We start from the raw sequence: 60,948 nt of genomic DNA on the forward strand, positions 1-60,948 counted from the left end.
AAGTGTTAATTTTTTTTCCTTTCATACATAAGTGGAAATGAATCTGTCCAAAACAAATATTGAGCTGAAATAAAGTGGTCTGTTTCTTAGCTGGAACTGCAATTTTTTCTTCACATTCGCCGATACATACATATATTTATAATGATTTGTTTCAATGATGAACTTGCCTGTTCTACAGGACAGTTCTATAAGTATCTTTAAGAAGTTAAAAAAAAAAAACTTTGGGAAACAAGGGGTTTAGATATTAATACTGGGCAAATTTGCTGTAAACCATACTAACCAGAGATTAGCAATTACTTTAATTGGTTGCCATGGGCAGGCCCGGACTGACAATCTGTTGGTTCTGGCAAATGCCAGAGGGGCTGCTGTAAGTTGCCATAGACAGTCAATATCTAGTGGGTTGATTGGGGGCTGCTTGGGCCTCTGTGTACTTGGAATGCCAGAGCCTATTGTGAATCTCAGTCCGGACCTGGCCATGGGTTACTGTACTAGTGCAAATGTGCTAATTAGATGAGCACAACAGGTTAGATCTATTTGTAATGCTTCAACTTCAGAGAGTACACTGGAACATGACTTAAAAATATATGTTTTATATATGTTTTTGGTAAGTACTGCATGCTTTTAAAAAAAAATGATTGCCTAAAAGAATAAATAACAATGAACTGAGCAGGATTCCTCTTTTGCCCAGTTCCCTTTATTACAGAATGTGACTATAAAAAAAGTGTAAGGAGTAGGAGCTTGCCAGCACTTGGTTCAAAATCTTGCGTACTATTCAAGTGAGTAAAATCAATACTGATGATAATAAAGCTGTATTGTTTGTCTGTTCCTCCTTGTACAGACTGTGTTATACACCTTGTCCTATTTTTTTATGAGAAGCTAAATATAATAAAATAACAGAAGTTTAATTGACTCCCCTGCCTGTCTTCTTTGGGGTAGTGTGTATATATATATATATATATATATATATATATATATATATATATATATATATATATATATATATATATATATATATATATATATATATATATAGTGTGGTTTATTTACAAGCTGATCATAAAGTGTCATCACTTCATCAGTCTGAAAAAAGGGGAAATAAAAGACCATTACATCAGCCAATAGGTTCATTATGGGATGCAAATTCAAAGGGCTAAACTGGATGCTAATGTAAGTGCAATTAACAAAAGCATTTGCTCATATAGAGGTATGGGACTAGTTATGCAGAATACTCTGGACCATGGGTTTACCGTATAAGGGGCCTTTTCCATAACGTGGATCTTCATACTTTAAGTCAACTAAAATATCATATAAACATTAATTAAACCCAATAGGACTGTTTTGCCTACAATAAGATATAATAACTATATCTTAGTTGGGATGAAGTACATATAACAGAGAAATTATTTGATTAAAATGGAGTTTATGGGAGATGGCCTTCACATAATTCAGAGCTTTCTGGATAACGGATTTCCAGATAACTGATCCATACCTATGTATGCACCTACAAAATCATGACACATTTTGTAGTCGCTTCAAAATTAGCTCTGTTGTCTTTACTAAATACAACAGTAGTGCCCCAGTCCCTGGGCAAGAAGTGTGATATTTTCCATCCTTTGATGCTGTGATCTGCTGGTTCTGGAAAATACTCCATAAAGTGCACTAATTAATACAAAATAAAATACACAGCAATAGCAACACAGTGCACTCCCTTGTATATGGGGGACAACTCAGCAATATAACGTTGCCCCAGCCAGTATTCCTGTTATACAGCCGGTGCTAACTCAAAACTCAGTTAACAGATAAGAGCAGTGCTGTCCAGCTTCTGTGGTACCGAGGGCAGGAATTCTTCTCACCAATGTGGCGGAGGGCCGATAATGGGAGCCAGTGTTGACCACTCCCTGTTTTATCACTCCCTGTATAGCATAAACTGGGAGGCAGAGTAAGGCACAAACAGGGAGCATAGGGCAGACATAGTATGGCACATACAGGAAGTATAAGGCAGGCAGAGTATGGCACACCGGGAGCATAGGGCAGGCAGATTCTGGCACACACAGGGAGCATAGGGCAGACAGAGTATGACACACACTGGGAGCATAGGACAGGCAGAGTATGGCACACACTGGGAGCATAGGGCAGCAGAGTATGGCACACATAGGGAGCATAGGGCAGGCAGAGTATGGCACACACAGGCAGAATAGGGCAGATAGAGTATGGCAAACACTGGCAGAATAGGGCAGACAGAGTATGGCAAACACTGGGAGCATAGGGCAGGCATAGTATGGCACACACAAAGAGCATAAGGCAGTCAGAGTATGGCACAATCTGGGGGGCAGAGTATGGCACAATCTGGGGGGCAGAGTATGGCACACACTGGGAGCATAGGGCAGGCAGAGTATGGCACACACTGGGAGCATGGGGCAGGCAGAGTATGGCATACACAGGGAGCATAGGGCAGGCAGAGTATGGCACACACAGGGAGCATAGGGCAGGCAGAGTATGGCACACACTGGGAGCATAGGGCAGACAGAGTAATACACACACTGGGAGCATAGGGCAGACAGAGTATGACACACACACGGAGCATAGGGCAGGCAGAGTATGGCACACACTGGGAGCATAGGGCAGGCAGAGTATGGCAAACACAAAAGAGCATAAGGCATTCAGAGTATGGCACACGTTGGGAGGCAGAGTATGGCACACACAGGGAGCATAGGGCAGGCAGAGTATGGCACACACTTGGACCATGGGGCAGGCAGAGTATGGCACACACAGGGAGAATAGGGCAGGCAGAGTATGGCACACAAGGAGCATAGGGCAGTCAGAGTATGGCACACACTGGGAGGCATAGTATGGCATACAAAGGGAGCAGGCAGAGTATGGCACACACTGGTAACATGGCACACACAGGGAGCATAGGGCAGGCAGAGTATGGCACATACTGGGAGCATAGGGTAGGCAGAGTATGGCACACACAGGGAGCATAGGGCAGGCAGAGTATGACACACACAAGGAGCATAGGGCTGTCAAAGTAGGGCACACACAGGGAGCATAGGGCCGGCACAGTATGACACACACAGGAAGCATAGGGAATGCAGAGTATGGCACAGACAGGGAGCATAGGGTCGACAGAGTATGGCACACACAGGGAGCATAGGGCAGGCAGAGTATGGCACACACAGTGAGCATAAGGCAGGCAGAGTATGGCACACACATGGAGCATAGGGCAGGCAGTGTATGGCACACACAGTGAGCAAAGGACAGGCAGAGTATGGCACACACAAGGATCATAGGGCAGGCAGAGTAGGGCACACACAGGGAGCATAGGGCTGGCAGAGTATGACACACACAGGAAGCATAGGGAATGCAGAGTATGGCACACACAGGGAGCATGGGGCAGACAGAGTATGGCACACAGCAGGCAGAGTATGGCACACACAGGGAGCATAAGGCAGGCAGAGTATGGCACACACATGGAGCATAGGGCAGGCAGTGTATGGCACACACAGTGAGCATAGGACAGGCAGAGTATGGCACACACAAGGATCATAAGGCAGGCAGAGTATGGCACACAGGGAGCATAGGGCAGGCAGAGTATGGTACGCACAAGGAGCATAGGGCAGGCAGAGTATGGCACACACAGGGAGCATAAGGCAGGCAGAGTATGGCACACACAAGGAGCCTAGGGCAGGCAGAGTATGGCACATACAAGGAGCATAGGGCAGGTAGAGTATGGCACACACAGTGAGCATGGGGCAGACCGAGTATGGCACACAAAGGGAGCATAGGGCAGACAGATTATGGCACACACAGGGATCATAGGGCAGGCAGAGTATAGCACACACAGGGAGCATAGGGCAGGCAAAATGTATTTATGGGAGATCAAAAGCAATAGTTACTGCAATAAGAGCTGGTATTTAATGGAAGAAGGTGAAATTGGGGTGACCTGGTGAAGAAAGAAAAAGGGATGCACTGAATCTACAGTTTGGGAATGCCCAAATCCCTGAATCCTTCATGAAAGATTAGGTCGAATACCGAACCAAATCTAAATCCTAATTTGCATAGGAAAATTAGGGATGGAAAGGGAAAAAGTGGGAAAAACTTTTTTCCCTCGTTTTGTGACAAAAAAATGATGTGATTTCCCTTTCTGCCCCTAATTTGCTTATGGATTAGGATTTGTTTCAGCGAGGCATGAGGATTCAGCCAAATCACAATCTTGCTGAAAAAGGCCAAAATCCTGGCTAAATCCCAAACAGAATCCTGGATTCGGGCCATCCCTAGAAAGAAGAGATAATTAATCCCTGTAGAGCAGGGCATATTAAGTTGGATAAAATGCATTCTGGTATTTTGGTCATTGATAGAAACAACAATGTTCTCAATATATGTGAGTAAGTGAAAAACTCCTGCATTCCTTTTTTAGTTCTACAAGCATTTGTAGTACTGCCTTAGAGAATAAACAATTAGTATTTATTTTCAGAGCACAGGTGCAAGATGTAAACAGCTGTAGTTTAAGCAACTAACTACATATAGAAAAAACAAAAATAGAGACCGCTCAAGCAAACCGCTTTTTCCTCCCCCTGCCAGGTGCTCAGTCTTCAGTGTCCCCACTGTATCCCACGGGAAACTCGACATAGACAGCACTTCTGGACAGGATTTATTGTAGCAGGTTGCTGGACAAAAAGGCCTAACGTGTTTCGGGATGAGATCCCTTAATCAGCCTATTACAGTGGGCACATGTGTAGGGCATTAGAATAACTATATTGTCTTTATTAAGATTCCCTGGATATGTGTTTTAAAAAGTGTAATTTGTAAGTATATGCACCAACATTTAACATAAAGACCTCCATACAACTTTAAATTTCCCGCCCTATGCAAATTGACCTGAGCACAAGATCCCTAGCGAAATTTCACTAGGCAGAAATGTACGCTAGCGCATCTTCACTATTAAATGCTCGCATTGCCGCAGTAACGATAGCAAAAATTCACCAGCGTTCGGCGGCCACGATGAAAGTCCGCATTTTAGTGAACTAGTGTAGTCTGAGCAAATTTTCACCTGGCAAAGTGTTGCGCTGGGTGCGAAGTGAAGGCTGGCGAATTTTCGCTGGTTAGTAAATCTGCCCCTAAGAGAGAACAGTACCATCAAATAAGAAATTCACGTGATTAATGCTGGATGCATGTCATATGCAGGTCTGACCTGGGATTCAAAATAGGCTCTGGCATTTGAAGTATGCACAGACCCCCACCTCCAGCCTAGTACATTTATCAGTGGCAAAACATATGGCACTAGTGTATGAAAGTTGTTCCTGATTCAGATAGGCACTCTGGAATCATACACAGAACATACCCCAAAGAACTATAGGGACATAGCTAGGATACCCAATGCACACAACCCTGGCACATGACCTGCCCATACACCAGTGTTTCAGGGTAATGAGTAACAGAGCAATGCGGAACATTAACTCAAAGTTCCGTCCACAATATGCTCCCAATGGGTCTACATATGCAAATACTATGGGGTGCCTGCTGACTAAGGATCAGGGCACACAGGCAGATTCTGTGAAAAATCTCTTCTTTGGGGCGACTGATCTCACCAAACTGCCTCCCTTGCCTGCCTCCACTCGGAGCGATTCGTTAAATTTTAGCTGGCGGTGAAGGCAGGTTGGGGAGATTTGTCGCCCCGAAGAAGAGGAGATTTGTCGCCGGGTGACTAATCTCCCCAATTTCTGCCTGTGTGCCCTGACCCTTACAGTTTGAATTTAGCGCTGCAGATTGCCCAGGGGAAAGCAGATAAACAGATAAGCAGCAAAAATGGGGTCTGATTCATCTATAGTTACACTACTGGATGTGGCTATTTTAATGGGCAAGTTGGGTTCTGGCTTTTATGTTAGAGATCTATTAACTCCAGCCTTTATAGATTCCATTTTTAGCTAACTAACTACATTGAAAACATTTTGTTTATTTCACACAGCCTATCTATTTACCTTGTTTCATTTTTACACTGAACAGTTCAACAGTTCCATTAAGAATGGAGAAGATGCGCTGCTTTATACTGCTGAAAAGGAATTTAAAAGGCAATGCAAATACAGGTATAGGACCTGATATTCAGAATGCTCGGGGCCTGGGGTTTTCCGGTTAACGGATCTTTCAGTAATTTAGATCTTCATAACTTAAGTCTATTAGAAAATCATGTGGACATTAAATAAACCCAATAGGGTGGTTGTGCTTCCAATATTAAATGAGAAGTAAAGCTTAACTAAAGAAGTAGCTAGAAATGTTGTACATTATGTTGTGGGCTTCTGTACCAACCCAAGACATCACAGCCCTTCAGCAGTAAAGATCAGTGTCTCCAAAGATGCCCCAGTAGCTCCCCATCTTCTTTTCTGCTGATTCACTGCACATGCTCTGTGCTGCTGTCACTTACTGAGCTTAGGGACCAACTCACAATATTCAGTACACATAGAATAGAAATGTCACAATATAAGACTGATTAGTAATTAATACAGATAATTACATGGCAGCACAGAAACCAGTGCAACTAGCATTTAATAATCAGCCCTGTAGCATCAGCTTATATTACAGACAAAGCTCATTTTCTGCTTGATAATGTGCGACGACCCCTAAGCTTAGCTTCTTAACAGCTGCTCAGAGCCCACTGAGCATGTGAGTGTCACAGACACTTTCCAAGATGGTGACCCCCCGTGACAAGTTTGAAGTCCTGGATCATTGCTGCTATTGACAAGCTGAAACTTTAGGCTGGTGCAATAAGTTCAGTAAATAAAATATAGCATTTTTGGCCATATTCATTTTAAGGGTTTAGTTCTCCTTTAATTATATCTTATTTGGGATCAAGTACAAGATACTGTTTTATTATTACAGAGAAATAGGAAATCGTTTTTACAAATTTGTATTATTTGATAAAATGTCTATGGGAGACAAACATAACCGGTTTGCGGATAATGGATCCCATACCTGTATAAGCAAAGCTGTTGACAAAAGTTCATCCCTCCTCAGAGCTATATTGCATTAATATCCAAAAAACATATTTACAGTTTGGTCAGAATAGACTTTAACTCTAACTACAGGTGCACACCACTGCTTTATATTCAACCGTTGCTGGGACCTATTAAACCCTAAACCAATTTGAATACCACAAGTTGTTTAGCATTGTGGACACCATCTTTAGCTCCTTATGAATAACAGCTAAGGGAGCAATTGCAGTACCTGGCACTCATAATTTCAGGGAAATGCATTCCAGCACAGTAATACCATTAACCCCTTCTACTGATGTGTATCATTTAGGCTATACGGTCCCCAGAAGGATAATATTTGCTATAGCGGTCAGGCATATGAATAAGCCTGTACAAATAAATGTCTTTTTAAATAGCATTTCTAGATTTTTTGGAATTTAATGTTACACTGTATTTTTCCTATTACAGCGTATTATCATTTTATTTGCAGCACTTGTGTACAGATGCTTAGCTGGTTAGGGATCTGAAGCCTCTATCTAAAGGGAAAACTACATGTTGCATATTCATACAAGATGAACTAGGATAGACTTGTTTTCTCACTGAAATACGCTAAGGGAGTTGTTTATTAAGATTTGTATTTTTTTTAGCAATTTAATTTTTTTAGCAAAAAAAAAAAAGTTAATTATTTCTTCAATTAATTTTTTTTTACTTTTTTGAGCTTGAATAATCTAAAAATGATGAGAAAACCACACATTCAAGGTATTAAAGTTTTTATATTCAGATTTTTTAATATGTAGGTAACATTATATTTATTGAAATTGTGGGTTTATATTAAGCAGATAAAAAATTACACAAATCTGAATTTTGATAGGCTCCTAGTAGTTGGATATAAACACATATAACAGAACAAGAAACTATCTGACTAGATTAGATTACAATTTACATTAAGGGGATGGTTCACCTTTAATTTAACTTTTAGTATGTAGCAACTTTTCACTTGGCCTTCATTCATTCTTATTTTATTTTTTTTTAAATTATTTAACTTCTTCTTCTGACTCTTTCCAGCTTTCAAATGGGGGTCACTGACCCCATCTAAAAAACAAATGCTCTGTACGGCTACAAATTTATTTTTATTGCTACTTTGTATTACTCATCTTTCTATCCAGGCCTCTCCTATTCATATTCCAGTCTCTTATTCAAAGTAATGCATGGTTGCTAGGGGTAATTTGGATCCTAACACACAGATTGCTGAAAATGCAAATTGAAGATCTGCTAAATAAAAGCTAAATAACTCAAAAACAACAAATAATAAAAATTTAAACCAATTGCAAATTGTCTCAGAATATCACTCTATACAGCATACTGAAAGTTAACTCAAATGTGAACAACCCCTTTAAAATTAACTTTTAGGAATAGATTTACTAAGCTCGAGTGAATAGTTCGAATCCAAAAATATTCGAATTTCGAAGTAATTTTTTGGGTACTTCGACCATCGAATTGGTCTAATTCTATCTAATTCTATCGAATCTAATGATTCGAACGTTTTGAAGTAAAAATCGTTCAACCATTCGATAATCAAACTACTGTCTCTTTAAAAAATCCTTGACTCAATACTTTGCCAAATAAAAGCTACCGAATTGAAGGTTATCCTATGGGGACATTGTAGATAGGTTTTGGGCACTTTTTATGATTAAATAAAAATCATTCGATCGATCGCTTAAAACCGTTCGAATCGTTCGATTTTTTTTTTTCGCTAGAATTCAATTCAATATTCAATATTCGAATTCGAAGGATTTTACTTCGAGGGTCGAATTCAAGGGTTTTTTAACCCTCGAAATTCGCCCCTTGATAAATCTGCCCCTTAGTATTATAAAGTAGCCAATTCTAGTAAAATACTCCAAAATGAAGAGATTGATGTATTATTTTGGCTTGTTAGGGCAATGGTTCACGTGGCTATTTTGGTCTTTGGGTAAAGCTTAGTGATCAAAAATGTCTGGAATTCCTGCAATCCTCTTACAATTATACTCATGCAGAAGCAGCTAATCTAAATAGGACAAAACAGGGTGTGTGCTTTGCATCCAATTTTGGCACTATACTCCATTTTTTGTAAATGTCGCCCTATATATGCTTGGAACTGAAAAGAGGGAGCAACAGGTGGGCTAGTCCCTCCAAAATCTGTGTAAATGATAGGGATGCACTGAATCCAGGATTCGGTTCTGGATTCGGCCTTTTTACAGCAGGATTCGGTCGAATCCTTCTGACCGGCCGAACCAAATCCTAATTTGCATATGCAAATTAGGGGCGGGGGAGGGAAATCGCGTGACTTTTTGTCAGAAAACAAGGAAGTAAAAAATGTTTCCCCTTCCCACTCCTAATTTGCATATACAAATTAGGGTTTGGATTCGTTTCGGTATTCACCGAATCTTTCGCAAAGGATTTAGGGGTTCAGCCAAATTCAAAATAGTGGATTCGGTGCATCCCTAGTAAATGATATATTTCAATACAGTTTTTCCCATATTGCATATTCTGCCAGTGGCCAGAGAACAGAATGTGTTTCATAACATGAGCTTAATATATACAGCTGTGCATCTAGGCTAATCATTGTTACATTTGATTCATATTCCAGTGTCTCGATTATACCACTGCCGTGTATTAGAATAATAATATTAAACTACAAAAAAGTGTTATTTATTAAGTGTTAAACCCAAGAAAAACTGTAATACCAAACATCTCCATCAAAAAGCTGGCGAGGCCATGTAGAAATCAATGGAAGTGTCATTCTCTAACTGTAAAATATTTCCTTGCTTTGAGTTTTTATAGGTTTTTGGGGTTTTTCCTTTGTAATTGAATGAAAATGCATGGTTTTAAAAATGCGAGGTTACTCAAAGTTTAAAAAAATCAAAAAATTACACAAATCCAAATTTTAAATAGGTCTCTCTGTAATTAAAAACCACAATGAATGAAAATAAACTGCAGAATATCAGTGTCCACAGAATAGTAAAAGTTAATTTCAAGGTGAACTACTGTATATCTCTGCATATTAAGCCATTTCACTTTTTTCAGCCTCATGTGGCAACTTAAAGGATCAGTAACATTGTAGAACGAAAAAAAAACCCACAAAGACATATTAAACTTTTAAATCGCTAAGTCTTATAATTAAGAAATAACTTACTGAAACTCTGCTTGCGCTCCTCTTCAGAAAAGGCGATCCATCGATCCATTGCGCGACGCTCAATTTCTCCTCCCTGCTTTCCTTGTAGGAGATAGCTAGGGAGGAGAAATCGAGTTGCATGAGTTTTGGTAAGTTATTTCTACACTAACTAATTTTTAAAAACAAAAAATTTATGTCCTTCAATGGAGTGGTTTACCTTTAAGTTTTCAATTGGTCTTCATTATTATTATTAGTTTTTAATTATTTGTCTTTTTCATCTGACAAGTTCCAGCTTTAAAAAAGGGGGTCACTGACCCCATCTAAAAACAAATGCTCTGTAGAGCTAATCTGTAATAATAGTTCAATGGTTAGACAGTAATTAATTTAGCCTGGCTCATATTGGGAGCTGTATTTAAATGCAGGGTATTTCACCCAAGGTAAAAATAATCATCTTGTGGTTTTCTTCTATTTTGGCTTTAATCTATTGGTTGATTTGTTGCAGAAATCTTTGGGTTTGGCTTTGACTAATTATTTAATGTGTTATTGTGTATGTATCTATACATTTTATATGTAATAATAAAAAAGCTGTACTGTGTTGTCAATGTCCCAATCTCACTGATGTGGTTCATTGGTCAGCTTCATAACTTATATGCCAAACTCAGTAGTGCTGGGTAATCAGCAGCCTTTCAAACCATTTATTAGCAAACAAGCTTTCAATAGAATTTATTATTTTGATGATATTAAACATTTATCAACATTCCTTCTGATATTTCCTTGATTGTACAAGGTTCTGAGAAGTACAAACCTAATATTTCATCATTGCAGAAGCAGCTGAGAGAACATTTTGAATAAAATTATTTACTGAGCTGCTGCATTAACACACTATTATTTTCTCTCCCCCCCCAGATAAGTAATAGTAAATCAAGCAAATAGCGCAACACAAAAGCAATAAAGATATGAACAATATTTCAAGAGCAAAGAGTTGCAACACGTAAGCGCGCATAAGATACTGGAAAACCGGTTTATTAATCATACTAAAGAATGTGTAGAGAAGAAACACCTATGCCATCTAAAATCTCATGGATAGTAAACCGAAAATTCGGAATACTGTACAAGGGGAAACAGCATAAATTGCATCTTGGTCAGAAACTTTGATTGTCTTTCAGTTTATAATAACCAATGCTTCCCTATGATTAATGGTCATTGATTTACTAAAGGTTGGATTTAACTTCCTGTACAAAATGGTGATTTTGCCTAAGGGCAAATAGTATTTAAATATTTACAAACTAAATGAAATTAAAAATATTGTCATATCTAGACAGGGGAGCTTCGCCAATGAGGCAAGTTGAAGCTGTCGCCTCAGGCGGCAGCACCCCACTAGGTACCAGGGGCAGCAAAAATGCTGCTCCTGGTACTTTAAGAGCTAATTTCTGGGGGAGGGGCCAGGATCGGCCCTGTATCTAGACCAGGGCCCCCAAGCTTATGCACTGTGGCTAAAAAAATATAAATGCGAGTTATACACTAAATGGCAGTGTGTTGGGGGTTTCCTTAAAGGAAAACTATACCCCTCAAACAATGTAGGTCTCAATAAAAATATATTGCATAAAACAGCTCATATGGAAAATCCTGCTTCATGTAAATAAATCATTTTCATAATAAAATACTTAGTAGTATGTGCCGTAATCATAAATTGAAAATTGCCATTTTAAAAAATAAGGGCTGCCCCCTGGGATCGTATGATCGGTGCATACAAACATACCAAACAAACTATACTTGTTAGGTCACATGAGCCAATTAACAGACAGAGTTCTGTCTTTTGCTTCACACTTCTTCCTGTTAAAGTAAGGGTTGCAGTATTTCTGGTCAGGTGATCTCTGAGGCAGCACACAGACCATCACGAAATGGTGGTTCAAGTCAAGAGATGCAAAAAGAAAAATTTTCTTAAATATATATATATACCAGTTTGATCAGATTCTTTAATATGCCACTTCATTTGATATAAACTATCTGTTGCTGAAGTATTCATTTTGAGGGTATAGTTTTCCTTTCATTAAGAAGGATCTGGGGTTTTTTTTGTAGATAACAAGTTGTCTAGTTCTAGGCAGTGTCATTCTGTGGCTACTAAAGTCCTGTCTTGCATAAAAAAGGTGCATCAAGGATGAAAACATAATTTTGCTTCTTTATAGGCCCTGGTAAGGCCTCACCTTCAGTATACAGTGCAGTTTTGGGCTCCAGTCCTTAAAGGAGAGCTTGAGAAAGGGTATTCAAGGCCCGAAACATGTCGTGTGAATTGTAGTCCACAATAAAAAATCATATCACAGCACAATTGCTTGGAAGTGCTCTCCTTAAGATTGAAATGAAGATATTACCTATGGGGTAGCGGTCCCCTGAATAAGGATTTAGGCGCTCTTGCATTGATTTGATAGAGGCAGAGCATAAGAACACTTTCTTGAGAGCTAAACCCCTTTCTAATAAAAAACCCTACACGCAAGTAAATGCTCCTAAACTGGTAATTACACCTCATTGCAGAGTCAGCACAGTGGAGCTCACGGGGGCCATCTTCAGTGCTTCGGGAAACTTCAGAAAGTAAGCTCCGTATCGGCGCATGCGCAGTTCTAGCAATATTTCAGTCCCAAACAACTGTGTTTGTGCCAAAAGCCACGAAAATTGCCGAAGGGACCAGAAGATTCCCGAATCGCTGCAACATGGCGCCCGTGAGCCCCGCTGAGCTGATTCTGCAATGAGGGGACACCTTTGCACGGGGGAGCAGGGAGGGGGGACTATGGAGAGTAAGGTTTTTTTATTAGCAAGGGGGTTTAGTTCTCCTTTAAGAGAGATAAAAAATAGCTGGAGGGAGTGCAGAGATGTGTAACTAAACTGGATAAAGGGATGGAAGAAACTTATGAAGGTAGATTGTTAAGGTTGGGGGACACTTGCGAGGAGACATGATTACACTTTACAAGTACATTAGAGGACATTATAGAAAAATATCAGGGGACCTTTTTTCCTATAAAGAGGATCACTGTACCAGAGACCAGCCCATTAAACTAGAGGAACAGAGCTTTCATTTGAAGCTGTGTAGGTGGTTCATCACAGTCAGGACAGTGAGGTTGTGGAATGCACTGCCTGATGATGTTGTGATGCCGATTCTGTTAACGCCTTTAAGAGGGGCTTGGATGATTTCTTGGACAAGCATAATATCAAAGGTGATTGTGCTACTAAAATCTACAATTAGTATCGATATTGGTATATATAATTTATGTGAGTATACAGAGGGGTCAGTGTGAGTGTGTGTATGTATGAACGCTGAGTTTCATTTGCAAAGGTTGAACTTAATGAACTTTGGTCTTATTCTACCCAACTTAACTATTTAACTATATGTAAAGGTTGAATTTTACTTCCTGTACATAAAGGTGCCTTTGCTTAAGGGAAACATTTTACCATTTATGAAAGTCTAATTTCATTCAAATTTATTACCATGTATTTCAAACATTTTTCTTTATTGATACTATGCATTTTTTGTGCTCTTTTGCTATCTGGTGTGAGGTGGTGAAGCATTATAGTTATAGACTATAATATTTTGTTTCTCGGAATTCTATCTTGGTTGTAAAGTTTGTTGATTTTTGTTTTGTCCCCACAGCTGAATTTTTCTTAAAAAAGTTTTTCTCACTTATATTTTAAATGGTTCCACTCAGGGAAAAACATATTGCCTATAGTAGTAAATGTGCACTATTTCCCCCCTCCAAAATACACATGAAATATGTCGATATTTTCCCAAATATGGATAAATCTGCTCCCAAATGTGAATTTCTAACTTGTGTAATCTATTGTATCTTACAATCATACTTTCATTCCTTTGCTTTAAAACAAACTGCATATCAGACATTGATGAAGGGAAATGGGAACTGAAATACCTGTGACTGTAGATTAGAAGGAAAATTCCATTCATGTTTAAATCTACTTATAAACACAGGCCAACATACAATATGAGATGCATGGAGAATCAAAACTCAGAAACAAATTTTGCAGATCCTGGGCTTCTAACTTTATTAAGTGGAATATGTTATCTACTGATGGAAATATTATTTACTCAACAATTGTTTTCGTGAGGGGATCAAAAATTGCAGAAAAATGCACTAGGTATTAATGTGTACATGTTTATGTTTCATTACTTTTTGTATATGTGTGCATATATTGAACTTTCCAACTGGGTAAAAAGTTGGGGGCCCTGGTCTGGATATGACAATAATTTCAGTTTTAATTTAGTTTGTACAATTCTTTTTTAGTTGAAGTTTAGCTTATCTGTAGCTATAGTCACAGTTTCTGGACAAAATCACAAAACATTATCTTTTGTGTTTTAGACAAAGTTGCTTTGACAAGGACTGAGATGGTGTTCTCACAATGTCAGGAATTGGACTACTGTCCTTCACGCTCAGTCATGCTGCTTTATAACTTCAGTATTTACGAATCATTAGGCCCGTTCCTAGTTTTGAAAAAAAAATATTTTCTGCCAGCCAAAAATAAATCATAGTGACAATGAGATAGCAGTTGGAGAAGAGCAATGGATCTCCCTGATGTTGCTTGATATTTGGCAAGGATTCATGTTAGGTTTGAGTATTTCATAACTTTGTCTTATCAAAAGATGGAAGTGGAACTGACTGTGATACAAGCTTAACTCATGTGAACAATATTTTTTTTAAAAAAATTTGAGGCTCTCTTGGTTGACCCATTGTCATTAATGGCATTCATGGTTCATAATCAAAGTTTGCAGAGGAGATGTGATGATTTGGAAAATTTTTGGAGTAGACAGAAGGAAAATTAAAGCGGACTAGAAACATTGTAATATGGCAAAATATCATCAGCCAGTTCAGACTGCCATTCTAAAAGTCTCAGGAGCCCATCTCTACCCCATTCTTTCTTCTCCCCTCTGTATTTTCATTCCCATAGTTTCTTTTTTCACTTTACTATTGTAAAAAAGAGTTGAGTCGCTGTAGGTTGTTCTTAGGTACAATAATAACATCAGCAATGCAGTCACATCAAAGCATGATAGAAAGTAGCTGTATACTTTGTGTTTTATACATATCTACCTACAAAAATTAATGAACCGAGTGACTGAGTTGTGCAGCTTTTAACTAACGTAAAGCCCATTGTAGTTGGGCAAATTGGGCTGATCTGTTCATTTGATCCCTGGTCCAATGACTGGATAACAATAGGGACTTATGCAGCCCATCGGAAGAGGACTGCATCAACAGCCTGATATGGTTCATATCATCCAACTGTGTTTTTAAACCTGACCGATAGATATTTGTCTGACTCTCAGTCAGATCATTGGCTTGCCACATGAACTGGCTTGGTCCAGAGGGGCAGAGTTAATACTGTTTTTTCTATTGCCAGCTTAAGGCAAGCAGCAAACCTATTAAAAAACAAAAGAATTAAAAAAAGTAAAATCCAAAAGATCAGGAAAAAAAGGATAAAATTGTAATTAAAAAAAATACTTGATAGGAGCGTGGTGTCTTACAATTCTAGATAGAAGTGGCACTCAGAGGCAATGGGATAAAATAGACAATCTTTTTTGCTGAAAATAAGATATTAGAAACCGTCAACAGAATCGTAATTTTTTTTTCAGTCAATAAAGTCCATTTTAAAGTCCTTTATAAATAGACTCCATAGAAATAGTCCATGAAAAATTAATTGCACACAGATATAGCTGTAGGAAAAAATGTCTATACAATATCATGTCTATACAATTATTAATTGCAACATTCAATACAGCAATACTATGTATACGAGTTGGAACCAATACCTTTACTGATTATCCATCTGTAAGTCTTCCAACTGGATTAGTATCTGGAAAATGAAAAACAAAGTATAAATAACAGTTTCAATTCCAACATTGAGACCGTTAGGTTGTACAGTGTCTGGAGCCAAAATCAAATATGGATACTAATCCAGTTAGAAGACATACAGACAGTTAATGAAGTGTAGGCAATGATTCCAACTGGTATATATAGTATAGCAGTATAGCAACCTGCACCTGACCCTAATCTGAACCCTACCTGACCCGGCATGGCAGCTATATTTACAGTCTTGCACCTGACCCACCCATCTCTGACATCACAAAAGGGGTCGGGCAGGCACGCATCTATAAATAGAATTAGATAGGGGCGAAAGCCGGCAGTATAAGGTCATGGGTGGGGAGAGCAGAAGGAAGAACACAACCCATGCCCGCCAACTACCCGGCAATCTTCTGCAGAAGTTGGCCCAAACCCGCCTGATTTAGGCCAGTCCACTAGTACCTGCACACTACTGCACAGGTATATGTTACCACTCACTGAAAAAATATCCCCCACCTACTTATAATTAATGAAAGTTGTTTTGCTCTTAAATAGTGATGGGCGAATATGTGTCACGAAAGTCAATGGGCGTTCTAATAATTTTGACGTGCAGCAATTTTTATGTGCATGACGATTTTAACGCGCAGCAAGTTTTTTTGATGCAGCGGACTTTTCGCGAGTGAATTGTCTTGACAGAATTAATTCGCTTGGGGCAAAACATGAAAATTTGCAGCAAATTAGTGTCTGCCGAATTTATTCGCCCTTCACTACTCTTAAATACTCTTAAATACCTTTACTATTACACGAAGGGTGGCTTGGATGCCCAAAAAATTATCTCACTTTTGCACTCTTTTGGCCAAATAAAACTGAATGTTAAGCCTTTCTGCAACAACTTACAATGCAAATGAGCAATTATAGCGATACTCTTCGAGGTATCCATGGAACATCAGCACCACCAAAAAAAATCTGCATTGTCTGTGTGGGACGCCTTCACAGCAACGAATTCTGGTGCACCACATTAATAACAGAATTACCCGACGCAGTGTAGTAGTAGCAGCTACAGGTGCAACCAATGAAAGGAACCCTGGAATAACTGAATAGTATCAGTGCAAGTTCAATTTTCCATCCATTTTTATACTGACACATTGGACAAACAATTGTAAATGAGGCTTCATGTCTCAAAATTCAATAGAAGAACATATGTACATATGGCCTGTAGTTAGTGTGTAGGGACCATTGGTAAACTGCTTGTAAGAAATTATACCATGCAATAGTTATTTATGACAAGTCAACATCCAAGGAATACATCCGTAAGGTGTAGTTTTGGCTATATTATTTCTTTAACTTAAAGTGAAGCAACATCTCTTTATGAGCTGTATATTTAAGAAAATCATTTGAGGTAAGGCACTTTCTCAACGGTATCCCTGGTGCTGTTTTTGTTACTGATGCTAAAGACTTTAAACTAGACAAATAGCTCCCTAGAAAGCTCATTCTGCCAAATACATTTTAATTTTGAGGTAAAATGTACCAGTTATACAGGTAATGATTCTTTCTTGTTGTTATTATGAGTTCAGCTGAAAAACAATGCATGTCATAAGAGATTAGTAAAATCAAAGCAGCTAAGCCCTGCAGCCACATGCTGTTTATAGTGGATTTCTGCAGTACAAACCCCGGAAGTCATGTTTCCCATTCCCTCCTGTCCACATAAATGAAACAGCTTTTGATCAGATGCCCGAAACTTATACCATCCATCTAGAGACTTAAAGCAGACAGCGTATTGACAAATTGATTCTCCAAATTCAATCAGCTCCTTTGAAGCACAATCAGGCCATCAATCCATTGATGAGAAGGGCACTATAACTTCCACTTTTACAGTCACTGCTCTATATTTGGCATGTTTGTATGACTCGTTGATTTCCATCATTGTCTCATTTCAGGAAAAAGCAATATTTCATCTATGTGCTCTATCAAGTAAAGTGTATTAAAAAAAAGGAAAAAGAAAAAAACCTTAAAACATATGTTCAAATACTTTATCAAAATATTTATTGCCTTCAACATTGGTCTGGGATGCCGATGCAGTACACAGGTTGGAACAGCACAATAAGAAAGCTTCTGTGGTTCTGTTACTCCTTGTTATTGGCTTAGAAGTCAGAATAAATGGAAATGACAGATGTGAGTTAAACATCTGGAATGGTAAGGTTCCTCCATATCATGCTGTGTGCATGCATCAGTATACTCAAATAGCCAACGTCATTTGCCATTGTTATGTATGCCAGGGTGTTGCTCTAGTTGCATTTGCATGTTCAGTGCCGATCCTTATTGATACTCCAAAGGAATTAATCAGTGCTTGGCTATACTTCAAGATGCTGCCCATGTGTATTCACAGTAACTTGCCTGATTCCTGATTGGGTTTACCCACTGCTTGCCTCGACCTCAGCCTACTCTTGACTAAGCCTGAACTCTGCCTGCCCTGCCCTTGGCCTGTTTCTGGGCTCCATTTGCCTTCCTGCTTCTCACCCTACTGCATTCAGCTCCATATTTAGCCTTAGGCACTGCTTTGTTCATGGAGAGGTGCCCATCTACAATATTAAAGGAGAACTAAACCCCTGTACCAAAAAAGCCCCCTTAACTGCCCCTTAACAGCATTGCCCCCCCTATCCCGCTGTGCACTGTGCATTAGTAAAAACCCTTAAAAAATCTGACCCTAAAATGCACAGCGGAGCTCCAGGGCGCCATCTCCCGCCGCTTCCTATCCTTTCGGGACTCAACGCAGATATGCGCATGTGTAGTTGAAGCCGATTCCTGACTAGGCCCAACAGCACATGATGCCACAGGCTTTGTGTCGGCATTGAGTCCCAAAAGGATACAAAGCGGGGGAAGATGGCGCCCTGGAACTCCAAAATTGCCATGCCTTATTTTATATGTATAATCTCTGAGTATAATGTCAGCTATACACCTTGTTACACTGCTACTATGTAGACAGGCTCTTGAACTACCACGTCTTTCCTCTGCTGTTTCATTCTCATAGAATAAATCCAGTCAAGAATTCCTCACTCTACAGCAAGTTCCTCCTTGATCATTACCTTCTTCTTTTAACTCTAAGGGGACTATTTACTAACATTTGGATTTCAATTTTTTTACGTATCGTATCTTTTTTCTAAAAATTTTTTTAATTTCTCTAAAATTCAAAAAAATTTGATATTTATTAAATGTGAAAACCATGAACAACTCTAATACAGTACATGACATAATAGCAAGTAAAAGCATTCAAGGTCCTATAGAAGTCAAAGGGAACCGTGCTGATCTTATTGGACCTTTTTTATAGCCATTCAGACTTTTAGAGGTCTTTGTGGGGGTTTTCGCTATTAATCGTCTGAAAAACTCAAATTTTTAGAGCTTTCTGTATTTTTTAGTTTATTGTTAAGTGCTTTTTTCCACTAGTATTATTTATATTCTGATCTTTTAATAAACGTTCATAGCATTCTAATACCATTAAAATTTGACCTTTATTAAATAGGCCTTTCCTAGCTCTTCTGGTGTCAGTTTGAGATTTTTTTATATGAAAATGTGTTATAATTTTCTCATTCAACTTGATCACTGCTTATATTGACTTGTGTATAGTATCTGTGACTGCTACAAGGTACTTTTTATATAGCCTGAAAAGTTATCATACTTCCTCAGTACTGGAAGTAATGAATTCTGTCCTTAAAGGGATTCTGTCATGATTTTTCCTGGTGTCGTTTTTATTTCTAAATTACACTGTTTATACTGCACATAATTCACTCAGCTATGTAAAATTTAATTCCTAACCAAACAAGTGTATTTTTTTTTAGTTGTAATATTGATGTGTAGGCAGCCATCTCAGGTAATTTTGCCTGGTCAGGTGCTTTCAGAAAGAGCAAGTGCTGAACTATGGAACTGCTTTCTGATAGAGATGTCGCGAACTGTTCGCCGGCGAACTTGTTCGCGCGAACATCGGGTGTTCGCGCTCGCCGGAAGTTCGCGAACGTCGCGCGACGTTCGCCATTTTGGGTTCGCCATTGTTGGCGCTTTTTTTTGCCCTCTCACCCCAGACCAGCAGGTACATGGCAGCCAATCAGGAAGCTCTCCCCTGGACCACTCCCCTTCCCTATAAAAACCGAAGCCCTGCAGCGTTTTTTCACTCTGCCTGTGTGTGCTGAAGAGATAGTGTAGGGAGAGAGCTGCTGCCTGTTAGTGATTTCAGGGACAGTTGAAAGTTTGCTGGCTAGTAATCGTTTTGATACTGCTCTGTTATTGGAGGGACAGAAGTCTGCAGGGGTTTGAGGGACATTTTAGCTTAGGTAGCTTTGCTGGCTAGTAATCTACCTTCTACTGCAGTGCTCTGTATGTAGCTGCAGTGGGCAGCTGTCCTGCTTCTGATCTCATCTGCTGACTGCTGCAATAACAGTAGTCCTTGTAAGGACTGCTTTTATTTATTTTTTTGTTGTTTTACTACTACTACTACTACTACTATAAGAGCCCAGTGCTATTAGTCTAGCAGTGTTGGGGAGTGGGACTGGTGTGCTAATCTGCTGCTCCTAGTAGTTCAGCAGCACCAACTTTAATTTTTTTTTTTAATATTCATTTTTTTTTATTTTACTTTTTTTTATTTTACTACCGCTGTAGTAGTGTATAAGTTGACCTTTTAGGCATTATTTGCCCTGTAGGCATTATTTGCACAGTGTTTTCTTCAACCCGCCATCTAGCTGTGTGACCTTGTTCACATTCTGTCTAAATATCCATAATATTACCGTCTCCAGAAAAAACACCGGAGTGACTTTTTTCAAGCAGCCATAATATATTTTACGTAATCCGTATCCACCGCTGTAGTAGTGTATACGTTGACCTTGTAGGCATTATTTGCACACTGTTTTCTTCAACCCGCCATCTAGCTGTGTGACCTTGTTCACATTCTGTCTAAATATCCATAATATTACCGTCTCCAGAAAAAACACCGGAGTGACTTTTTTCAAGCAGCCATAATATATTTTACGTAATCCGTATCCACCGCTGTAGTAGTGTATACGTTGACCTTGTAGGCATTATTTGCACACTGTTTTCTTCAACCCGCCATCTAGCTGTGTGACCTTGTTCACATTCTGTCTAAATATCCATAATATTACCGTCTCCAGAAAAAACACTGGAGTGACTTTTTTCAAGCAGCCATAATATATTTTACGTAATCCGTATCCACCGCTGTAGTAGTGTATACGTTGACCTTGTAGGCATTATTTGCACACTGTTTTCTTCAACCCGCCATCTAGCTGTGTGTATTATCGTTTCCAGAAAAACCAACTGAGTTTTTGTTGTTGTTGTTGTTTTTTAAAAAATAATGCCAGGCAAAGGCAGGCCGCCACGCAGAGGCCGTGCTAGGGGCCGTGCTGCTATGCAATCCTGTGGCCCTAGCAAATTGCCCAGTTTTAAAAAGCCAATGACCCTGAACTCCCAAAATGCTGAAGAGGTAGTTGACTGGCTTACACAGCACACCCCATCCTCTACCGTTTCTAACTTTACCACAACATCCTCCTCATCCTCCACTGCTATGGCCACCCCACGTAACACTTCCTCCACCACCGGTGCCCCTTCTTCACTGGGGTCAGAGGAGTTATTTTCCCATGAGTTTCTTGAACTGAGTAATGCGCAACCATTATTGCCAGAAGAAGATGAAGGAGATGAGGACCTTACACCAGATTTAATTCTGGCAGAGAACACGACAGAGATGGACATAATGAGTGATGAGGAGGAGGTCCCCGCTGCTGCTTCCTTCTGTGATGTGTCAGAAGAAATTGATGCATCTGAGGAGAATGATGATGAGGAGATTGATGTTTTGTGGGTGCCTAGTAGAAGAGAGCAAGAGGAGGGTAGTTCAGATGGAGAGACGGAGAGTCAGAGAGGCAGTAGGAGAATAAGACTTAGAAGAAGCAGGGAGGACAGCCCGCAGGGATCAGTAGGGCAACAACATGTATCGGCACCTGTGTTCAGCCGGCCAACGCACCCGCCATTGCCGCCAATGCCGCCAACTTCTACTGTTACCGCCAGATCGCACACTTCCAAAAAGTCAGCAGTGTGGGATTTTTTTAATGTGTGTGCCTCTGACAAAAGCATTGTAATTTGCAATGAGTGCAGTCAGAAACTGAGCCTTGGTAAGCCCAACAGCCACATAGGTACAACTTCTATGCGAAGGCACATGAGCGGCAAGCACAAAGCACTTTGGGAGCAACACCTCAAAGGCAACAGGCAAACTAAAAGCCACACTCCTTCTGGTCCAGCATCTTACTGCTCTACCTCTGCTCTCCTTGACCCGTCTGAACCACCCTCCACTCCGCCTTCCACCTTGACCACCTGTTCCCATTCCCAGTCATCTGCCACCAGCCAAGTTTCTGTGAAGGCCATGTTTGAGCGTAAGAAGCCAATGTCTGACTGTCACCCCCTTGCCCGGCGTCTGACAGCTGGCTTGTCTGCACTCTTAGCCCGCCAGCTTTTACCATACCAGCTGGTGGACTCTGAGGCCTTCCGCAAATTTGTAGCAATTGGGACACCGCAGTGGAATGTACCCAGCCGCAATTTTTTTTCTAAAAAGGGAATACCACACCTGTACCAACATGTGCAGAGCCAAGTTACCGCATCTCTGTCACTTAGTGTTGGGCCAAAGGTCCATATGACTACTGACGCATGGTCCTCCAAGCATGGTCAGGGCAGGTATGTCACCTACACTGCCCACTGGGTGAACTTGGTAATGGCTGGGAAGCAGGGAATGGGTAGCTCAACAACAACAGTGGAGTTGGTGTCACCGCCACGGATTGCACGCGGTTCTGCCACCACTTCTACTCCTCCATCGCTCTCTACCTCGTCTTCTTCTTCTTCTTACTCTGCTGCTGGGTCCTCCTTCTCCTCCTCCACACCTGTGCACCCCCAGCTCCCCCTAGGCTATTCGACGTGCCAGGTACGCCGTTGTCACGCTGTCTTGGGGATGACGTGCCTGGAAAGCAAAAACCATACCGGATCTGTACTCCTGTCATCTCTGCAGTCACAGGCCGATCGGTGGCTGACCCCACACCAACTGCAGATCGGAAAAGTGGTGTGTGACAATGGAAGCAATCTGTTGGCAGCGTTGAGACTAGGCAATTTAACACATGTGCCCTGCATGGCACATGTGTTAAATTTAATAGTCCAACGTTTTGTCTCCAAGTACCCAGGATTCCAGGACGTTCTCACCCAGTCCAGAAAGGTGTCGGCCCATTTCAGACGTTCCTACACAGCCATGGCACGCCTTGCTGACATTCAGCAGCGCTACAACATGCCAGTCAGGCGTTTGATTTCTGACAGCCAGACTCGCTGGAATTCAACGCTCCTTATGATGGAACGTCTGCTGCAACAACAAAGGGCCGTCAACGAGTACCTTTTTGAACTGGGTGGTAGGACTGGATCTGCACAGCTGGGGATTTTTTTCCCCCGTTACTGGGTGCTTATGCGCGATGCCTGCAGGCTCATGCGACCTTTTGAAGAGGTGACAAATATGGTCAGTCGCACCGAAGGCACCATCAGCGACCTAATACCCTTCGCTTTATTCCTGGAGCGTGCCGTGCGACGAGTGACAGATGAGGCTGTAGACCAGCGTGACGAGGAGCTGGAAGCGCACGATTTCTGGTTGGAATCACCAGAACGAACCCAGGCACCTGCTGCAACGCAGGGAGAGGTGCCAGAAGTGGAGTCAGAGGAGGAAGGTGGCTTTGTGGAGGAGGAGGAGGAGGACCAACAGGAGCAGGCTTCCCAGGGGGCTAGTGGTGACCTTTTGGGGACCCCTGGTCTTGTACGTGGCTGGGGGGAGGAGACCGTGGATGATGCAGTCCTTGATAATGAGGAAGCGGAGATGGATAGCTCTGCATCCAACCTTGTGAGAATGGGGTCTTTCATGCTGTCATGCCTGTTGAAGGACCCCCGTATCAAGAGGCTTAAGGAGAAGGACCTGTACTGGGTCGCAACGCTACTAGACCCTCGGTACAAGCATAAAGTGTCAGAAATGTTACCAACATACCACAAGTCCGAAAAGATGCGGCATTTACAAACCAGCCTGCAAAACATGTTGTACAATGCTTTTAAGGGTGATGTCACTTCAGGAACTCATCAACATTCCAGGGGCAGAGGTGCCAGTAATCCTGCCACGAGCACACCTGCAAGGACAAAGCCCTTTGGCCAGTCTGTAACGTCAGACATGCAAATGTTTTTCTGTCCAAGGCAGCGCCACAACCCTTCTGGATCCACCCTCAAAGAACGCCTCGACCGGCAGGTAGCGGACTACCTGGCATTAACTGCAGATATCGACACTCTGAGGAGCGATGAACCCCTGGACTACTGGGTGCGCAGGCTTGATCTGTGGCCAGAGCTGTCACAATTTGCCATGAACCTCTTGTCTTGCCCAGCCTCAAGTGTGCTCTCAGAAAGGACCTTCAGTGCAGCAGGAGGGATTGTAACTGAGAAGAGAACTCGCCTAGGTCACAAAAGTGTCGATTACCTGACCTTTATTAAAATGAATGAGGGGTGGATCTCGGAGGGTTACTGCACGCCGGAAGACTTGTTCTGACTTCTATGCAGCTGTCCTTCTCTTCAAGCCTCATGACTCCACACACAGCTGTCCTTTAGCGTCCTCCTCCTCCCTCCGCCACCGTTACAAACTAGGGTGCAAACCCTACTGGTTTAATTTTTTCTGGCCTCTGTGCTTCAGTGGCTGCAACCAAAAAAACTGGGCAAACAATGTCTACAAGGTCAACGTATGGCGAAAAATTACTATTTTCAGCATTTATATGGCATATTTTTTCTGGCAACTGTGCTTCAGTGGCTGCGTCCAAAAAAATGCATATTTTCTGCATTTATATGGCATAATTTTTCTGGCCTCTGTGCTTCAGTGACTGCAACCAAAAAAATGCATATTTTCAGCATTTATATGGCATAATTTTTCTGGCCTCTGTGCTTCAGTGGCTGCAACCAAAAAAATTTATATTTTCAGCATTTATATGGCATAATTTTTCTGGCCTCTGTGCTTCAGTGGCTGCAACCAAAAAAATGCATATTTTCAGCATTTATATGGCATAATTTTTCTGGCAACTGTGCTTCAGTGGCTGCGACCAAAAAAATGACTATTTTCAGCATTTATATGGCATATTTTTTCTGGCCTCTGTGCTTCAGTGGCTGCGGCCAAAAAAACTGGGCAAACAATGCCTACAAGGTCAACGACGTTGACCTTGTAGGCATTGTTTGCCCAGTTTTTTTGGCCGCAGCCACTGAAGCACAGAGGCCAGAAAAAATATGTCATATAAATGCTGAAAATAGTCATTTTTTGCCATACGTTGACTCAACGTATATGGCAAAAAATGACTATTTTCAGCATTTATATGGCATATTTTTTCTGGCAACTGTGCTTCAGTGGCTGCGACCAAAAAAATGACTATTTTCAGCATTTATATGGCATATTTTTTCTGGCCTCTGTGCTTCAGTGGCTGCGGCCAAAAAAACTGGGCAAACAATGCCTACAAGGTCAACGACGTTGACCTTGTAGGCATTGTTTGCCCAGTTTTTTTGGCCGCAGCCACTGAAGCACAGAGGCCAGAAAAAATATGCCATATAAATGCTGAAAATAGTCATTTTTTGCCATACGTTGACTCAACGTATATGGCAAAAAATGACTATTTTCAGCATTTATATGGCATATTTTTTCTGGCAACTGTGCTTCAGTGGCTGCGACCAAAAAAACTGGGCAAACAATGCCTACAAGGTCAACGTATGGCAAAAAATGACTATTTTCAGCATTTATATGGCATATTTTTTCTGGCAACTGTGCTTCAGTGGCTGCAACCAAAAAAACTGGGCAAACAATGTCTACAAGGTCAACGTATGGCGAAAAATTACTATTTTCAGCATTTATATGGCATATTTTTTCTGGCAACTGTGCTTCAGTGGCTGCGTCCAAAAAAACTGGGCAAACAATGCCTACAAGGTCAACGTATGGCAGTTGTTTAAAGAGAACAGTAGATTACTAGCCAGCAAAGCTACCTAAGCTAAAATGTCCCTCAAATCCCTGCAGACTTCTGTCCCTCCAATACAGAGCAGTATCAAGCAGATTACTAGCCAGCAAACTTACTATCATCTGTCCCTGAAATCACTAACAGCTCTCCCCCTACACTATCTCTTCCAAGCACACACAGGCAGATTTTTCAGATACATTTTTGCCCTTGATCCCCCTCTGGCATGCCACTGTCCAGGTCGTTGCACCCTTTAAACAACTTTAAAATCATTTTTCTGGCCAGAAATGTCTTTTCTAGATGTTAAAGTTCGCCTTCCCATTGAAGTCTATGGGGTTCGCGAACCGTTCGCGAACCGCTCGCGTTTTTGCGCAAGTTCGCGAATATGTTCGCGAACTTTTTTTCCGACGTTCGCTACATCCCTACTTTCTGACAGGCTATTGATTCTCCTACTGAATGTTATTGAAGGAGTCACAGTGGAACATGGGGTTTTACTAATGAGTGCTGTTCTTATAACTAGAAGGGAGCTGTTATCTGGTAACCTTCTCCTTGTTCTGCTGATGGGCTGCTGGTGGGGGGTAGGGGGTTGATATCACTCCAACATGTAGTATAGCAATAAAGAGTGACTTAAGTTTATCAGAGCACAGGTCACATGACTGGGGGCACCTGGGAAACAGACAATATTTCTAGCCCCATATCAGATTTTAAAATTAAATATAAACAAATCAGTTTGCTCTTTTGAAAACAGATTTGAGTGCAGAAATCTGCTGAAGCAGCACTATTTACTGATGTATTTTGAAAGAAAACATGTCAGTATCCCTTTAACAATTAAAAAACTAATGTCTCATCACTCTGGATGACAGCTCCAAGATTAAGATTATGATTAAATTAAAGATAAGAGATGCAACTCTGTGAAGTAATCTAAAAATTGTAATACTAGATGTGGCATTTCCGATTATCCAACAAATAATAATGAAAGGTGGGAAAATTGTTACCATTGGACCCATAATAGATGGATAGGATAAATATAGACAGGATAAAATAAAGATAAAACTAATTTATACTCCCCACTTAGACTGTTAGAGGAAAGCAGTAAGAGAGTTTAAAAAGCATCAGTAACAAGTGTCCAGAGATCACAGACAACTCCGAAGAGAATCCATAAACTCTGTGACAAAGAGAGGGACCAAAAAAAAAAAAATATAAGCATAATCTGTAATTTGGATCACCATTTTTTGAATATTCTAAAAATCATTTAAACATTAATTAAACTTAACAGGATCGCTTTGTCTCCAATAAGGGTAAATTACTGTATATCTTAGTCGGGATCAAGAAAAAGTCACTGTTATATTATTACAGAGAAAAAGGAAAACATTTTTAGAAATGTAATTATTTGACTTAAATGGCAGATCCCATACCTATTCCAGTAAATTCCTTTTAACTCAAACGATAGACTTAAAAAGAACCAGTAACATCATAAAGTAAAAATATACATATTTTACATTTAGGGGCAGATTTATCAAGGGTAGAATTTCGAGGTACAAAAAACTTCGAAATTCGACCATCGAATTAAAAAACTTCGAATTTGAATATCGAATTCAAAGTTTTTCCAGCAAATTTGCCAATCCTGCGATCAAATAAAAATCGTTTGATCGAACGATTTTTATTCGATGTGTAAAGACTTAGAAAAACGTTGTACAAGGTCCCCATAGGCTAACATAGCACTTTGGCGGGTTTAATTTGGCGAAGTATTGAAGTCGAAGTTTTTTTTAAAGAGACAGTACTTCGATTATCGAATGGTCGAATATTCTAACTATTTTACTTCGAATCGAAGTCGAACTAAATTCAAAGTCGTAGTATCCTATTCGATGGTCGAAGTATCCAAAAAATTACTTTGAATTTCCAAATTTTTTACTTCGAAAATTCCCTCGAATTCACTTCAACCCTTAGTAAATCTGCCCCTAAAAGTTTGTAATTGCTGTTCTAGAGGTTCTATGTTCAATTCGAGCCAGATAACTATCTGCATGGACTTTTTTATATTCCCCCCTGTTTGCTTTGGTTTTCTTATGAATACTCTGCTTTCCTCCCACAGCTGAAAAACATGCAGGTATGTTAATTGCCTCCTTATAAAACTGATCATTGTGTCTATAGGGACATACTTTGTAAGCTCCACTGGGAAAAGGACTGATATGAATGATGTATTATCTCTGTAAGAATATGTGAGTGCTGTTTTTGCCTTTTTCTTCTATGTATCAATTCCTTTGGACATATTTCTTTCATGATAATATGACTGGGCTCCCATGACATCAGACAAGTCTCAGTGGGTGACATTTCTATCATTATAGAGTGTCCTGCACCAGAAACGTATGTATACTATGGGTATGGGAAACTCACTCTGACACTTGGGTGGAACTGTGGTTATTCATCAAAGGTCGAGTATTAGAGTTATTTTTACCTCGATTAACTCAAATGATCTCAATTGAACTCAAAGCTGGTATAATGGTATACTGGAGGGCACCTGGGAAACGAACAACACATCTAACCCTATGTCAGATGTCAAAATTGAATGTACAAAAACCGGTTTACTCTTTTGAAAAAATATTTCAATGCAGCATTCTGCTGGAGTAGCACTATTAACTGATGTAATAGTTAATGGTAAGCCTGTTGCTGATCTCATTGTATTATCTGTTTGGTAACAAAGAAGGAATTCTGAAGTGATTCCAAAATATAGTGTAAAAAAAGTAGTTGTTATTGGCAAATTGTCTAAGTGGATTCCAACCGGCACTAAAAGCAATGTCCCTGCATTTGCAAACTATCTGGAATCTATCTGGTACGTGACATCCTTGCATTCGGATCTCAACGAAAGAGCGGACGTGGCTGCTAAACTTTAGAGTAGATGCAATGAGCGTTTTAACACAGAACAAAACTAGAGTTCACCACAGTGAAACTCCACCACTCTATCCACTTTTGGATAGAGCCTATTTATCGGCGGGTGAAAGTGAGTGAGCATTCATTTTATAATAGATATGTTCTAGACCAGGGATCCCCAACCTTTTGGACCTGTGAGCAACATTCAGAAGTAAAAGGAGTTGAGGAGCAACACAAGCATGAAAAATGTTCTCAGGGTGCCAAATAAGTGCTGTGATTGGCCATTTGGTTGCCCCCATGTGGATTGTTAACCTACATTGAGGCTCTGTTTGACAGTGCACTTGGTTTTTATACAACCAAAACTTGCCTCCAAGCCTGGACTTCAAAAATAAGCTTCTGCTTTGAGGCCACTGGGAGCAACATCCATGGGGTTGGAGATCAACATGTTGCTCATGAGCTACTGGTTGGGGATCAATGCTCTAGACCAAACTTTTTTACCCGTGAGCCATACTCGAATGCAGGCCTGGACTGGCAATCTGTGGGTTCTGGCAAATGCCAGAGGGACTGCTGTAAGTTGCCATAGACAGGCACTATTTATTGGGCTGGTGAGGTGCTGTTTGGGCCTCTGTGTAGCTGAAATGCCAGGGCCTATTTTGAATTTCAGTCCAGACCTGCTCGAATGTAAAACCTGTTGGGGAGCCGCACAAGCAATTCCTAGGGGTTTGCCAAATAAGGGCTGTGATAGGCTAATTGATAGCTCCATGCGGCCTGCTAGCCTGCAGGAGGCCCTGTTGGAGTATTCATGTGTCTTCATGCCTCCAAAACTTGAATTTAAGACTATCTATGAGGCCACTGGGAGCAACAGCAATGGGAGTGGAGAGCAACATGTTGCTCAGGAGCCACTGGTTTGAGATCACTGCACTAAACTATAACATATGCATTAGCAGTGTGAGGGGGTCATATGTAGAACATGTGAGGAAAATGGGAAGTAAATGGAGCTTTATGTAGATATGACTACTTATCTATTATAGCTGCTCTGATTTTGCAACCCACTAACGTTTCGGCCTCTCAGCATTTGCATAGCCCACCTCATATTTCTGTGTAGCTGCAGTAACCCCGGCTACTTGTACTGCTTTATATTTACAAGTAATTCAATAAAAATGCAGTGTGTGCAACCAACGTGCAGCTACTTTAGACAAGTGAGGTAAATAAAACATCAGGTTAATGTATTAGTTGCATGGTGCTGTCAAGAGGAAGTGGCATTCGCCGCCCTTTATAAACACACCAGTGTGTTGGTGTGTTTATAAAGTGTTATGAAACATTAAACATATGAGCTGTACGACGTCCACTCTAAAGGCTTTTAGAAAGTGACGCCGATGAAAAAACCGGCGCTTGCCAAGTGATTGGTGAAATGTCAGCCGCCCAGGAATTCGGAAGTTGTAGTTCTACAGAAGGTGACATTCAAGGGATCTTACGTCATAAAAACTACAATTCCCGACATGCCTGCGTGATGCCATACAAACGCGTCTCCTAGTGCTGCCTCCTAGAGGTAGCGTGCCAAGTGTAAGTGCGCATGATCACACGTGTTCACTGATCCATACGGGGCAAGAGGCCGGAGTGGGGTTGCAGTGCCAGCTCGGGGAATAGCAGACATGCTTACGTTTTCTATACGGCGCTTGGCACAGGTACGTGGCATAGAACTCAGGCTGCTAGAACAGTGTTGTCCTGCTGATTGTCAGAGCTGCACAGGTTAGGGGGAAACCTGAACTGTCATGTGGGTGTATAAATCACCCAAGATGCTTTTGCTTGGTGGGAATCTAAGGACTACTTTTTTAAATAGAACCCTTTTTTGGCCAATAACTTACCCAGATCTTTAGACGTTCTTTCTGTATCCCTAAAGCTCCCAGCATCCTCTCTCGAGCTGCTGAGACTTTTAACTGGTGAGCAGCAAGTTTGTGGTCCCTATTATAGCACGAGTTGCTTGAAACACAGATGCATCTAAACTCCAAATGCAGCTGAACTCTAAATGCTGTGTTTTAACTGTAGTGGTATCATCAGTGCAGACTCAGCTTTGCACCTGTCACGTGATGTGCACATAAGAGTACCAGATGCAGCTTGCATCATTTTACTGTGGCAGGTTTAATGGCCTCTCCTGGGTCATTATATTTCCAAGCCACTCTGAGCAATTGTATATATTTGTAAACAGACTTTTTAGGATGTGCTCTAACCCCTCTGTCAATAACCTTAATACAATGAGGTAAAACCCAAAAATCCTTCTTATGAGCGCTCACCCTATAACTGGGTGGGTCCAGATGCAAATGTCCCAGACAAGTCGCTTAGATTGTTACTCTCATAGGCATTCAAATCAGTTTACTCAACGCTCCGCGACTCTGGCTCGGGTGCGACACCCCGAACCCTTTGCTTAGGGAGGCCTGGCCGACAATCACTTCAAAACCCTTGCGTGCACTTTCACAAAGTGAGACCAGCGGTGAATTAAAAAGCAACTTTATTTCCCCAACATTTTTCCTCCTAACGCGTTTCGTGTGTTAACACACGTAGTCATAGGCAGCTGAGCAATCAGTAGTATATGTCTGCCCACTTGCCTCCCAGACATCCCTCAAATACTAAAAAAAGAGTCATTGATTGGTGCAGGGCAAAAAGCCTATGTATCCGAGCTGTATAGCCATCAATCTTCCAGCGGTAATTCTGTAAAAGGTGCCTTCCCAGGGCATAACTACAGCAGATATACTGGGCAGCCTATGGGCTGACAAATACACTTTTTTCTTTTTAGAAGTTTGAGAAGCATGACATTTTAAGTGGACATTGCAAACAGAGGTTAAGGGATATTACTGGACAGATGTCCATGGATATGAGACGTGGATTCTGGGAGTGACTTGTGACAAAAGTATTGAGGGCAATAACTACACCCCTGAAAGGCTCTTGGCAAAGATGAAAGTTAAGTAATAGCGTGTGGTTTTTGTACTCTGCCTAGTTTTAGCATGTGTTGATCCTCTGTGTTGAGCCTAGCGGTAAAGGCTAAGTACTGACGTGGCATTTGCTTAGAAATTACATTTATTCTTTCATTGGTAAAGCTTAACAGGAGCTTACTCAGAATCCTAAGTAGATCGATGCTTGGCAGTAAGGGCTGTGCCAGTCCTGCTTTTTCTGTTATAAAGCGGTTGTTCATCTTTGAGTTGACTTTTAGTATGATGTAGAGAGTGTGTTATTCTGAGACAATTTGCTATTGGTTTTCACTTTTTACTATTTGTGGGTTTTGAGTTATTTAGAATTGTATTCAGCAGCTCTCCAGTTTGCAGTTTCAGCCTTCTGGTTGCTAGGGTCCAAATTACCCTAGCAGCTATGCATTGATTTAAATGAGACACGGGAATAGGAGAGGCCTGAATAGAAATATGAGCAATACAAAGTAGCAATAACTATACATTTGTAGCCTTACAGAGCATTTGTTTTTAGATGGGGTCAGTGACCTCCATTTGAAAACTGAAAGGAGCAAGAAGAAAAAGACAAATCATTCAAAAACTATAAAAATAAATAAATAAATAATGAATACCAATGGAAAAGTTGCTTATAATTCTATAACATACTAAAAGTGAACTGAAATGTGAACCACCCCTTTAACTGGCTCTTATTAAGCCATATAGCATTCTCAATTAATTATATGTCATGCAAGTATGTGCTGTATGGAACATTCCAGCTTGTTTACTGCCCCTTTATCTATTGGTCATCTAACTATTGCTTGCGCTGGCAACTAACTTGCTTGCACTGGCAACTGTTCTCCTACAGTATCATGAAAAATACATCCTCAAAGGAAACCGTCTTTGTGGTTTAGTGCAACTAGTTGCATGTCAGCAGTTGCTGTCTGTACAGTCATGCAATCATGTTACTAACAAAGTCAATTTAGTGCCAGGTCAGGTGGCAAAGAGGGGCCCTTAAAATAACAGCGATCATGCAGCTGTAAAAGTTTCATTTGTTGCAAAAGATCATATCCTTATACTTTAATATTTCAGCAATATTTATTTAGTAATAAAGTCATACTTAACTCTAGAGAGGTGAATCTAGACTCTAATAGCAGTTCTTTTGCCTATCTGTTAATGTTCCATAAACTTTTAGATGCATCCTAACTTAAAGCTTCTCGGTAAACTTTGGTATTTGTTTACTAAAGTATATACATGTTGTCTATAAATCATGATCCGTTAAATGTTTAACTGAATATGTTTACTAGTGTGCAATGAGCAGAATATGCCTTGTGATATCTGCCGCTATTTATGCACGCACAACGTAATTATTCCTGGAGAGTTGTGCAACTGGACCTAAAAAAAAAAAATTACACAGAATTGTTTTGCCACCAACATGGATTTATGCAGCTTAATTATCATTAAGTACAGAAAACAAAAAAATCATTAAAAAAGTATGAATTATTTGCTTATAATGGATTCTATGGACAATGACATCCCTGTAGTTCAGCACCTTCTGGATAATGGGTTTCCAGATAATAAAATCCCGAACCTGTAATTAAAACAGCAACCAAATTGTCAACAATAAAACCTGAAAATAGAAGATATTAAACAAAACCAGGGTATATATTTTTAATTTTGCCATTAATTCATGATCCTTATAGTTCTGGAATCCCAGACTGATCCCTACTGCTGGTGTTGCGGCTGGAGGATCTAAAGATATGCTGAAACCTGTCCTCCCAGTTGCATCAGCCTCACAGTAGCAATAGCTGCAGCATACACAACTAATCACTGCACATCACACATGCTTTCCCCATGTATCTTGTGTCCCTGGAAACAAGTGTGATGTGATGCTTCAGATGTTAGCTTACATATGTGAAGTCTACTTGCATGACGTTATGAACTACAAATCACAGCATCCTCAATCACATGAAGATCTCTAACATATATTTTCCATATTAGTGATTTCTTTCTCACCCACACAGAGCACTAATTACCAACAATCTTCCACTAGGGGCAGATCCAATGAGAATTCTAATGAAAAGTAAGGGCCTTGTGTGTAGGGAAACAACCTAAAATTCCTTGCATGCAACTGCTGGGAGATGAAGCAAAGTAAAGTCAGGATGAATAGCCAGGAACTGTAAGGACAAGAGGGACTACAAAAAGATCCTGGTCAGGGCTGCAGTTTTCCAGCATGAAATCACTAGGGGGAGAACCTAAACAAATAGTGCAGAATGTATATTCACATTTCGATACGCAGAGGCCCGGTTGGGCCAGGTGAGAGTGGGAGAGTGTGTGAGAGAGAAAGGGGTAACGTTTCAGAAGGGGACATTTTTTCCTGTCTGTGACCCCCCCAGATGTTCCCTGAGCTCATAAAAAATTAAAGTTATATTAAAAGTACCACCACAGTATCAGCCAATCAGCCACCGCTGAATTAATCAAAGCAAGCAAATATTTGATGCACTGTTTAACAGCTGGCAGAGCAGGTTCAGGCCAACCAATGCTCAGCTGTTAGAATTGATACATTAGTTACTAATATTCCACAGATGCTACTGACAAATGTATCAACTAATGTAACAAATTGTAACAGTTCTGCATCTGGATTACTGCCAGACTGAAACACTAACAGAAGGAGGAACTTTACATTTTAGACTTTATTTCTGGTGAAATCTGAAACTGAAAAAAGTGTTTGGAAGTTACACATCCCCTAAGTGTAACAATGTAATAGGGCCTAATTCATGTCTGTATCAACTGTATATCAAGAAATATCACCAAGCAATCAAGCTTCGCTTGGATCAGACAGCTAGAGTTTCTATGGGAACCACCAAAGCTATCTCTTCATTGGCTGTTAGACTGGAGGGTGTGTTTAGTAAGCTAAGAAGAACTGAGCATGCTCCTCAGTCAACAGCCAAAGCAAATTCATGAGGGAGGGGACAGAGTGAGTTAGAGGAGGAGAAGGATTTTTAAGTGATTAAGGGAATGCTGCAGCCTTACTGTTAACCTTTGAACAACCAGAGTGGCAGTTTAAAAAATATTTCAAATATATTGTTAACTGATCAAATTTTTGTGGGGGGGGGGGTTACATGTTGCAGCCTGTGGTGGTTTCTGACATTGATAAGTTAACAGGATCTTGTCTGCTACCCCTATTCCTGCCTTGTGTTTTGACTAGAAGGTACTTACTCAATGTGACGCTGACCCTAACCAGATCATTATGCAAGTAGTGAGACTAGGCTTCAGTTTACATACAGCTCTGAACCACAAATTCATTGCTAAGCATGCTGGGATGTGTGCTGTACAGACTGCTGGGGGGCTGCAAGTTTCAAATCCGACAGGACTCTGCTGGCACATAAATGTTCATAATCATCATGACTGGCATCCCCACCTGAATGAGTGGAGCATTATGTGTGAAAGGAAGCAGTTAGAAATAGGCCTATTATTATCTCTTCAGAGACATGCCACGCTCCGCTGGCTTTATAGCCCAATTTTGTAGCCTTTCTACCTTGCAGCTGTGGATGTGTCTGCACATCCCTTGCATAAATGTCATTTTGCAGCAGCCACAGCTGGGTAGCCGCAGAGTAACTGGATTGCATGTGTTTTTCCTATTATCTTGAAGCACTGGACCTTGATTGTAAATTTGCGGTGTCTCGTTGGGAGGTGGGAGGATAGAGAAACTGATATTGCACCAACCGGCTGAGCTGAAGCCATAACCGGAGAAGCTTTGCTATTGTTCTTTGGACTTGAACCCTGTTACGGATCAAGTGAGAGGATTTGTTGACTGTAAACTTTGCTTTTCTTTCTCTCCATGGAACAGTTCTGTCAATAAATACCCATCAAAGAAGCTGGAGAAATATTACTGCTGCTGATATACAGGGAGATAGCTACTGGGCTGGGGGGGGGGGATCAAACAGAAAACATTTTGCTTTTTACTTATTCTCATAGGCAGTTTCTAGCCTGTGCCACCTATTCATGTAATCAGCACAGAGCATGTTGCTGGGAGTTTGCCCAAGCTCAAACTCCCGATATGAATTTAACTTTGCCGTTAGATAAATATGCAAAACAGTAGCCCAACTTTACACAAATTGCTTTGCTCCCTGAAGGGCAGCAGCGTGTTGCGATTGATAACACACATTAATCTGAGAGGGTGTTCGTTGTGTCTAACAATTACATACAGTTGTAGATGTAGCAAGTCCCACAGGGCATTCCCCTTATCTTGAGCCCTAAGCACCACTGCTACTGATATCCCTGCTTGAGCGTCCGTGCATCTGTTAAAATGACTGATGGACTGATTAATCCGCCAGTGCTTGCTCTATGGGGGATACTTCAGGCTGCCTTTGAAACCCCCAGGGCTGTGCCTACACTGAGACGTGACAAATCACATTCCCTCTATGTGGCTCAATCAGCTTACTCAACATTAATTAAATAAAGCAAATGAATACTAAATTGGTTTTGTCTTTTTTTTTTTTGTCTTTTTTTTTATAGTCCGACAATTAAAGCAGCAGTTCCCATATCATGGATGTTGCCCTCCTGGGTTGACAGGGTGTCAAATTAAGGGAGAATGCATCTTTTTTACTGTGTGTGTGTATATGAATGAAACCTAGTTTATATGGCTAGTTGTAGTGACAAATGGGGTGAAAATTAGTGATGAGTGGGGTTGCAAAGATATTTTTGACTCACTCCCAACCGTAAGCCAGCCTTAGCCTGGTCTGCTCTGCAGTTTTATATAACCTGCCCAACCCTTCTCTGATGGCATCGAAGGGCAGAGAACAGGGTGTAAACAAGCAACACTAATGTGATTGGGATCAGCTAAACTGGAGGCGAATAGGGCCCGTAACTCACCTTTGGGGGGCCATTGGTCGGCCTGAACCTGCTCTGCCAGCTGTTAAACAGTGCAACAAATATTTGCTTGCTTTGATTAATTCAGCGGTGGCTGATAGGCTGACACTGTGGTGGTACTTTTAATATAACTTTAATTTTTTATGAGCTTAGGGAACATTGGGGGGGGTCACAGACAAGAAAAAATGTCCCCTTCTGAAACCTTACCCCTTTCTTTCTCACTCTCTCACACACTCTCACTCTCACCTGGCCCAACCGGGCCTCTACGTATCGAAATGTGAATATACATTCTGCATTATTTGTTTAGGTTCTCCCCCTAGTGATTTCTTGCTGAAAAACTGCAGCCCTGATCAGGATCTTTTTGTAGTCCCTCTTGTCCTTACAGTTCCTGGCTATTCATCCTGACTTTACTTTGCTTCATCTCCCAGCAGTTGCATGCAAGGAATTTTAGGGTGTTTTCCTACACATAAGGCCCTTACATTTCATTAGAATTCTCATTGGATCTGCCCCTAGTGGAAGATTGTTGGTAATTAGTGCTCTGTGTGGGTGAGGAAGAAATCACTAATATGGAAGATATAAGTTAGAGATCTTCATGTGATTGAGGATGCTGTGATTTGTAGTTCATAACGTCATGCAAGTAGACTTCACATATGTAAGCTAACATCTGAAGCATCACATCACACTTGTTTCCAGGGACACAAGATACATGGGGAAAGCATGTGTGATGTGCAGTGATTAGTTGTGTATGCTGCAGCTATTGCTACTGTGAGGCTGATGCAACTGGGAGGACAGGTTTCAGCATATCTTTAGATCCTCCAGCCGCAACACCAGCAGTAGGGATCAGTCTGGGATTCCAGAACTATAGAACCTTCAGGGTTTGCAGAACTAGAGAGGTGAATCTAGACTCTAATAGCAGTTATTTTGCCTATTTGTTAATGTTCCATAAGCTTTTAGATGCATCCTAACTTAAAGCTTCTCGGTAAACTTTGGTATCTGTTTACTAAAGTATATTCACGTTGTCTATAAATTACGATCCGTTAAATGTTTAACTGAATATGTTTACTAGTGTGCAATGAGCAGAATATGCCTTGTGATATCTGCCGTTATTTATGCAGGCACAACGTAATTATTCCTGGAGAGTTGTGCAACTGGACCTAAAAAAAATTACACAGAATTGTTTTGCCACCAACATGGATTTATGCAGCTTATTTATCATTAAGTACAGAGAAAAAATAAATCATTAAAAAAGTGTGACTTATTTGCTTATAATGGATTCTATGGATAATGACATCCCTGTAGTTCAGCACCTTCTGGATAATGGGTTTCCAGATAATAAAATCCTGAACCTGTAATTAAAACAGCAACCAAATTGTCAACAATAAAACCTGAAAATAGAAGTTATTAAAAACAAAACCAGGGTATATATTTTTAATTTTGCCTTTAATTCATGATCCTTAGAATCTTTGTACCTGAGTGATGCCCACAGGCAGTATCTGTGCTGGAAAACCTATATCACTGGTGGTGCAAAATGTTTGGCAACCCCCAGTGAATATATGGTAACTACTTACCTGATACCCCTTTCCGGTGCCCCCGTTCACTGAAACTTGCCCTATCCTATGGTTCTACTGCAGGAGCACCACATCACAATCTTCTGCCTCTTCATTATTCTGTGCAGCTCCAGGCCAGTCCACATGCGCAATAGAGTAAAAAGAAAACTGCATATTTCCTTAGAAATTTGCTTTTTCTAATTTACATGCGCACCCGGAACATAAGGCAACCACAGCCCTTTAACAGGGAAGGTCTGTGTATCCAAAGATGCCCCAGTAGCTCCCCATCTTTTTTTCTGCTGCTTCACTCACCATGCTCTGTGCTGCTGTCACTTGGGCACACTGAGCTTAGGGACCCACTCACAATATAAAGTACACAGAATATAAATGTCACAATATAAAGCTGATTAGTAATTAAGACACGTAATTACTACATGGCAGCACAGAAACCAGTGCAACTAGCATCAGAATTTAATAATCCGCCTTGTAGCATCAACTTATATTACAGACCAACCTTATTTTCTGCGTGATAATTTGCGACAAACCCTAAGCTTAGCTTCTCAACAGCTGCTCAGAGCCCACTGAGCATGTGAGTGTCACAGACACATTCCAAGATGGTGACCCCCTGTGACAAGTTTGAAGTCCTGGATCATTGCTGCTATTGACAAGCTGAAACTTTAGGCTGGTGTATATAAAACATGGAGTTTTTATTCATATTAATTTTTACGGTTTAGTTCTCCTTTAAAGGAAAACTATACTCCTCAAACAATGTAGGTCTCTAAAAATATATTGCATAAAACCACTTATATGTAAAATACTGCTTCATGTAAATAAACCATTTTCATAATACTGGTATGGGATCTCTTATCCGGAAACCCAATATCCAGAAAGCTCTGAATTACGGAATGGCTGTCTCCCATAGACTCCATTTTATCCAAATAATCCAAATTTTTAAAAATTATTTCCTTTTTCTCTGTAATAATTAAACAGTAGCTTGTACTTGATCCCAACTAAGATATAATTAATCATTTTTGGAAGCAAAACCAGCTTATTGGGTTTATTTAATGTTTAAATGAATTTCTAGTAGACATAAGGCATGAAGCCCCAAATTACGGAAAGATCCGTTATCCGGAAAACCCCAGGTCCCGAGCATTATGGATAACAGGTCCCATACCTGTAATACTTTTTTAGTAGTAAAGGCAGCCCCCTGAGATCGTAGGACTCACGGTGCACACAAACTATACATGTTATGTCACATGAGCCAATTAACAGAGTTAAGAGCTCTGTCTTTTGCTTCCACGCTTTTTCCTGTTACAGTTAGAGCTGCAGTATTTCTGGTCAGGTGATCTCTAATAATATGCTACTTAATTTGATATATCTTATTTGATATAACTATCTGTTGCTCAAGTATTCATTTTGGGGGTATAGTTTTCCTTTAAGCTAGAAAAGTACAAATAAGCAAAGGCTAAAATTACAGTTATATCTTATTTGAGCTGACTAAGATAAAGTCACAAAGGTTAGTGAACTTTGATTCTGTGTCTGGTTAAAAGATATGGTTAATATCTATATGGTGCATCTGTGAGATTTCAGAATCCAACAAACTGCTGTTAAACATGTTTTTCATTTTGGTAATGAATGGTTTCTTGTGTGTTTTTCTGTATTCAAACCTTCTAGTAATACATGGTCATTTCTGTAGAATAAAATATATATATCTCAGTAGGAACTAGGAAGCATAGTACAGTGGCATTACACATTTTTGACAGTAAATTAACTTTGTTTGCCCGCATTTACTAAAAGCCCTATGATTGTAGCATATGAAAACTGATGTACTTCCCAGGTGCTTTTTACAAACCTAAAGTTTGCAGGAAGTATCGAAATTGCAGCAGAAGTACAAATTGAACATAACATTTGAACAGCAGTGAAATCTACAATATGCATTAATGTATAATATGTAGCAAAAATTAGGAATGTAGAAAACCAATTAAAAGGGTATTCCGAAACAATCTGCAGTTGTTAATTTTTTATGACAATTTACCTTACCTAGCAGCCAGTTATGGTACCAACACTCACTATAAGTTTAGTATGGGGCGGATTTATCAAGGGTCGAATTTCGAGGGTTAAAAAACCCGATGGTCAAAAATTTGAATATTTTTTCATTCGAATTATTCACTCGAGCTTTGTAAATCTGCCCCCAAATGTCCTGTTATTAACAAATTTAATTGATCATCAATATGTATTAATTTTTGATTTTTAATTATTCCCTCTTTCTGCCTCTATCCAGCTTCCAAATTGTGGTCACTGACCCTGGAAGGAAAACAAAAATTGTACAACTGTTGAGGCTACAGTTGTTATTGGTACTTTTTAATGCTTATCTTTCTGTTCAGGCCTCTCCTGTTTTTAGTCTGGTCTCTTACTTAAACCATTGCCTTGTTGCTCAGGAAAACTCAACCTTAGCAACCAGTTAACTGCTGACTTTCTAAACTGAAGAGTTGCAAAACAAAAAGCTATAATAATAATTCACAAACCACAAAAAAGAAATTCTCAGAATGTCGCACTTGGTTAATTTAAAATTTACCCCTTTAAATATAAAGTTGCAATGAGAGGAAAGCAGTAAAGAACTTTAATTAAAAAGTACTAATAATTGGCAACTCACCAAAAATAGGTGCCAGCTGAGGTGTGTTTTTGGTACAGGATTATTATTGCATAATAGCATACATAATTAAATAAAAGCATGATAAACAAAGGAAAAAGGGTAAACAATCTATTAGTTAAATATTAGAATTAACATATTTTCTTTATAGTTGTTTATTGCCCAGAATTCTTATATTAGCTCTGTAATAAGATCGTGCAGACTGTTTGCTGTTGGGTTGGTCTTGCCCTATTGACTGTTTAATGCCCCATTCTCTGACTTGTGCAATCTGTTCTTTATCAGCCCCTGCGGAGGTGTTGCCATGTTCGAAGTCAACACAGCCAAGCTTGGACACAGGCTGGAAACGAAGTATGGACTGGGCAAGAAAGTATGGCAGAGGGTGATCCTGAGATGTGGGACCTTGTACAAAAGGAGAAGGACAGGCAGTGCCGAGGGCTGGAGTTGATTGCCTCAGAGGTATGTGTACTTCCACCAACCAGAATAACTGTTATTAGGTGGGGCTGAATGTTCCAAGACCTAGGGAACCATGCCTCCAATTTACCATGGATGTGTTGAAGTGCCACACCTTTGATGAATTGGCATGTTTAATACAGGAGGATCTATTCACATATACTATGGCAAATTAAAAAAGCAACCTGTCAAACAATTGACATGTTTTATGTATATAGATATAAATGCTATAACAACATATTTCATAATAAGTAAACTTGTGGTTTATTGTTTATCTTTTCATAAACAAAACATTTCTTTGGTGTTGCTTGCTGTAAAATTCTGATGTTATCCTCAATGGCGGGTTTATACCTATTGTTTAGTTGCAAGAACATCATAAAATAGGCAGCAAGTCAGTCTAGGTTAACATAGACTTTTGCTTGTGAATTGAAGTTCAATTGAAGAGTCTCTAACTATTGTAGTTCCCTCATCACATTAAATCTGTCTATAGTGCATGGTGTATACCTTCATTTAATGATGCAGCCGTATTATTTTTCTGGTAGAATTTCTGTAGCCGGGCAGCTTTGGAAGCCCTTGGTTCCTGCCTCAACAACAAGTATTCTGAGGGCTACCCAGGGAAGAGGTAAGATACTTGGCACGGCTGATGTATACTGTATGTCAGCAGTCGTGTAGGAACAAAATGGTTACATAACTGCCTAATGGGCATGTTCAGCTGCGGTGTCTTTGGACTGAGGTAACATTAACAGAGTTAATTTAGAATGGTGTGGGCACAAATCAAAGTACATATGAAGCATAGTGTTGTAAAACTGCAGTGGAATCACTATCCGTTTATTTTAGGTACTATGGTGGTGCAGAGGTTGTGGATCAAATTGAGTTACTTTGCCAACAGCGAGCTTTGGATGCCTTTGACTTGGACCCAGAAAAATGGGGAGTTAATGTACAGCCATATTCAGGCTCCCCAGCCAACTTTGCAGCATACACAGCTGTCTTACAGCCACACGATCGCATCATGGGCCTAGACCTTCCTGATGGTGGACAGTAAGTACCTACTTAACAGAAACAACTCATTATTTGTCTTGTGTATCTGTTGGGATTATTGAAACAGAGGTGCACAAACTTCATAACAAATAACTAAAATACCCTTTGCCCAGAGAGCTTGCAATGTAGATTACAGAATATTAGAAACATATTTTTTCTCAGGTGTTGGTTAGCAGTGATTTTTGTGTGTGTTCATTATCTGCTACAAGTCTAATAAGTGCAGGGTTACCCCTTGCTATTTATTTCGTTCGCACAAAATAAATAGCAAGGAGTAACCCTGCACTTCAATTGCCTTGAGTGCCAGTGTATTTCTGTACAATTGTCCTTTGGGGGTTGCCGTACCCTCTTGCATTGTGCACCAGGCCACCTGGAGAAAGGAGGGAGTGTGCTCAGCTTTACCTTGTTCCAGATTCCCTTATAGGATCATTTCCTACTGTAGGTTGTGGCTTATGATCTGCAATTTTTATTTTCTTTCTTGCTCTCCCCAGTCTGACTCATGGGTACATGTCTGATGTGAAACGCATTTCTGCTACGTCTATATACTTTGAATCAATGCCTTATAAGTTAAATGTAAGTATAAATTAATTGTCCCATTTATGTTTTTTTTTTTGTTGTTTTTTGGATGAGGGGGGCAGTCTAAGGCAGGAATTACATTCAGTGAAATCCCAGATGAAATGAGCGAGGCAGATTATTATAAGGGGCTATTTTGTGTACAGAAAGAGATTTAATGGGATATAGGGATATAAAGTTATAGGATCTTTGATTTCAGAATGCTTGGGACCTGGGGTTTTCTAGATAAGGCGTCTTTCCATAGTTTTAAGTCTACTAAAAAGCAGGGATGCACCGAATCCACTATTTTGGATTCGGCCGAACCCCCAAATCCTACGCAAAAGATTTGGCCAAATAACGAACCGAATCCTAATTTGCATATGCAAATTAGGCGCGAAAGGGGGAAAAATTTACTTGTTTTGAGACAAAAAGTCACACGATTTCCCTCCCACTCCTAATTTGCATATGCAAATTATTATTCGGATTCATTCAGCCGGGCTGAATCCGAATCCTGCTGAAAAAGGCCGAATCCCTAACCGAATACTGGATTCATTACATCCCTACTAAAAAAGGCATTTAAACAATAAAACCCAAAAGGATTGTTTTGCCTCCAATAAGGATTAATATCTTACTTGGCATCCAGTACAATGTACTATTTTTTTATTACAGAGTAAAAGGAAATTATTTTTAAAAATGTCAATTGTTTGCCTAAAATGGAGTCTATGGGAGATGGCCTTCCTGTAATTTGGTTTTCTGGATAGCAGGTTTCCTTATAATGTATCCTATACCTGTAGTCAGATAGCATCTGCAAATATGCATATGTAATTATAAATTATATAATTCTATATCTAATTATTATCTAAGATAATTTTTGTTGTATTAATAGTGCCCTGATGCTGAACAGAATGCTTGGAACCTTATGTTTTCCTGGATACTTGAAAGCTTTCGTAATTTTGATCTCCATACCTTATAGGGGAACTATTGCAAAATTGAAATGTAAGATAAGCTTATACTGAAATAATAAACTTTCCAAATATAATGAATTAAAAATTCTTTATCGTTTCTGAAATAATCAAGTTTATGTTCACTATCCCCCCTCTCGGCATCTGTTTCTCTTCATGCAGGACTTGGGATTCAGATTTTCATTGACTGTTCGATCCAATATATCTTTTAGGGAGGCTTTCTTTCCTAGCAGTAGCAGATGAATTAAAACTCACTCAAATAACTGATTCCAGTACAAACAAAATCTAAAAAAATAACTGCTTTTTGCACAAATCCTGCATGTAGAGAGACATGATGTCTGGTGATTTTAAGAGGTGAGCTCTAATACATCTTCAAGGCAAAAGGAGCCCCCCTAAAAGATATATCGGATCTAACTGAAAATCAGACTCCCAACTCCTGCATGAAGAGAAAATGAGGAGAAACAGTTGCTGAGAGGGGGATAGTGAAGAGTACCGTAATATGAATATTTCAGAAACTGTTCTGAATTTATAATTGATTATATTTAGAAAACTTGCCATTTCATTATGATGAAGCTTAAATTAAATTTTCATTTTCGCAATAGTTCCCCTTTAAGTCTGCTAAAAACCATTTAAACATTCAGTAAACCCAATATGATTTTTTTTGCCACCAATATGTATTCATGCAGCTTGGTTATTATCAGGTACAAGGTACTGTTTAATTACAGAGAAAAAAATTTTTTTTTAAATTATTAATGGGATTCCAGATAAGGGGTCCATACCTATATCTAAATCTCAAAATCTGTTGCTGTTGAATGCTGAGGCATTTGTACGGTTATGTACTGTGTGATGACAAAACAAAGTTTGATCCATCTACAGTATATGGCAGTTAGTACAAAGCTGTTGTGAGCCATAACTCTATTTTCTATGCTGGAGCTTTTCAGAGTGGGTTTATTGCTGGAGTGTATAGTGAAAACATTTCTGATCAGTAAGACTTTTTGCAGCTGATATAGAAATAGAAATATATCATAATGAATTATTCTGATGCTAAATGCCTTTTTTTTTATTCTTTGGGAGATCCAGATTTGAAGCATAGTTTTAAAAGCTGTGTTTTATTATATATTGAATCATGCAGGACTTTATTTGGACAACCAAAAGGCTCTGCTTCCTGTTATGAGAATACAGCAATACAAGTTTGGATAGTATAAAGCATTAGCAAGTTTGCACAATAGCATTTTGCCTTTACATGCATTGAATAGGAATGATCTGTTCATGCATTTTTCACTGGTTACATTCTTGGCTTGGCTTCAGTTTGCTTTATTACAGCCCAGACTCTCTGGCAAATACTGTACATTTACAATTCATAATCGTTTGTTTGTGCTGGAGAAAGCTCTTTGCTTAGTTTTGCAGGGGAGTATATTTTCTGAAGCATATATTTCTGATATTTTCCATTGCTTATCCAAAACATAAAACGTGCTTTAAAGGAGAACTAAAGCCCTCAACCCTGGAGAGGGAGCCCCACGCTTCTGAAACTCTGAAGATAAGCAAAGCTGTTTAGAGGGTTCTGTCTCATTTGGTGCAGGGTTCCTGGCTTTCGACTTTGGCACAGCAGCTCTATGCTAGGATAAAAGAGACCCTAGCAACCAGCTGAAATGCCAAACTGCAGAGCTGCTGAATCTGTTAAAGGAAAAGCAAAGTTATATCGCTGCGGGTGTCAAATGCTAGGCACCCCCCAGTGATCATAATTAGGGATGCACCGAATCCACTTTTTTGGATTCGGTCGAACCCCCGAATCTTTCACGAAAGATTCGGCCAAGAACCGAATCCGAACCATATGCAAATTAGGGGTGGGAAGGGGAAAACATTTTTCTACTTCCTTGTTTTCTGACAAAAAGTCATGCAATTTCCCTCCCCACCCCTAATTTGCATATGCAAATTAGGATTTGGATTCAGTTCGGCTGGGCAGAAGGATTCGGCCGAATCCTGCAGAAAAAGCCCGAATCCCGAACCGAATCCTGGATTCGGTGCATCCCATAATCACTAAATAGAAAACAATATTATTTTTGTTAAAACTGAAACACCGCAGACAAAAAGTAAAAAATAAATACGTGCATGGATATGAATTAGCTGCCGTGGAATCCACAGACATGGTACAGCATTTTGACCAAGTTAGATTAAGGCACATAAGTACTGTGTTTTGAAAAGACTGAGTTTTATATTGTGAAATTTATTGGCGACCTTGAGCTCTGCAGCAGATCCTGTTCTCTCCAATACCTCCCCAATCCTTTCCCATTATGGATTCACCTAACCTAGTTCCAGGTAGCATACAAGGTGCACGATTATCATATCAGTCAATGCTTGACCTTGTTAAACATCTGCCATTTACCCCCATTTTGTCTAAATCCCTCTGTGGAGTAGAAAATTCAAACTCTGAGATTATTACAGTGCATCCTTTTGTTCTGTCAGCAAGCACAGACACTACTTTCAACACCAGCTTCAAGGTCTTTAATGAACATAATATAAATAAGTTGACCTAAGGACCTCCATTTATAAGTAGCCTTCTGCTCGCATCATATGCTTTGGAATTAGTGTGGCCTTGCCTGCCCTGCATTTGTTTGCTTGGACACTCTTATCCTCTCCTTGTTTTTCTCATCCTCAGCACTGATATGGTCAAGTAAAACACCAAGCACTTTACGGACTTCTATTAATTCTTGTTCTCTCTTGTCATACTATGTCCATTATTTTATGGTGGATCCTGCTATTCCATCCTCTGCTTTCCATGTCCTAACTCTACATATGTGTGCCTGTTATCTTTACTAGCATCATAATATATTGGTAGAGCGCATAGGAAGTATAAGGGCTATTGATTTTTTACTCCAAGTAATAGTGAATACTTTCACTCCATGTACAATTGGAGTTCTTTATGCAATAGCATTACATGACTGTAGCTGACATACCATACTGTCCTGTACATGAGTCTCTTGGCTTTCCTGCACTTCTGGAGATGTGTTGCTGTAGCTAAATTGACAGCTCTCTTAACATGGTAATAATCCTGTTTTATAAGGATGGTCCATAGTTAAAGGGGAACTCCAGCTTTCAAACCAAAATTTGATAAAGAGGCCCATATAACACAGAAACCCCTAATATACCCATCACAGTTTCCTGTTTCTTCAAAAGAATGATTAAATGTCATTTTCTATTCTGAAATCCATCTGTTTAACAGTTATTCGATTTCTGCATCATTTGAAATTCTGGCAGGGAAGGAGGGACTAAACACTGATGTTACAAATTGTAACTTCACAGCTTACGGACAGCATGCAGGAACTACATAACCCACAATGCATTGCACTGTGATCTTCTGTTCCTTATTGAAAGCGTGTGAGCAGGGAATTGTGAGGATAGAGGCTGAGGATAGATTTCTGCTGATACAAAGAAACAGTAGTCAGCAATCTCAGCAAAGTAGTCAGACAGATCAACAGGAAGCAAGGCTTAGGGAACTGTTCCAAACCATTAAAAATCATGAAAAGTCTGCATATTTTTTAATTGATTTAAATTGCAAAGTTGCTCCAAATTACGGTATGTTTACTTTTCAAAAAGCTTAAGTTATGTTTGTGTGCTGTTCCCCTTTAAGTTAACTAAGGACTAATGTGTGCCCTTTTATGTTTTTAAGCCAGCAACAGGGTTAATCAATTATGACCAGCTGGAGATGACTGCGCGCCTCTTCCGACCAAAGCTTATCATTGCTGGAACTAGTGCCTATGCACGGCTAATTGACTATGCCAAGATGAGAAAGGTATCTCTTATATAAACCTGTTTAATCTATAAGGTACACGCATTTACAGTAACTCTCATAAATGGATGCAGATGATGGATTCCAAGAAGGTCGAAGATGATGGATTCCATTTAACTAAATGCCAGGCTTCAAAATCACATTTGGGTATTTTTCTGGCAGAAAATGCTGTTTGAGAGCAGTTATCATGTTCCATTGGCCTTAACATAGGAGGGATGGGGTGTGTTACACAACAGTGGCACTTTTTATATTGTACAAAATCTAGGGGTTGTGGAAGCACTCTTAAGGCTAAATCAAAGTATGTTTAAGTATAAGGGAAGTGCTATTTACAATGCACTTCCCTGGGCCCCTGTCTCATAAGCAATTCAGTATAAATGCAAGTGCATGTGTTTACAAAACAGGGGTTTTTAGTTACAAAGTTATGATCATAAAGTTGAAAAGCCACCATACCACGTCAAGGTAAACCCCATATGGCGGTCCCTAACTTATTTATCTCAGGTCATAGTATAAAAAGACTTGGTTCTCTGCATAATAGCATTACCTGTATTCACTGTGTGTTGAACATTGGTTTCAGTCTGAAAGCTAAATCCTCCCCCGCCCATAAGGGCTTTTAAGAGAGAGAGATTGCCCAAACCAACGCCCATATTTAAAAGCATAGGACCACCATTAGTAAAAGGGGGTGGGTATGGGGTGCTATTATATTGTCTCTGATAGCTTATCTTTGCTGTAAAACAACCAAAGATCTCTTATGATGTTTTAGGTCTGTGATGAAGTGAAAGCCTACCTTCTTGCTGATATGGCTCATATCAGTGGACTTGTAGCAGCTGGTGTGATCCCATCTCCATTTCAACATGCTGATATTGTCACCTCCACAACACACAAGACTTTGCGAGGTGCAAGGTAATTTTTTTTTTTTTTTAGACTTGTGGTCTCAAATCAGTGTTTTTTTTTTTTCTGTATATCCATTATCCTTACCCTTGTTCTACATTTCCCCTTGACGTTTTTTACCCACCATCTGACAACCCATAGCACGTTGCTCAAGAAATCGCAATCTTAGCAATGCCAGAGCCAATCATAAAGGAGTATACATGGCATCTGCTTAGGCAGTGTTTATGCTTGCTGAATACCGAACCGAATATGAATCCTATTTTGCATATGCAAATTAAGGCTGAGAAGGGAAAACATTTTTTACTTTCTTGTTTTGTGACATGCATGTGCTTTCTCTCCTGTCCCTAATTTGCATAAGCAAATTCAGGTTCAGCCGGGCAGAAGGATTCGGCCGAATCCTGTTGGAAAAGGCAGAATCCCGAACCGAATCCTGGATTCGGTGCATCCCATCCAGGTCTGGAATGGCATTCAAAAAAGGCCCTGACATTTCAGGAGCACAGAGGCCTAAATATAGCCCTTCCACCTGCTCATTGGATAATGACTGTCTATGGCATCTTAGAGCAGCCCCACAGATTGCCAGTCTGATATACTGTATATTTGAAACTGCATTATCTAATAGAATCCCTTAACTTTGTAGGATGACTTTATATCCCCTTTAAAGCAACGGATTATAATTCCTTTAAATTTCGGTTGTTTGGACCATAGGTTGCTCTGTGTCCTGCAGCACATCGGTATGCTTTCCAGGAGGTATTCGTGCTGATGATGATTTTTTTTTTTTCTGCAATAAGACACTGCGTGGTTTTTACATGTTTGTGCAGTGGTAGCAGCAGTAGATTAGTAGCAATTCTGAGCTCATACCAGGAATTACACGGTCTTGTATTTGTGATCTCTTCACATCACAGTGAGAATACAGCCAGCATTGCTGCTCTTTACTGAGCACCTCCCAATCAAACCAATTAACAAACCATCTTCGGCACCCTTTTCCCTGTGCCCTCGCCTCCCCTGGTTTTCATGATCCCTGGCTTCTTTCTTTTTTTTTTTTTTTTTTGCACCTTTTATGCTGCCGTCGACTTCACACCCTGGAGCGAAGTGGGAAACTGTGTGAATCTGAGCAGCAGGGCATTGCAGGTCTACTGCTGCGCTTCATTTACCTCTCCTCTGGCACAGAAGGCTGTCAGAAAATGTAAATTTCTACAGACGGAAGAAATGAGCTTTTCTGCAGTGTACTGCAAAATAGAAGAGCTTCGTACCTTGAGAGCTACCTGCATTTACCTATTTGTTTTTTGTTTTTTTCGTATGATCTGAGTTGTACTAAACAGCACTTTAGGTTGTTTTTGCAGAGAGCCAGTATACATTTCTGTCAGATTTGTTCACAATATACCCTACAAGGCAACTCGCACGTAGTGGGGCATCTCAATATTTTCTCCAGTTTATCCTGTTCTCCCCAGTGTATTTTTATTAGAATTTATAACATTGCTTTCAAATGCAAAGCTATTCTAATATGAAATAAACTAGACTGTATATAGTTAGAAAAAAATATTTCTGTTCCCATTTTAAAATTCTAATTTATAGGGAACATAAACTTAAACGGTCAACATCACTGTAACATAAATTAAATTCTGGACAAGCAATATACTGTATATTGACTGTGTGTCACAAAGAGACATTTACCACAGCCCTTGAGCTTCAGCAGCTGTTTTGTTTTAGCATGGGACAATGTAATAAAATCCCTTTATCAACACAAAAGGTATTCAAAATTGTAATTTTTTTTTAGTTTTGTTTCAACCTTATTTGTGCAGCCCACTTTCAAATATTCACAGGTTTTTGCAACACTTTTCTTTTGCTCCTATCTCCTTTTTCTCATTTTCTGTTAATGGGCACGTACGTAACCTCCTGTTCTGTTCTTCTTTTAGATCTGGGTTAATATTCTTCCGAAAAGGTGTAAAATCTGTGGACAAGAAAACTGGAAAAGAAATACCTTATAACTTGGAAGACAAAATCAACTTTTCAGTCTTTCCCTCAATCCAAGGGGGGCCTCACAATCATGCAATTGCAGCTGTTGCTGTGGCTTTGAAACAGGTAACACTAGTATTATTTATTTATTTTTTGCATGACTTTTTTTTTTTTTTTTTCCCCAAAGGAATGTGCTCATTGGGATACGTTACCAACCTATACTTTTTTTTGGAATCCAAGATTTCTACCACAGCTTCTTTCCCAGTCCTAAAAAACAGCAGCATGGGTTTTGTCAATAGCATAGGGGATCAATACCAGCCAATTATCAGTTGGTTTGATCTAAGAAACAAATTGCTTGCAATGAACAGTTTTGTAGCATAATGCATTGAAAAGCTTTGCATATTAATCAGTGTGGCGTCTCCTAATTTAAAGGTCAAGTCAACCCCACAATAAAAATCTCCCTAATAAAAGAAAAACAATTCTAAGCAACTTTCCAGTATATATTTGTTAAAAATGTTAAGTGCTTTTAAGGTTATTTGTAAAAACAATTGTTATTGAAAGCAGCATTTGGTTAACCCCTGCTTGTTACATTACTTATTTCCCCAGCAAAGACAGGTCTGTTAATCAGTTTCCTTGTCTTACATTGTATCAACAGTTTGAGCCATCAGGGCAGAGAATAGAAAGAGACAAACTCTGCTTTCAATAGCAATACATATACAATAGTGATGTGCAGGCCAACCCTAAGCCTGCCTGGCAGGCGGGTTTGGAGCCAACTTGCGCACACTGGCTTCTGGGTGTGGCCTATGTACACCCCGCCCACAACCTTTTACTGCCCCACTGCGGCTTCTATCCATGCTCTTTTATATGCTTGACCCAGCTGTGCCCTGCCCCTTCTATGAAGCGGCGGACATGGGTATATAAATGAAGGGTTCATGTCGGGTGCGGGTACTGCTGGCCATGTTAGGGTCGGGTACAGGACCAGATTTAGTCGACCAGCACATTATCTACAAAAAAAGCCGTAGAAATTTTGTAATAAATGTATACTGCAAAGTTGCTTAGAAATAGTAAAAAAAAAAATTTTTGGATTCGGCATTCACTTTAATCTCTTATGAGAGTTTTTTTCTTATATTTTTCTGTCTGTATACCTAAGCTACCTGGAGGAAAGTCGGTAAAAAGGAGGCGATTTCAAGTGTTTTTTTATTTCCTATTGGAGGGCAGGCAGCAAAGCCCCCTCTATTGCCCTAAACACTTGATAAATGGCAAACTGTAGGCTTGGGTTAGTCTCTCAGTTGAGATTCAGTCCCTCTAGTAGAGTGTATAGATTTAATCCTCTTGTCCACTGGTCCAGTAGTCACTCAAGAACTATAATTTAAATCCCGGTGGAAAATATTCTTTGCTTCTCATTGTTTGTATGTATGAGACAATCTCCCAGTGCATTTTCCATGCTTTGTCTCTGCATATGATTTTCTATAGGTAAAACTGTCAGCATTTCAGAATAGTGTTTGAGTGCATTATGTTGTCAGTGACATTGTTTATCCCTGCTGTTCAGACTCCGTGATGTAGTCCCAGCAGGCAGTAAATTATAAATACGGCACATACAGAGTGCAGGGAGTACCCAAGTTTATCGTACTTGACAAAGAAGCATATTAATTGACATTGATTTTGTAATATAAGTCCTCCTGCGCACAATAACCCCATGGGGTGATTCACATTGTAGCCAGAGTTGTGCTTCTGTAGCCTTTATCGCTGTTAAATGGATTACCATCTTTATTTGTTAAACACCTGCTGGTTGACGGCAACATTCAGGATGACTCCAGTAGGAAATCAAATAGTTTATCAGATTTTTATGGTTGTGGGAAGTAAAAACATACCGGTATAGCAGAAACGGTCCTTTCCTGTGTAAAATCTGGAAAGAGCTCATACACACCGGGTTAAGATTCAGTTGTCTGTTTCCATAATATAATATTCTCTTAATAAGAATGAAAAGGTTTGTAAATAATGGACCAGAGGTGCAGAGTATGACAGGACAGTATTACCCTTACTGTTTGCCCCTGCTGCATTTTAATTTCCCCTTCTCTCCCAAATAAAGAACAAGATGCACAAATGTTCTGGAAAATTCTGTTTACTTTGTATTGTGTTTTCACACACCTGATAAATTCCCTTATTTTCAGAGCCACTGCATCCTGCCTGGCCACCATATGGTCACCTAACAAGATCAGCGCATTCAACACAGATTAAGGGGCATGCATTGTGTATAAACTACAGATGGAAGGGTATTTTGGTTTTAGCACACTTGGTTATTTATTTGATGTGCAGTGTGCTCTCTGCTGAGACGGTAAGAAGTGCAGATATTTACAACTGCTATTGACCAGCATTTGCATTTTGTTTCCAGGCCAGTTCTCCTATGTTCCGTGAATATGCAGTACAAGTGCTAAAGAACGCCAAATCCATGGCCGCTGCTCTGCTAAGCAAGGGTTACACGCTGGTGTCAGGTACGAAAGTTTTCTAAGGGGCATCAGTCATGAAGTATAATAAACTGAATTGTCTTTGAGTAGTTACATGGAGCTAATTTATTAATAATGGGCAAGTTTGCATTTGAGCAGTGACCCATATCATTGTGCTTTAATATTTTAGATGCAGTTGTCTGAATATGGGAAAGCACTGATTGGTTGCTAGGGGTTATTGTTCAGGTGCAGATTTGCCCAGTGTTCAGAAATGGCTGCTTCTAAAATACTTCTCCGCAATAGACTTCTCTTTGGGTTATGTCAACATGGAAAGTCTCTGTTTATCTGTCATGTTGCAGAACCCTCTATAAGATGTCCAAACAAGCAGGATTCGGAAGACATTTGACTAGAGACAGTCTTATTTTAAGGGAACACTGCACTCTCCATTGTGTTGAGAAGTAATGGATGGATCATATTTAATGTACAGTTTGGTTCCTCCTTGAATCTAGCCCCTTTTGCCATTAGAGTCCTGTGCGGGTCCAATTTTTGAACCTGGACCTGCATCTCCTGCAACCTGACAGATGACCTCCATTAAACCGGAAATGAAGTCAGCTGAAGTGGCGGGGGCAAAAAAGGGGATGATTAAATGAGTCAAACTTGCTATAAATGAGACCCCCACCTACCGACCTGCACCCATATCCTCATTTGCAGTTCCTACACACATCGCAGGTTACCTGCTAGTACCGCTACCTGATGCAGGACTCTACTTGACATGAGCAGTGAAGTAAATGGGCATACCTACAACCCACTAATAGATGCAAACAAAAAATTGCTACAGCAGCCTATTAAAGGGGACCTGTCATCCTAAGAAATAATTTTAAAACCTTTTATATGCTGTTGGTCAAACTAAATAAACTTTACTTAAACTATAGAAATTATTTATATCTTTTTTCCTTCAGTCTTGGAATTGACAGTCACAGCAAACAGACAGCTGCCATTTTGTGCTGGAACATTTGAAGAATTAATACCTTTAATGCAGCAAATGGGGTGATCCCAAAAGTATTACATGGTGCTCCAGACTCTGTACTCATGATCAAACATTTTGGGGCCGCATGTCCCTTTCTCAGTGATGAATGAGGAAGTTACATGGTCCTGAAACTTTTGATTGTGTGTAAAGTGTCTGGAGCACCAAGTAATAAATTTGGGATCACTCTGTATGCTGCATTCAAGGTATTGTCTCTTCAATTGTTTTCAGGATTACTTAACATTGGCTAGGCCAATGCTAATACCTAAATCCCCCATCTGCGCTAACTTGTTTTGAGCTGCTATTTTTGTGGACAGTGTTCTTAAGGCAAGATCAAAATCTTGTTCATGTGCCAGAATCAGGTGTGGAGGACCTGCTGCCCATGCACAGAATACACAACTATGGGAATGGGAGAGTGCAGTGATATCTAGGAAGTTCAGAATGGAAAGTGAACGTAATTGCCTGCTCTGCCACTATGACTAATAAGGTAGAATGAGCCTACACATAGCTGGAGATGTTGCTCACCATTTCGCAAGCCATGCATTTATCACCATTTCTTTATCCATGCCAGTATCACAGCACTTTAATGCCACATTTTCTCATCTCTTGTCATTAACTGCAGTGGGAAGAGAGACATTAAACCACTATATTATGCTGGTATTATAACCCTTCACAACACAGTTATGTTTCATACCTGACTGGGTGCTGGGCACCTCATGAAAAGCTATAGAGAACAACACTGCTAACTGCCTTAATTATCATAGAGAATTACACCCTAAGGGTTAATAATGCAGTGATTTGGTCTCTTATTAAGACAACTGTCAGCTGTGTATTTCTGCATTATTAACCCTGTTATACTTCAGTCCTGGCAGGTACAATCATTTCCTACACTGTTCCACTGTCCTAAATTATCAATTGCTTTTATGGTTGTACAGTACCTGTCTGCTCATTTCTTAGATGTTTGTATTAATCTGCAACAGATTAGTTATAGAAACAAACAGCAGTTATCACTAGCAGTAAGTTACTTTCTTTCTCCAGGAGGCACAGATAATCACCTGGTTCTAGTAGACCTGAGACCCAAGGGTATTGATGGTGCCAGAGCAGAGAGGGTGCTGGAGCTTGTATCAATAACGGCAAATAAGAACACGTGTCCGGGGGACAAGAGTGCACTTACTCCAGGAGGGTTGCGACTAGGTAAGAACAGTGACTATTTCCTACCCTTGGACACATCCATTAAACTGAATGTTGTCTGACTTAACCTGCTAAATATTTGCTCATTGATATGTATGTGACCTATGTGGCATATATTGCATGCAGTTATGGGGAACATTTTTCATTACAGGCTTATACTAACTGAACTACTACAGGTATAGGATCCGTTTTTCAGAATACTTAGGGCCTGGGGTTTTCTGGATAACTGATCTTTCCGTAATTTGCATCTTCATATCTTAAGTCTGCTAAAACCTAATTTAAATTTTAAAATGCTAAACATTAAATAAACCTAATAGGCTTGCTTTGCCTTCAATAAGGATTAATTAAATCTTAGTTTGGATCAAGTACAAAGTACTGTTTTATTACTACAGAGAAAAAGGAAAGCCTTTTTAAACATTTGTATTATTTGGATAAAATGAGAGATGGCTTTCCCTTAATTCAGAGCTTTCTGGATAACGGATACCATACATGCACCTAAATCTGATACTATTTAAAGAGAAATGCTATTTAAACAGAAAATGTAGTTTCATGTATACCATGTTAATAAAAATATATAATCATAATTAAACATTGGTTTACATTTCACAATAGTTGTTTGAATTTTTACTTTTTTTGACCAAAAGCATTTAACCCAGAGCTTGCTGGCTCATGCCATCCAACCGGTTTAAAGGGAATAAAATATGCATAAGAGCAGGCTTTGTGTTTGTGAAATAAGCCTATAAAATCAAGAATGAAAATCCTGTTCTCACAGAACACTTTTATGTCTGTGTATAAACATTTGTTAGTAGGGTTCATGTGTAAATGCCCAGGCAGAGAGAGGTTGATGTGCAAGTAACTGGAATAGATGAGTTGTTTAGATTATGTCTGTCTACAAGACTCAAGGGGCAAAGGCGTTCGAAACGGTGACCGCTCTCTCTGACTGTTATTAAACCTCTAGAAATTGCTTCCCACTGAATGGGGAAAACACTGGCATGTGGGTATGTAGGTGCCATCACCTTTTAGAGATCCTGGTGAGTTGTTATGCTGTTGGAGCTAACTGGTTTGCCTCTCACAGGTGCCCCTGCGCTGACATCTCGGAATTTCAAAGAAGCTGACTTTGAAAAAGTGGTTGATTTCATTGATGAAGGTATCCGCATTGGACTGGATGTTAAGCGCAAAACAAGTGAGTTTAGGTTTCTGAATAATCTCATCAAACATCAGTTGAACGTGTATTTTAATGTGTATTGCTAGTACAGATACTGTTTGATTCTGATTGTTCCATATTATGCAAATCCTCGCTGTTGCTCGTACTTTTTTTTTTTTTCCAATATTAGCCATCCAGGGTCCCGGTGTAATTCCTAGCCTTACATTGTTTTTCTTTGGAAACTACCTGAAAATGTGCAAATACGTTTGGGTCCTATCCTGAATTATTTCTGTGGAAGATTAATCTTTTGATCTGCAGGGACTGCTTTGGCCCTTCAAAGTGGCAGTTTTCTTCACCTGTGAAAAAGGACGATCTACAGAGCAGATTTCAAAATGAAAATGCATACATTAAGGCCTCCTGTGGCACTGGCTTTTATAAAATCCCACAAACTGCATTTTCTGATCACTCAAGAAATAAAGGTGGCCATAGACGTAGAGATCCATTCATTTGGCGATGTCACCAAACAAGCGGATCTCTCCTCGATATGCCCACATTGAAGTGGGCAATTTCGGGCTGATCCGTTCATGGGCCCTAGGGCCCAACGTTTGGATCATAATGGATCCGATACGGGTGATTGGATCGGGGGACTGCATAGATGTGGCCACGATCCAACGGGATTTTTAAACCCGCATGATCGAGATCTGGCCGACTTTCATATCTGCAATACAAAATGTGTGCCCTACAACCCTGTTGAATATCTGGAATGCCATACCCCAAGACTGCTGCATAGTAGACTGTATGCAACTGTATACAGTGAATAATTGTACCCCTATTGTATAATATAAGGACCATATTAAAGCTTCATGCCTTAAAGGGGTGTTTCACCTTTAATTTAACTTTTAGTTTTTGTTAAAAAAAAATGGCTAATTGTAAGCAACTTTTCAAGTGGCCTTCATTTTTTTTTTTTTTTTTACTTTTTTATAGTTTTTAAAAATGTTTCCTTTTTTTTTTACTTTTTCAAATGGGGTTCAAATGCTCTCTAGGGATACATATTTATTGTTTTTGTTACTTTTTATTACTCCTTTTTCTAGCTAGGCTTTCTCCTATTCATATTCCAGTCTCTTATTCAAATCAATGCATGGTTGGTAGGATCTGGAGAGCTGCTAAATAACTCAAAAATCACAAATAAAGAAATAAAAAAAATGAAAAACAGTTGCAAATTGCACTTTCCTAGTATAAAATATAGAGCTAGGAGCTTTTTTAGGCCACAAGAGACCATAATCTACAGTATTCCTTTGAATCCCTTATAATATTTTTTTTCTTTTTAGATAAACTTCAAGACTTCAAGAATTTTCTTCTTGAGGACCAGGAAACCGTTAAACGGATAGGGGACCTGCGTAAGCAAGTAGAGCAGTTTGCCCGTGCTTTTCCCATGCCCGGATTTGATGAGCGTTAAAATAAAAACTGATTGTGTCAAGAACAGCAAACCATTCCACCCTCTTTCTTTTCTTCTTGCTCTACCTGTTGCCTCGTTGCATTTTCTCCTCTTCCTGCCAGTTCCTCGCCTATTCCTGCATCATATATTTAGTTGTTTCTTTTCTTATCCTATCAGTGACCCAGCGTAGTCCATTTTCTGCTTGACAAACCTATTCTTCAACAGCACATTTGCATGAAGAACTAGGCAGCTATATTCATTTCCATGACCCAACGACCTTCCATAATGAAGTCTCAAAACTCCACATTTGAAATTTCAGTGTGGGGAAACGGGATTCATTCTGTGGCAGTCAGGTAGACTGCAGAGACTGTTAAAGCAATAAACAAAAACATCACAGTTCAGTGATCCTTACTTCTCCTCGTCTGTATCTCTGACAAGTGTAGAGGATAGCTCTTATACCTTGTCATTTCATAAGCCCATTGATATGTCTTTCATCTTGCAAGGACTAGTTTTGGAACTCTAAGCAGACTGTTGGTGACCAAAGGAAAATTAGCATGTAAAAGTATGTCTAAAAGTACAGTCATGTGTTGCCACTATGTTTTAAAACATTCACACATGGAAATTTAGCATGGTCCATGCTCATTTGAAATGCATATTATTTGTGTTTTTTGTGTGTATGTTGTTGAAACCAGAGGAGGTGTCTCATGCTAAATTGCTTGGCATGTTCTGCCGATGTCCACATGGATGGTGAATTCATGGTATAAAAATGCTGGAAAAATTATAAAACCAAACCTATCCTCTTCCTTACAACAGAAGCTGACTGATGGCACAATACAGGTATGGGATCCGTTATCTGGAAACCCGCTATCCAGAAAGGACATCACCCATAGACTCCATTTTATCCAAATAATTCAAAGTGATTTCCTTTTTCTCAGTAATAATAAAACAGTACCTTATACTTGATACAAACTTAGATATAATTAATCCTTATTCGAAACAAAACCAGCCAATTGGGTTTATTTAATGTTTATATGATTTTCTTGTAGACTTAAGGTACGAAGATCCAAATTACGGAAAGATCCGCTATCTGGAAAACTTGAGGTCCCAAGCACTCTGGATAACCGGCCCCATACCTGTACTGTCAAAATTGTCCGTGTTAAAATGAGTCTTGCTCGCAAAACAATGTCCTTAGCTGTTGCTTGAGCCACTTCATCTTTATTCTTGTTATGAACATATAGGGTTGCCACCTTTTCCAGAAAAAAATACCGGCCTTCCTATATATTTATCTTTTTTCCCTATTAATAACATTGGGATAATTTTTGCCGCCTAGGCTGGTAAAATACCGTATACTGTTCAATACAGTCCTCCAAATTGACTTTCTGTCATATAAAAAACAAATGACGGAAAGTGGCAGCTGATCAGTAAAAAAAAAAACCACACTCAACCCCAAACATTAACATTGAAACCGCTTTTAAATGGATACCTTCCAACTTATTATTGGCCCGTACTTTAATATTTCACTTTCTTCGTAGTTTCCTTGAGCCACATTGTGAAAGCAAATAACAAAGGGAAACATTGGGAAGGCAATACAATACCCTTAATTATACATTAGCTTTTGGAGCTAAAGAGAATTCCCGTGGATCAAATGCAGTAAGAAACGTCTGGTGCACCCTGGACTTGAAAAAAAAAACTTTTCAGATGCAAATTGGTTTGGTTTTTCTTATAGATTTTAGGATATCAATGATTTATTAGTTCATGCTTTTGATCTAACTTTTCCTGTTGCAAAAAATAAACTCAGTCATGCTAGGATTAGCCTATTAGTAGTGATGGGCGAATTTATTCGCCAGACACGAACATGCGGCTAATTTCCTTGTTTCACCGCCGGCGGATAAATTCACTGGCGTCAAAGTTTTTTGACGCCATTGACTATTTAATGCACGCCCATAGACTTTAATGCAAGTGGACAAAATAGGAGCGTGTCAAATTATTTTGATGCCCACGGATTGACGCCGGCGTCAAGTTTCTCAAATTTTTTGCCGACCACAAATTTGCCAATCACTAATTATTATCCCTGGCAAATGAATCTCTGACTCACAGCATAAGGTCATTTTTTTTATTGCAGCAGGAAAAAAAATAAAGTATTACAAACATATAACATTATATTCAGTATCTTAGAAAAGGAAACTTTTGATAAAGGCTATTTTTTTTTAAACATTAGGAAAACTGGTTCCCTTTAGCCACAAGCATGTGGATTACACGGATACAAATGCAAAGTAGGTGGATTAACTGGGCAATGATCTTGTAATAGCTTGATCTTGGATAATGGCACTAGGTTGTTGGCAGTTACTGTAGTTACTGTAGCTCTTCTCATTGCTTTCCAGTTTCAGGAAATCTCTCGGGTTGGCTTCAGAAAGATCTAAAAGTGAAATGATCTTCTTAACAGTGTATCTTGGGGGGTCACAAGTGGGGTCTTCTCCTGCAAAATGACTCATGTGAACATGCTGTTGCCTCACAACCTCCTTTGTGTGAATTATACAGGATCACCAGTACCTTCATATTGCCCAGCTATAAAATAGCTTAGAGGGATTTTTCTCCCTGTGAGAGTCTGCCTTATTCAAGCGTCCAACCTGCGTGGTGTCCCTTCACGTGACTTTACTCCCCCCCCCATACAGGGCTTACAGCCATAACTTCCCATCACAGCCAGAGCACTATTATCGCCAAGCAAATTCAATTTGTTAGATGAAATTGTATTTGCCCCCAGGCTGTGGCTGTGTTGCGTCCGTGGAAAGAGAAAGCAACAGCTTGGGAAGTAGACTCCTCTCGTTTTTGTTTTTTAAACGATCCCGGCGGTCAAATTAAAATCGATTAACAAACAAACGGAGTAAATGTAATGAAATGAGACTGTGCATTGGCTTAATGTTCCCATCTGCTTGCTGCCTGGGGTGACATACACAGTTCTGTGTTATTAACCCCCTCTCGCTGAAGGGGGACCAGGAATATAATGCTCTGTTGGCTCTATTTAGGAAAAAAACCATCGGACAGAAAGCCGCATTCTAACTGTTGCAGTGAACTCTGTCATTGTAAAAACTTCATGCAATGGTTGCCTTTCAATGTTCGGAAATAAAATGCATTTAGAATTTTTTCTATTGTATTTTCAATGGTTTATTTTAGCAAAAATAGGCTATATAATAAAACGTGGTATGATTTTGTAAAAAAAAAAAAAAAAAAA

At 39.8% G+C, this 60,948-nt stretch overlaps 1 protein-coding gene across 1 annotated transcript; it reads left to right on the forward strand.

The window, feature by feature from the left end:
• Window positions 1–30,408: 30,408 nt before the first annotated feature.
• On the forward strand, window positions 30,409–58,256 carry shmt2.L (serine hydroxymethyltransferase 2 (mitochondrial) L homeolog; the record flags this gene model as incomplete). The annotated part of the gene is given in 12 exon segments (NM_001093900.1): window positions 30,409–30,537; window positions 41,137–41,310; window positions 41,847–41,926; window positions 42,142–42,342; window positions 42,831–42,912; window positions 47,521–47,643; window positions 48,401–48,540; window positions 50,442–50,607; window positions 52,874–52,973; window positions 54,988–55,143; window positions 56,216–56,323; window positions 57,613–58,256. Coding segments are annotated over 12 exon segments (1,491 nt in total). The 5' UTR covers window positions 30,409–30,504.
• Between the last annotated feature and the right edge of the window lie 2,692 nt (window positions 58,257–60,948).

This window comes from Xenopus laevis, chromosome 2L (assembly GCF_017654675.1).
Source record: "Xenopus laevis strain J_2021 chromosome 2L, Xenopus_laevis_v10.1, whole genome shotgun sequence".
In the NCBI taxonomy this organism is placed as follows: Eukaryota; Metazoa; Chordata; class Amphibia; order Anura; family Pipidae; genus Xenopus; species Xenopus laevis.